Here is a 72089-nt window from a genome sequence, read left to right on the forward strand (position 1 = left end):
GTCTATTCAGAGATATTCAGGGGGGAAATGCCTTTCCAGTCTTATACTCCAGCCACTGGGTTTTCTGGGCCATTTGCAAACTGAACCAAAAAAGCTGTTTTAGCAATGATCTTTATGAAACTTCCTCTTCTTAATGAGGCTTCACCAACTGAAAGGATAAAAAAGAGAAAGTGCACTATTTTCTTTGTAATCAAATAATCTTCATTCTATATTTAACACCAATTAAGAGAAACTGCACTATTTTCTTTGTAATCAAAGAATCTTCATTCTATACTTAACACCAATTAATACCTTTTTTATTTACTCATTCTAATAACTTCAAGATTTTTAAAAATTTTATAGTAAATGCTGTATGCTGTGTTAGTTTATTTTTATTTACCTAAGTGTTAAATATTAGACAGCGGCTCGTCAGTCCTATATATCAGCAAACAAAACGTGGCCTCCAGTGTGTGTTATGCCATTTCAATGATAGCCATCTTCTAACATTTAGATGTCTTTTGAAGATGATACATATTGCAATTTAATTATTCAAAAAGAGCATCATTTTTAAACCACCATCATGCACAAACTCGCCATGCCACACTGAAACCTTTACAAAAAGTCCATTTGAAACCTAGAAAGCTAAGCAAGTGGAGAAGGGCCAACGACCCTGTCTTTCCCTATCTAGTGTGATTTCAGCAAGTACATGAGGGCAAGGAGGCATCTTTCTTGCCAGCTGGCTACCTGGAGCCGTTCTTTACCTACACATGTTTGAACAGCTGCTAAAACCACCCAGTGTGGAATAATTGTGTTCAGGATAGTAAAGTATTGAAGAAAGATATATGCATTTCTTTGACAAACAAGATAAATGTCTGCCATCCCTAATAAAGGCGTGTTCTGAAAGAAGAAAAAATAACTGAATTATAGAAAAAATTAACTCATTTGCAGATGACTGTAAAGGGTAATTTCATAGTATATTTACATACCGTAGAGCAGTGGTTCTCAACCTTTCTAATGCCATGACCCTTTAATACAGTTCCCCATGTTGTGGTGACACCAAATCATTAAATTATTTTTGTTGCTACTTCATAACTGTAATTTTGCTACTGTTATGAATTGTAATGTAAATGTCTGTGCTTTCCAATGGTCTTAGGCTCTTCATCAGCAGTTCTCAACCTTTGGGTCACCTCAGACCATTGGAAAGCACAGACATTTACATTACAATTCATAACAGTAGCAAAATTACAGTGATGAAGTAACAACAAAAATAATTTTATGGTTGGGGGTCACCACAACATGAGGAACTGTATTAACGGGTTGAGGCATTAGGAAGGTTGAGAATCACTGTCTGAGATGAAGGAAGGAAAGAAGGGAGGAATGGAGGGACAGAAGAAGGGAAGGAGGGAGAGAGAAAGGAAGGGAGGGAGGAAGGAAGAGAAGAAGAAAGAGAGAAAGAATAGCTATCATTATTATGCCCTGTTTATTACCTTTTCCGCCACTGCAGTTATACTTTTAAGAGCAGAAAACACATCTATATTTTTCGATCGAATGATAATTCATGTCTAGCAATGGAATGCATATTAGATCAGTCAGGACACCCCAGGTGTGTGGGACATTAAGAGCCCAATTTCCCCACCTCTTGCCTTGGGCACTGTCCTTAGCATGGAAAGAAAGGAAGAGATCTGTCCTTCATTTTCTAGCAGCGTACACAGTCCAAGGATGAACTCCCGCTTCCCACAGGGTGTCACACTCAGTACATCTGCATCCCTCCCATTGCTCTTTCTTACCCCCTTCTGGTGTGGTGGGCAACCACAGAGGCGAGGTGAACAGGAGCAGAGCAACATGCTGCTTTCAAACTTGAAACCAAAGATTGGCACACACAGACTCTCAGGAGTTACCTTTAGGCCAGCAAGGGACTGGGGCAGGAGGGGCAGGAGATGCTGAGGGAGCCCTTCAATTGGCATTGCTTTTTCCCAGCAGACACGCTGGCCAGACATCCTGATGCAGGATGGGAGCAAGCCTAGTAATTTTCTCAGCTTGTTGACTGAAAGGATTAAAAGGCATCTTATACTTAAAGAATTAAAATGCCAGACTCACCTGTCAGGATTCTGGGGAATCCAGAAGATTCCATGGGTGCTGGGTTCCACCTTTCTAAATGGGAGTGATGCTTAGGGGAGGGGCTGGCTGATTGCCTGGAGAGCTGGCCAGGACTGGCTCTTGAAGAGGTAAAAAGACTGACCTTTCTAGGGGGGCCTCAGCACAAGACAGGACAGGGGCGCCCCCAGATTTATGTAACCCCGTTTATAAGAGGCTGAGCCTAAGGAAAACACCAAGATGTGCATGCTGCCGGGGCTGGGAAGGAAGTTAGACATCAATGCTGTTCAGTGCCTACATTACAAAGGAAGGTTTCAGAGAGGTTAAGATTTTTTTTCAAGGTTCAGATCACATAGCTAGTCAGTGACAGTCTAGGGGCCAGAACTGACCGCTCCTTAATGCTTAAACCTAGAGAGCAACGTGGCTTCCTTTTGAAGAAGCATTCTGCTGAGCCATCCCTGAGAACACGTCCCAACACAATTAACCGGAACAGAACTACTGGCCGTGTTAAAAGACACCAGAAAGCTGCATTGAAAACGGAATGAATTCAATGGACATCCATGTGTCCTCCTGGGAATGGCTCTTGAATCAAACACTGAGGGAGAACAATGTGGCCTCAGATCATCTCAGGGCCTAAGTGAAAAATGAGTCCTCTGTGAAAAATGTCATTTGTGTGAACTTTGGTGGTAAAAACACGGGCCTTCATGAAAGTGAAACCTCAGAAGGAGAGAGAGAAACCCACCCAAATGGTCTGTGCCGAGGCTCCTCCCCGTGGGGGGCAGCTCTGAAACGAGCCAAACGGGTGAGTCTCAGCTTTGGCTCTGGATCATTTTCCTTTTAATCTTTGCTTGGCCACTTCTTAGGTACCCAAGATAGGGCAAGTTATTCAATCTCTCCGAATTGCAGTGCTCTCTTTCATTTAAAAAATAAAACAAACATAATGAAAGACTTGGATTCTACTTAATATCCCCTATGTTCTGAGGATTACTAATTAGATAAACATGCAAAGTATCTGAGACTTTTGTTGGCATCTGTAAGGTGAGTGTCCATTCCTGATTTCCAGAAAAACCAGAGACATTCATAGACACCGTGTCTTTCCAAAGAGGTAATTTTGAGTTATTGATCTAGACTATTTTTTGTTCATCTTGTGCACCCTTCTCTGTTTCCTGGCTAATAACATACTTCAAACGCAGTTACTTGGAGTGAAGTGAAAATGTTTGTTGTCTTTGTAATGAGCACTGCCAGTTTCCTTGAAGCACCCAAAGACTGGCACTCTAATAAAGGCTCCAATAAAGGCTTTACAGGAAGTAATTGCCAAAGGAAGGTTAAATGGAGAAGCAGAACTTTCTGAGCTCTGGGGAAACGGCTCACAGACCCAATGAACTAATTACAAAGTCAGAGAAAAGAGAAATCACTGATGGGCCTTGATGTCTTAGAGCAGGAAGAAATGCAGTTGTCACGCAGGTAACAGCAAGGCCACAACGTTTTTCTGAGAAAGAATGAATTAGTTCACATAATGAGAATGGCCTCAAGACATGAAATGCTTTAGAAAACACATTTGAATTACTGAGAATTATAGAACGTTAGATTGTCCATTTTCTCACATGCAATTTATAAATTATCCATTGCAATCCATTCCCTCACAACGCGGCTAGTGAAAGTTAGAGGAGGCAAGGAGCCCTAGCTGGATTGGCTCAGTGGAGAGATTGTCGGCCTATGGACTGAAGGGTCCTGAGTTTGATTCCAATCAAGGGCACATGCCTGAGTTGCTGGTTCAGTCCTGAGTAGGGGGGCGGGCAGGAGGCAGCCAATCATTGATGTTTCTATCTTTCTCTCTTCCTCTTCCTCTCTGAATTAAAAGAAAGGAAAAAAAGTGGTAAGGAATAGTCCCAAATGAATTCAATAAAAGCCAAATAATCATTCATTAAATAAAGTGTTTTACATTGTAGTTCATTCTAGAAAATTGGTGGAGCTCTGACCAATTTGGCTCAGTGGGTAGAGTGTCAGAATGCAGATTGAAGGGTTTCGGGTTCTATTCTGGTCAAAGGCATGTACCTTGGTTGCGGGCACATTCCCAGAAGGAGGTGAGCAGTAGGCAGCTGATCAATGTTTCTCTCTCATTGATGTTTCTAACTCTCTATTCCTCTCTCTTTCTCTCTGTAAAAAATCAATAAAATATATTTTAAAAAAAAAGAAAATTGGTGAAGAGTTGAGTCCCCATGGGGTGTGCCCTAGTGAAGACTTATTGTTGAACTCTGGGGCAGCTGGGCAGTCCGTCCTAGTGGAGGGTGACCAGTTGTCGACGTTGGTCACAGCAGAATGGCAAGTGCTCATTTCTTGATGTTGTATTCTGTTATGTTTTAGTTTTGCCCTTTTGTTGAGTCAATGTCAAGGAACACAGGCATAACATCATGTTTCAGCATAAACAGCAAAGCTTCTTTTTATTATAAACCCAAAGGGAGCCCTCACTTCCAACCACAAACACTCAGGACCCAGCGTACATGAATGAAGGAAAGGCTACCAGGAGTTCACCTCAGAAGTATAGGGGCGCCCTGCATGCCAGAGCCATGTTTTTAATTTCTTACCATGTTATATCTAATGGACTAAACCACCACAATCAATACCTTTGTGCCAATATAAAAGGAGTCTGATACAGAGTTCAATCTAGAAGAATCCCCTAGCATTTCCTTGAATTAGGCAACCGGGTTTTTGTTACCAGCAGCAATTCAAAAAAAAAAAAAATCCAAAAAATTATCAAGGAATTTATGTATATTCGACGATTATACATTGCCTTTGTCTTTTCAGAAAATTACTTTTGCCCCATTTGGTAATTTACTGACACATCCTTTTATAGGAACAGTACACCCTTCTGCATTTAGTTTCCCCTTCATATCATATCTTGTCTCATTTGATTCCCTCAACTTCAAACATCTGGCCCACACCCTTTCTAATGAATGCAATATTCTTACTTGTTTTTAAATACACAGCTAGAATGTGAGCCTTTCCAAGAACCCTTCCCTCCACTCAGGCTGGCTGATATTCCTTCTCTCTGTTCCTGTCTGCCAGCATCTACCATGCACTGTACTTTTCTATTAACTGCCTACTCAGCTCCCAGATCTTTTGGATATTTAGAGAGCAAGAATAGCATCATATTCACCTTTCTTCTTTCAGGACCCACACAGGCTTGCTACAGGACTATGCTTAATAAATGCTCATTAAAGGAAAGGAAAAGAAATCCAGTGCAAATCTCCCAGATGTGTCCGCATCTTCTGAGGCATCACAGTTGTTTGGATATGCTCTTCAGTCAGGTTCAGTGCTGCTGTTTTTTAGGAAGTAGACAAAGAAATGCCAATTTCTCATCAAAGAACAGCTTCCATCTTTTGGGAGAAGTGGCAAGAATTTCTCTCTCTCTCTCTCTCTCTCTCTCTCTCTCTCTCTCTCTCTCTCTTTTATAAGCTGAGAGCATTATTGTTCATAATAGTTTGTGTGTGTGAAAGACAGGTTGAGGAGAAACAGTTCTTGATGTTGAGTATAAATTAATAGGGAAACCTGCCCTGCTTCCTTCCTCCTCGCGGATAAAATATATTCGTGATCCGAAGCTGTAAAAGGCTATTCTGAAACTATCTGCAGCCCAGGTTGCTATGGGAACCACTTGTTTAAAATAGCACAGTAAATAGTCACCTGCACGAACACCGGGCCTGGTGCACCTTGCTCTGGTGATGATGGGTGGCCTGGGACGAAAGTGCCTGCAGCTGGTGCTCTCCTTGGCCAGGGTGTGTGCCATGGAGAGGACCCTTTGGTGAGGAAGTGACATACAGAAGGCTCACTCGCAGCAGCAACTTGAGATACGGAATGAGAAGGACAAAGATTTTTGATTCAAAGTCCTCTGGGGTCCCCCCACCTTCCCCACACATACACTGCACATACAAAGCGATGAGGTTAAAGACTCCAGAACATACATTACAAGATTTCACCATGGATTCAGAAACACCCAAGCCAAATATCTTTGAGGATATGTGCAACCTTCTTCCAAGTCCCTCCCAACTTCCCATTGAGAGACTGGACCTCGAAGTCCACAGAGGAATGAGAGAGGCTGTAGAGAGGGCTAAGGACAGAAGGCACGTGAGGTGGACTTTGTTATTTTGTTAAAAGACTCTTGGTTACCTTTAGTTAGCACATCAGTGAGGAGGTTACCTTGAAAGTTTACCTAAAACACATTTAGTTGGAATAGATGCAAAACTAGGTGCATTATTTAACTCTTACAATAAATACCAAGATTATCCAACATCCTATCATAATCCAACATAAGATATAAAAGCTACAAAAGAAAAACAGAACCATTTGCAATGTTTCATTTCCAGAAATTCATGGGGGAAAAAGAAATACATCCAAAGTTCGTTCAGCTGTTAAGTGCTTAACCTGAAACACACAAAACTGCCTTTTTCTGTGTAAAACTGTTTCAAATTCCACTACTGACCTTCCCACATACCACAAAATATTGTCAGTTGTTGTCAAAGATTATGGGCCTGTATACAGCTAAAATAAAGACAAACATCCTCTGTTAGTGATCAGTCTAATCATTTCAAAAAGTTTTCTTCTATATTTTAAAGAATATACACACAAAATAATATAAATGTCACAAAATGTGTGTGTGTGTGTGTGTGTGTGTGTGTGTGTGCTGGTGGACAAACACAGAGGCTGAGAAAGAGAAAAGGAGAACAAGGGCCTAGAAAGTAGATCATTATTACCTTAGAGAACACAATACATTTCCTCCGTTAAAGAAATGCCCTTGTTATTAAAAAATTCCTCCAGGCTGTCCATGAAATCCAATTATACTTACACAATCCTTAAAGCTGCACTTAACACAAAACACATTCTTCGTGTTTCTGGGCTGCTGCTCTCCCCTGACACTCCTGATCCACGTTGGGGAGAAGATCACTTTATCGGGGCCAGGGCCTGCTGCATCACCCAGGGGGAAGGCAGTCACCAAAGGCAAACTGTTATCCGCTGTGGACAGGGTCCCACTGAGACTACGTGACCAGCATGGCAGCTGACTTGGAGCAGAAATTCATTCACAAGTTTCCAAGTCCAGTAAGTGCCTCGGTTGTAGCAACACATGAGTGACAGCAAATCAGGCAGAAAACCTTCAAATGAGATTTTTATAATCTGCCCCCACACAAATGAATCAAAATGAATAGGAAAACAAAACAGTTTGACAAAGTTAAACTCATGATTATCTGCCAAAGTAAGCAGTTTAACAAAAGCTTAATTTCTAAAAAAAAAAAAAAAAAAAAAAAAATACATAGTTGGCCTAGCCTGGCTGGTGTTGCTCAATGGTTGAGCATCAATCATGAACCAGGAAGTCACAGTTCCATTCCCAGTCAGGGCTCATGCCCAGGTTGCAGGCTCGATCCCCAGTGTGGGGATTGCAGGAAGCAGCTGATCCATGATTCTCTCTCATCCTTGATGTTTCTCTCTCTCTCCCTTCCTCTCTGAAATCAATTTTTTTTAATATTGGCCTTATTTCAATAAAATTTGCTAAAAATATGTTTATGTTCAATACAAATATAAATAGACTTATTACTTTTCATTTGAATATAATTGTGATTTGTGCTTATTTTTTCCTGCAAAGAAACAAACAAAAATGACTGTTTAGTGCTTTAGTTATCTATTGATTCATAATAACAAACTCTAAACTTAGGGCCTTAACATAACAATATGCTGTTATCTCAGAGACTATGGATTGATTGGGCTCAGCTGGGCGGTTCTCCCTGAAGGTTAAGTGGGCAGAGAGATGTTGGATGAAACTTGTCCAGGGAAGGTTCTACTGGGCTGATTTTATTATGACCTTCTAGTCCCTTTCCAGTCTTGTTCTCAATAGGAATCTATACAGATCCTTGGATGTAGTAAACACTGAATAATCATTATAATATGAATGCTACCTAGAAAAACTCATTCTGTATGTTTATTTAAGACATGCCTGGAATACTCTGTTCATGCCTCAGCCGCTTAGAATAGTAATTCACACATAGCAAGGTCTCAATAACTACGTGTTACTTTTAGATGGAGCAAGGTGCTTAGATTACCACCATACCTGTGCATTTGATTATCACCTTTATACAGAAGCATCTGCACAGCATATCTGTTAGGTAAGATTAAAAAGTCCTTGAGTGAAGGATTCAAACTTGTCTTGACGATTTCTGCCCAGCAGGATTTCTTATGCTTTGCTATTATTGTCTGTATTACAAGACAGGACATGGTATGTGAGATGTTAAAAATAATGGCTACTACTAATAATATAGTTATCCGTATGGAGATTCCTCTAAAAATGTAAAATGGAACTTCCCTATGTTACAGTAATCCCACTCTGGGGGATATATCCAAAGGAAATGAAAATAGGATGCCAAAGAGATCTCTGCACTCCATGGTCACTGCAGCCCCATTCACAATAGCTATGATATGGAAACCATAAGTGAGTAAGTATGTAATAATATAATCATAAAGATGTTTTTCTTTTCAGTGATCTATAGAAGTATATGTTATCTTCATTAATAAAAGAGAAAGATGCAAATTGAGAGTACCTTCGTGACACCCACCAGCCAATCATGAGTATGCAAATTAACCCAACAAAAATGGTGGGTTGATTTGCATACACTGGCGCCCAGTGGCCAGGGGTGTTTCGCACTGCTCCAGACACTGCCAGAGTGTGGGAAGGAGGAAAGGCAGCTCCAGGCTGAAGCAAAGGCTGTGCCAGGAGCCCGGGTAAGAAAGGCCCATTCTGCATGAATCTTTGTGCATTGGCTGTCTAGAACATAATAACAAAGAAAATGTGATATATGTATATATTTACATTACATGCAATGAAATATTATCTATTAGAAATAAGGGAATTATGCCATTTGCTACAAATAAATAGACCTTGGAGGCCTTTTGTTTAATGAAATAATCCAGATGAGGAAAGACAAATACTACATAATCTCACTTATATGTGGAATATTAAAAAAAAAAAAGTAAAAACTCCTAGGACAGAATAGAAAAGTGATTACCAGGAGGTGAAATGTGGAGAGAATGGGGAGAAGTTGCTAAATGGTACAAGCTTCCAACTATAAAATGAGTAAGATCTGAGGATCTAATGTATCATCATGACTACAGTTAAAACCACTTATTTATTGGGTCGGCAACTAAGTAAGTGCGGATTTTTTAAAGAAAATCAAAGACAATTTTTTCATGGAACTAAATAACTTTATTCTGTAATGTATTGCCCATTTTGATCAATGACCTTTTGCCATCTTTCAGGCAGCATCATAATCCCACGTTCAAAAAACTTCTGGTTTTTATTAGCAAAAAACTGAATCAGGTACGATTTGACATCATCATCATTATTGAAATTTTTACCATTCAAGGAGTTTTGTAAAGATCGAAACAAAAAGTAATCAGATGGTGCAAGGTCAGGACTATATGGTGGATGTGGCAAAACATCCCAACCAAGCTCCATTAATTTTTGCCGAGTGACCAAAGATGTGTGTGGCCTTGCATTGTCATGATGGAATACAACACCTTTTCGATTTGTCAATTCGGGCCGCTTTTCTTCAACTGCATTGTTTAATTTCGTTAGTTGTTCAATGTAGACATCAGAATTGATCGTTCGGTTGGGTGGTAAGAGCTCAAAGTAGACAATTCCTTTGTAATCCCACCAAACTGATAACAAAACCTTCTTTTGATGAATATCAGCTTTTGATGTTGTTTGAGTTGGTTCACCTGGCCTGCTCCACGATCTTTTCCGCTTGATATTGTTGTAAACAACCCATTTTTCATCGCCAGTTATCAGTCGTTTTAAAAATGAATCATTTTCATTACGTTTCTTTAGCAAATCGCAGCTGCTAATGCGTTGCGTTAACTGTGATTCTTTCAGTTCTTGAGGAACCCATGTATCGAGTTTTTGAACATAGCCAAGTTGTTTTAAGTGATTTTCAATGCATGTATGTGATACATGAAGCTTCTCTGCAATCTCACGTGTTGTACTGTGACAGTCTGAATTGATTATTGCTTTGATTAGGGCGTCATCAACTTCAACTGGACTACCAGAGCGTTTTTCATCTTTGAGTGAAAAATCACCAGAACGAAATTTGGCAAACCAATTTTGACACTGCCATTCTTTTAAGGCTTCATCACCATAAACAGCACATAACTTTTTATGAGCTTGCGATGCGTTTTCCCTTTGCGGAAATAAAAAAGCAAAATATGACGAAAATGTTCCTTTTGATTTTCCATTTTTCAACGAACGCCAAACGAAAACTACAAAACAGATCAAAAAACTTTTTTTACTGATTAACAGCTGAATAGCCAACTATCAATAATAAAATGTGTTTTACATTTGTACTACGTCTGCAAACCTAAAAATTCAACTGAAGCCATATATGTGTGAAACCCGCAATTACTTAGCTGCCGACCTAATATAATTGAAATTTGTTGAGAGTAGAACTTAAATGCTCTCAGTCCCCTCAAAAGAGATAAATATTAAAGAACAGTTAGCTTTTATTAAAGTTGTCATGTTACTTAATATAAGATTAAGTGATTATATGAAAGATCAAATTTTACCCTTACAAATTATCCCTTATGGTTCATATAGTTACTCTCCTGATTTGTGGTAAGGAAACAGGCTTGGAGAATGTATTGATGGTCACATAGCTATTAAGTTGTATAACCACAACCAGACACTAGTTCTTATTACAGATTTAATAATCTGTTTTAAAATATATTTTTATTGATTTCAGAGAGGAAGGGAGAGAGAGATAGAAACATCAATGATAAGAGAGAATCATTGATCAGCTGCCTCCTGCCAGCCCCACACTGATGATCGTGTGCCCTGACTGGGAATTGAACCATGACCTAGTTCATAGATTGATTCTCAACCACTGAGCCATGCCTACCAGGCCAGATTTAACATTCTTTACCACAATGTTATATGGTTGGAACTGTAAGGCTGTCCTCAAAGAAACTGTGAAGAAGCCAGCAATCAAAGCACATTTAAGCACAAAGAAGCACAAGGCAATCCATGAGAAGACCCAATAATGCCATCCTACTAAATCTAATGTGCTTTGGAATTATTAGATTGAATTATATAAAATTGCCATTTTGTACCTTATAAAATTTGAGTGTTTACTATTTCACATGATTTAACTAATATTAAAAGTATAAATTCAGCATTATGTATAAAATTGACAAAATTCTAATTACCAATTCCCACTTTTAATACCATTGCACAAAATGAGCAAATAAACCAATTTGTTTGGTCAGAGTGCTACCAATAATACTCAACAATATATTACTCAACAATATACTCAAAATTATTATATTTTCAGAAAGAATTAGTGCAATATGCAGAAGGAGGATCATCCAAGTTATAGCAAAACAGCGAGAGATTCAAGTCAGTTTGATCATGTTTTTGATAAGCAGTGATAACAAATGATCTAGAAGAGGCTGAACTTATGCCTTCGTTGCTACAAAATAAATCTATTTTCACAAAGCTTCTATAAAAATAAACGTTTTCCAGAAATTTAATTTATACAATAAAGAACAAATCCTTCAAGAGAGCATGTTTGTCTTTATTTATATGTGTGGATGTGTGTGTAGTCTATATAATCACATTGATAAAAACACACCAGGGGGAACATGATGGATAGGCCTGAAGGAAAGTCACTCAGCTTGGGAAGGTCAGCTTGCTACCTGGCTGTCAAAGATGTCTCCAGTTGGCATTTATCTCTGTGACTTTGTCTCCTTGAAGGATCTGGCACTCAATTTGCTGGCTCAGAGACTTGAATTTATGAGATTCTGGAAATTGACAGAGGGCTAATCACATTGATTCAAAACAACAATGAAATGAAGCAGTTTTAGAAACTGTATATCTATATATTAATTGACATATGCCTAGTAAACCAGGCCAACATATTCTCTTTTCAATATAATTTCTGCCCAGCTGGTGTGGCTCAGGGGTGGACTTAGCTAAACGAACAATCTCTCTTACTTTGCTTCTCTTTGTAGAATGACTTTATGCTCCATTCTAACTGACACGACCTATGAACACAACCTCTACTCTTCCTCCTTTCTCCTTACATTGACACATAAACAGTTTCATTTTCCTTAAAATGCCAATTCCACTAAGTAATGACATCATTTCTACTTCCATTCAAAAGAGGGAAAGCTGTTTGACTCTCATCATATGGAACCAGGACACACACGGTGGTCAGACATGGCCAGCCTAGAGATGAGTTGTTTAGAGTCAGGTGCTCCCTTTTAATCCAAAAATACAATAGCTGAGGTCAGTGGAGGGTTCAGAGACATGGCCATTGGCAACAGGGGTGTGGTCGAGGCGGATATCCTTAAGACCTATACAAGCAGAGCAGACAAAGATCAACAGTTCCAGTTGAGTTTCCAGCCAAGCCCTGCAGACAAGAGGCAGTTTCTAAGACGTTGTCTTTCTGACCCAAAAGGCAAGGCTAATGTATATATTTGGAAATCTGACTTAGTCTTCCTTAATTTAATGCCATCTAGCTCATGAATCTTAAAATTAACTACTTTCATTGATCAAACTTTCCCTGTAAAATTCTGATTTTAATGTTTGTTTAGCTTATGTACTATAATAAAAAATGTGTTTTTTTTTTAATTTTTACTTTTTTAAAAAATATTTTTTATGGATTTCAGAGAGAAAGGGAGAGGAAGAGAGAGATAGAAGCATCAATGATGAGAGAGAATTATTGATTGGCTGCCTCCTGCACGCCCTACACTGAGGATCAAGCCTGCAACCCAGGCATGTGCCCTGACCGGTACTCAAACCGTGACCTCCTGGCTCATAGGTTGATGCTCAACCACTGACCATGCCAGGTGGGCTCTCCATGCTTTTGAAGTGACTTTGTTTCTTATAACTTATATCCAAGTCAAAGAAACACTGTTAAAATATCCTCTATAAATTTCTTTTTTTTTATTTATTGGTTATAGCTTATAAATGCACATTTGTGATCAACACATTATTTGTATATTTACATCAAGCTTTCTTCCATTTCAACTACTCTCTCTTTCAATAAGACTTTGAATAATGTTATCATTGATTATTTTATGAGTAAACTCAAAGGGCAATCCCATTTCTCTTAAGTTTAATTTCTTTATGACTGCACCTCATGGTCTCCCCACAATTAACCTATGGAATTTATAAATGTACAGATCCACATCCAATATATTGGGTCGGCAGCTAAGTAATTGCGGATTTTTTAAAGAAAATCAAAGACAATTTTTTCATGGAACTAAATAACTTTATTCTTTAATGTATTGCCCATTTTGATCAATGACCTTTTGCCATCTTTCAGGCAGCATCATAATCCCACGTTCAAAAAACTTCTGTTTTTTATTAACAAAAAACTGAATCAGGTACGATTTGACATCATCATCATTATTGAAATTTTTACCATTCAAGGAGTTTTGTAAAGATCGAAACAAAAAGTAATCAGATGGTGCAAGGTCAGGACTATATGGTGGATGTGGCAAAACATCCCAACCAAGCTCCATTAATTTTTGCCGAGTGACCAAAGATGTGTGTGGCCTTGCATTGTCATGATGGAATACAACACCTTTTCGATTTGTCAATTCGGGCCACTTTTCTTCAACTGCATTGTTTAATTTCGTTAATTGTTCAATGTAGACATCAGAATTGATCGTTCGGTTAGGTGGTAAGAGTTCAAAGTAGACAATTCCTTTGTAATCCCACCAAACTGATAACAAAACCTTCTTTTGATGAATATCAGCTTTTGATGTTGTTTGAGTTGGTTCACCTGGCCTGCTCCACGATCTTTTCCGCTTGATATTGTTGTAAACAACCCATTTTTCATCGCCAGTTATCAGTCGTTTTAAAAATGGATCATTTTCATTACGTTTCTTTAGCAAATCGCAGCTGCTAATGCGTTGCGTTAACTGTGATTCTTTCAGTTCGTGAGGAACCCATGTATCGAGTTTTTGAACATAGCCAAGTTGTTTTAAGTGATTTTCAATGCATGTATGTGATACATGAAGCTTCTCTGCAATCTCACGTGTTGTACTGTGACAGTCCGAATTGATTATTGCTTTGATTAGGGCGTCATCAACTTCAACTGGACGACCAGAGCGTCTTTCATCTTTGAGTGAAAAATCACCAGAACGAAATTTGGCAAACCAATTTTGACACTGCCGTTCTTTTAAGGCTTCGTCACCATAAACAGCACATAACTTTTTATGAGCTTGTGATGCGTTTTTCCCTTGCGGAAATAAAAAAGCAAAATATGACGAAAATGTTCCTTTTGATTTTCCATTTTTCAACGAACGCCAAACAAAAACTACAAAACAGATCAAAAAACTTTTTTTACTGATTAACAGCTGAATAGCCAACTATCAAATACAAAATGTGTTTTACATTTGTACTACTTCTGCAAACCTAAAAATTCAACTGAAGCCATATATGTGTGGAACCCGCAATTACTTAGTTGCCGACCCAATAGCAATATTTATCCTTTGTAAATTGGCATTTACTTTAGTCCAGTTTGTTATAATTATTCTAAGAATGCATTTTCTTAAATAAAATCATCAGTCATAAAAAATGTACCACCTGGATGTTTGAGAAACCAAAATGTAGTAGAGGTTAAACAATATATATTATTTAAAAGCAATGTTATCTATGTTATACTATTCACAAATTCCAAAATGTACCCTATCCTTAAATAATTTTCAACTATTTTATACTTATATGTACTTTTGAATATTTAATAAACATTATGATTTTTAATATGCTATCAAAAGTGAAATTTAGAAAATAGTAAGTATATCCAGGGCACCTTATCAAGTGTAAATATAGTACTTGAAAGTGGCATTAATGTTTGCTTTATTCTAATCTATTTTGTTTTTGTCAAAAACCCTTTTAATTTTATTAAATTTAAGACTCACAAAAACCTAACAACATAGATTTAACACTAAAATTCTTTTATTCAGTTTTCCAGTGAATAGTGTGATTTCAAGAATGGATTACACTACTTTTAAAAAATAAGCACACTTTTATCCTTTCACTTGAGTCATAAGTCATCCTTATCAGGCTGGTGCCCTGTGAGTTGGTGCCTGCATGTTCCCTATATGTTTCTGTTGCTTAAATTTGGTTCAGGGATGCTTGAAGTACAAAGATAAGTTTCCACCTCAAATACTCAAGTTAACATTTCAATTGCAGTGACTTTTATTATTGTTGTGCTCAGTTTGAATTACTTATCAAATCTGAAGTGGCAATCCAACCTAATCCAAAAAATTGAACAGCAGCTCTGTACATGGTCTTAATGAAGTTAAGATTAACAGGGAAGTCTCATTTATAATTTTCTAGATGTTAAGCTATTTATTGTAGTTAAATAGGTTATTTTGACTAAAGTAACAGCTAAGGTTTAACTTCCAGAATACCATTGAGACTTCTAACAAAGCAGTATGCATATCATCTTGCACCCGGATCAGTATTATACAGTTCTCCACTTCTGAAGGTGAGATGAGATATTGTTTATTGTTTATTAATGTGCATGGGTAGTTATCTACTGAAGCTAATGATATGTAGACTTTTCATTTGCTCAACACTGAATAATAATTTGATTTTGATCCAAAATAATGACTAACTGACTTTCAAAGAAAATGGCACCATACATTTAAATATAAGCTATCAGGCTCTATTTCTTAAAATGGTAATTCATTTTAAAAACTTGTAGACAATACATATTTGTTTCTCATCATGTTTTCCTAGATAGGTTCTCTTTATTCCCTGCTAGTGTCAATTGACCAATCAGATAACTCTTTGTTTATTGGTGTCCAAAATAATGTAGATATATAAAAGCCTAAGTAACCATTATGACTGAATGACTGGAATAACTGGAATGACTGGTCGACCAATCGCTATGACGTGCACTGACCACCAGGAGGCAGACGCTCAATGCAGGAGCTGCCCCCTGGTGGTCAGTGTGCTCCCACAAGGGGAGCACCACTCAGCCAGAAGCTGGGCTCACAGCTGGTGAGCGCAGCTGCCTCAGCTTCAGGAGCCTCTCTCAACACCATGGCAGTGCTACCAAGCCTCAGGGGTAGGCGCAGTGGGCCAGGATGAGCAGAGCAGTACAGTGCCTGGCCTCCTCCCTGGCCTCCTGCCACTTGGTTCACTGCCACATCCCCTGAGGGGTGCCAGATTGCAAGAGGGCACAGGCCAGGCTGAGGGACTCCCTACCCCCTTGTGCATTAATCTGTGCAGTGGGCCTCTAGTATTATTATTCTTATTATTATTATTATTATTATTATTATTATTATAAAGCCTAGTCACCATTCATAGTACTGGCCAGTGATAATTTCAATATCAAAAGATATTCCTTCTTCCCTACTCATTTTATTAATAATTTTCATTTTAATACCTGATTTATGAAAAAATTCTAATTCTGAAAAAAAATAAAAATATATATATATATATATATATATATATATATATATATATATATATATATATATATTCAGAGAGGAAAGGAGAGGGAGAGAGATCAAAGCATCAATAATGAGAGAGAATCATTGACTGTCTCCTGTATGCCCCCTCCTGGGGATCAAGCCTACAACCCAGGCAAATGCCTTTGACTGGAATTAAACCTGGGACCCTTCAGTCTGAAGGCCTACACTCTAACCACTAAACCAAACTGACTAGGGCTGAAATTTGTTATTAACTGGACTTCCCCTAAATTAAATTGCCTTAATCATGCTAATTATTTCATAACTCTCAGCTAATTATTTCATAACTCTGGTTTTAGAGTATATGATGTGTATATCCCATGCTTCTAAGTAATCACTTCCTGCAAAAACAACAGGGTGTCAACAATACCTTTTTGGGTGCAAGTTAGAGTTCACAGCTGAGACCCAAAGGGCACGTGGCTGTAATAAGTGCTAAGTGCTGTGAGGAAAGAGAACTTACAAAGATGAAGTTACAAAGATGAAGACTTGGGATCTTTTCCCCAGAAAAATAAGGATCAAAATTGAATAATACACACACTTAATTGAGGAGGCCAATGGGGGCTGAAAAATTGTGCTCAAGACCCTGAATATTAGTGCAGTTTTCAGCCAAATTAGGGGCCATTCTCCTACAACTTCAGGATGGAGAAACTATTTCTGCATCGTTAGAAGTTTTGAATATATACACAACACTGTATATAGTATTACATGTGTCTATATTACATAACACATATATGTTGTATATAAAATATAAAATTATTTTAAAGACTCCAAAACCATATCTAATTAATGTTGTTTATCCTTGTTTTCTCCAATTGTTTACCTGGGAATATTATTTTTGCAGAAGGCATTTTAGCATATATTATAAGAATCCCAAGAACACAATAGGAAGATTATTGTACTAATCTATACTTGATACAGATCACCCTCAGAGATCTAAAATATTTCAGGTCTGAAAAATGTGTTTCTTCTTTTTAAAAAAATATATTTTATTGATTTAAAATATATTTTAAATCAATAAAATATATTTTATTGACAGGAAGGGAGAGGGATAGAGAGCTAGAAACATCGATGAGAAACATCAACCAGCTGCCTCTTGCACACCTCCTACTGGAGATGTGTCCGCAACCAATGTACAGGCTCTTGACCGAAATCGAACCTGGGACCTTTCAGTCTGCAGACTGAAGCTCTATCCACTGAGCCAAATCAATTTCGGCAAAAAATGTGTTTTTCAATGTTCAAAATACATTGTGTAGCATAATCTGGGATTAATACATACCAGGCATTTTGTGCAACTTCATATTTGTTATAGACATATACATGTTATACATCTTGAGCAAAGAGGAAACATCAACTTTGATTTGATATCAGACATAGTTTGATGACTCAGGCACCCTTAAAAGCATGTTCTGACTTTACTGCTGCTAAAAGAATGAACATATCACATGCCATGAAGTTTTCTATTAGGGTTACCAAACAAGAGCTCCCATAACTCTCTGGTAAAGTGTGTGCTTTTGGAAAGCTGCAGATTTCTCAAGGACTAAATGAAGCCTTTTCTTAAGTGGATGCATTCATCTCTTCTGTGGTTTTGCTGACCCTCGCAGACACTTTGTGGAGACTACTCACATTGGTGGTTTATGGTCCATAAGGACACCATTTAAGTCATGAGAAATAAACAGTTTCCAATAACAGACTGGCTGAACTCTTCAGAGAGTTCAATCTAAGTTCCTTATTTCATACTAGGAATTGAAGTTTCCTTCGGAAGGAATGTTGGCATTAGCTAACATTTGATGTGATACATCAAAATCATTAACTAGGACCCCTTACCACGTTTTATTAAATGGTTTTCTGTGTTAGAAGTTAAGCAACAACACAAATAGTTTTCTACTCTCTGCTATGAATTGGTGTGTATGCATAAATTAAAGTGTTTTAAGCAAGCACTCTACCCATTGTGGTTATAAGTCGTATTTTCGGAATTAACTTGAAATAAATTTCTGTTGAGCAAACCCTAAACTATGTGCTATAAACTAGACAATAAAAATATACTGGCTTGATATAAAACATTACCAATAGGCTTTAGCTTTCCAAATATGTGCATGTAGTTTTGAACATCATCTTAGTGTTTCTTAATTTTTGTGGCCCAAATACCCTTTGAAAATTTATTGAGGTTTGGTAATCATTTTCACCAAAAAATAAAAATTACAATTCCAAAAAGATAGCATTTACTTTAGGAGTCTCATTACTGTTGAAAACTTAAGATTTCTAGTGCCAGTGTTGTTATTTTCACCAATATTAGGGTCTAGTCTCTTAAAATATCAGAAATTAGGAACTGGTTACTGTTTCTCCACTGCTAAAATGTCCTGCCTGAATAGCTGTTTCTAATGTTCCTAACTGCAACTAGGTATCCAGATAAAACTCAAACAACTTCTATATAATTTTATATATAATTTGAAAATTGATTAATACTTAAAGCATAGGGAGGAAATGCTTGCAGAGCTATCTTATAAAATCAGATAAAGTTTATAGAATGCTGCTATTAGACACAAGGGTACTGAGGAAGTTCCAGGAAGGAACTGCCCTAGGAAATTATGCATATTTCAATGTCTAGATCTGTCAAGGTTTGTCTTGGCATTCCCTGGCATTCCTTCCCCCTAAACCCCATCTATGTGGGTAGTTTGAATTCAGATGAGACTGGAAGAAGAATAAGATGGAGTTGTAGCCCCGGCTAGTTTGGCTCAGTGGATAGAGCATCAGTCTGAGGACTAAAGAGTCCCAGGTTCCATTCTGGTCAAGAGCACATGCCTGGGTTGCAGGCTTGACATGCAGGAGGCAGCCAATCAATGATTCTCTGTCATCATTAATGTTTCTACCTCCCTTTCCCTCTCCCTTCCTCTCTGAAATCGATTAAGATATATATTTTAAATGAATGAGGTGTAGAGTGTAGAGGACAGTGGTTTCTCTTGTCCTATTGGAGTTTCCATTTTGAGTTTAATTTGTGTATGGTTTAAGTTGGTGGTCTAGTTTCATATTTTTGCAGGTATCTGTCCAATTTTCCCTACACCATTTATTGAAGAGACTGTCTTGACTCCATTATATGCTCTGGCCTCCTTTGTCAAATATTAATTGGGCATACTGTCTTGGCTTGATTTCTGGGTTCTCTGTTCTGTTCCATTATTCTGTATGTCTGTTTTTGTACCAATACCAGGCAGTTTTAAGAACAGTGGCTTTGTGGTATAGCTTGATATCTGGTATTGTGATCCCTCCAACTTTGTTCTTCTTTCTCAGGATTGCTGCAGCTATTAGCGGTCTTTTTTTTTTTTTTAATCTCAGATGAATTTTTGGAGAGTTTGTTCTGGGTCTTTGAAATATGGCATTGGTATTTTAATAGGGATTTCATTGAATCTATAGTTTGCTTTGGGTAGTATGGACATTTTAATGATATTGATTCTACCAGTCCGGGAACATAGTATATTCTTTCATTTGTTTATATCTTTCTCTATCTCTTTTTCCAATGACCAATAGTTTTCTTAGTACAGGTCCTTTACCTCCATGGTTATGTTTATTCCTAGGTATTTATTTTGTTGTTGTTATTGTTGTTGCAGTGGTAATGGGATTGTTTTTGTAGTTTCTCTTTCTGTGAGTTCATTATTGGCATATAAAAAAGCCATTAATTTCTGAGTGTTAATTTTGTATCCTGCTACATTGCTGAATTCATTTATTAAGTCTAGTAGTTTTTTGTTTTTTGTTTTTTCTTTTATGGAGTCTTTAGGGGTTTCTATGTATAACATCGTGTCATCCATGAATAATGACAGTTTTACTTTTTCTTTTCTAATTTGGATGTTAATATAGCTTCTAGAACATGCAAATGGACACTAAGGAGAACATAAACAAGTGGGACTATATCAAAATATAAAGTTTCTGAGCTTCTGCACAGTGAAAGAAACCATCAAAAAAACAAGAAATCCACTGCATATGGGAACATTTTGCCAATGTTATCTCCGATAAGAGTTTAATCTTCCACATTTTTAGAGAACTCATACAACTTAACAAAAGGAATATAAACAATCCAATTAAAAAAAATTGGCAAATGACCTAAATAGACACTTCTCCAAAGTGGATATACAAATGGCCAAGACACATATGAAAACATGCTCAAAGTCACTGATCATCCAAGAGCTGCAAATCAAAACAACAATAAGGTACCACCTCTCACCTGTCAGAATGGCTACCATCAGCAAATCAACAAGCAACAAGTGCTAGCAAGGATGCAGAGAAAAAGGAACCCTCCTTCACTGCTGGTGGGAATGCAGACTGGTGCAACCACTGTAAACAGTGTGGCGTTTCCTCAAAAAATTAAAAATGGAACTCCCATCTGACCCAGTAATCCAATTTCTAAGACTATATTCCAAGAAAACAGAAACAGCAATCAGAAAGGATATATACATTCCTATGTTCATAGCAGCACAATATATAATGCCTAAGATTTGGAAACAGCCTAAGTACCCATCAGCAGATGAGTGGATTAAAAAATTGTGGTATAAATACACAATGGAATACTACACTGCAGTAAAAAAAGAAGGAATTTTTACTATTTGCAACAGCATGGATGGACCTGGAGAGCATTATGCTAAGTGAAATAAGCCAGTCAGAGAAAGATAAATATCACAGGATTTCACTTATTTGTGGAATATAATGACAACATAAACTGACGAACAAAAATAGAACCAGAGTCATAGAAGCAACAAACAGACCATCCAACCTAAGAGAGAAGTTGAGATGTGGGGGTGGGGGTGGGGGTATTGAAGGGGGATAAGAGATCAACCAAAGGACTTGTATGCATGCATATAAGCATTACCAATGGATAAAGATAGTAAGGGGTGAGGGCATGTGCTGGGGTGGGAGTGGGTGGTGGGAAGCAGCTGGGGAAAGGCAAATGATGGGAAAAAGAGACTGATTTAATACATTAAGCAATAAATAATTATATATATATATAATCATTCTTCCCATTGATTGGGAATAGAGACCACAGGAATGGTGATTCTCACTTCTTTGTATGTAAGTGCTATTTCCACCTGCTAACCTCCAGTTATGTGGTTATCTGACCAAGTACTGTTTAATTTTATGTATAAAAGGGAACAAAAACAAAACACTTAGTTTTTAAATTATTTTCAAAGATGCAAGTAATAATCTCTTAATTCATGAAGATAATTTTTGTTGTTGTTAATTCTCACCCAAGGATATTTTTCCCATTGATTTTTAGAGAGAGTGGAAGGGAGGGAGAGAGAGACAGTGAGAAACTAATTTGTGAGAGAAACACATTGACTGGTTGGCTCCTGCACACAACCAGACCAAGGCTAAGGATTGAGCCTACAACTGAGATATTTGGTCTTGACCAGAATTGAGTTTGGGACCCTTTAGTTTGTGCACTGACGCTCTAGCCACTGAACCAAACTTGCCAGGGCCATGGAGATAAATGTTAAAATGCCCATTTCTGTTCAGGTAACCAAAGTAACTGTTCGATTCAGATCTTAAAAAATAATTATACAGCTTTTCATAATAAAAATGTCCCGTATTCTACTTTGCATTAATTTGAAATCCATATCACACACACATAGATGGATTTATTTACAAGCAATCTAACGTGACTAGATGTTTTTCTTTTGCAGGTAGATCTTTGCCTGTATATTTATAAGGTATATAAAAAATTCCACTTCAGCACATACATATTCACAGAGTTGATGCATTTGGAAATGCATATAGCACCTGCCAACTACTTTGACAGGCAATGAGAGGTTAGCATGCACACTGCAAGGACGGACAGGATAGTTACTCGACATCGGTGCAGATCACTTCCAAGACAAAGGGGTGCCAGTTCACAGAGCACAGGCAAGCAAAGAACAATGCAGAAATGGATCAAATATAAAAGCTTCAGTTACAATCACACTGACCGTTATAAATGTTAGGCTGCAATAATCTCTACATGGTCATTTGGAGGCCCATTTAATTTTGGTGGTTTTGCAGATGTAAATTTTTTTGTTGAAGAAAATCTCTGTTTGGGTCTTAAATTCTGGTATCTCATCTCTGTACAGATGAGAAGCTCTTTCAATAATAACATAGGGGCAACACTGGCATGGCTCAGTGGTTGAGCATTGGCCCAGGAACCAAGAGGTACTGGTTCCATTCCAAGTCAGAGCACATGCCCAGGTTGGGGGCTCGATCCCCAGTATGGAGCATGCAGAAGGCAGCCAATCAATGATTCTCTCATCATTGATGTTTCTATCTTTTCCTTTCCCTTCTTCTCTGAAATCAATAAAAATACATTTTAAAAAATAATAACATAGGGTATGAGACAGGTTTTATAATAAAATCCCAATGTAACTACCATATATATATATATATATATATATATATATATATATATATATATATATATAGTTGATTTCAAAGAAAAGAGAGAGAGAGAGAGAGAGAGATATCAATGATGGCAGATAATCATTGATTGGCTGCCTCCTATAGGCCCCACACTGGGGATTGAGCCCACAACCCAAGCGTGTGCCATAACCTGGAATCAAACCCATGACCTCTTGGTTCACAGGTTGACACTCAACCACTGAGTTAAGCTGTCTGGGCATGTTTAATTTCTAAAACTCCTAAAACTGACTTAATGAACAAGCTTATCCTCTACTGAATCCTGCTACACAATCACCGTTTTATCCACAGCTTTAGGAAAACTTGCCATATGTAAAATGTGGAAAGATGCAGAAAAGTTAACATAAGAAGCATACTATTTATGTAATACTTAAACCTAAGAATTTAATCTCAGATCCTCCTGATTTGATTGTCAGAAGACTATATTTTGAGCATAATACTTGCCTTTTGAATTTGCATGAGCTGATTTTAGTGCTGTCTTCAACATATATCAAAAGTCATTACATGTCTTTTTAGTTTCCAATTCCATAATCATCACTGTTCAGCAAACTTCTACTCAGCACCCTGCTCTAGAATCCTGAAGTAGGAGCATATCTGCCTAGTGCCCGATTAGCTTACTCTGGCTCCATGTCTGACATTTTGCAAGCAATATGAACTTGGGAGACATTGAATTTCTCTGTAAAAATAGCAAAATAGCCATGCCCACCTCATAGGTTGTTGTATCAAAGGAAGTAAAGTGAAACATTTAAACCTGTGCCTCACACAGCTTTCTCCCCCCAGAATTCTGGAATTCTCTTTGTAAACTCTGCTCTTTCCACTCCAAAACATCCCCCTGAGCAATTACATCCAATCCTGAGACTAAAAGTGGCACCTACTCACTTATGATCACACAATTATTAACCACTTAGTGCTACAGACTAATTGGGGATTGTTCCCTAATTGCTCTTTGAGAAATAAAATTTCTTCCAGTTTTAAGAGAATTTGATCTGGTTCGCCATAGTGCAGTCAATCCATTCTGCTCTCTTGTTTTCATTTTATATGTTAGGTCTGGGCAGTAGTTCTGATCTGGTGACAATCAAATATTCCACTTCTTTCTGTCACCATCTTTAGGAACATAGCCCTGAGTGCATATCCATGTCCATTTTACACTCATCCACCATGCCTTTGAGATTTCATTTTCTCCTTTGCAACTCTCTGCTTGGCCTTTAAGATCTAACCCTCTCTAGCTGTGATTACTTCTGTGTTTAACACCGAAGCTTTTTTTTGCCTAAGTATTTTAGTTCCTCTTCGATTTTTCTGAATAAATGTAACCCCAGAGGCATATTATTCAACACATAGGCCTACTTAATGTTCTTTGCCTTTAGATTTGTAGGAGTTTCAGAATTTCATTTTTTGTTTCTCTACCAAAAATCATGAAAATGGAATATATTGTTAAAAATAATAATATAGCATTTATTTTTATTATTTTTTTCATAAAGCTCTGACAAAAATCGTGAACATGGTTTATAAAATTAATATTGCCAGAGTCAACTTTTCATCACATAGTTAAAATTACCTTAGCCCTAGCTGGTTTGGCTCAGTGGATAGTGCATAGGCCTGGGGACTAAAGGGTCCCAGGTTCTATTCCAGCCAAGGACACATGCCCAGATTGCAGGATGGACACCCCCTCGCCAAGTAGGGGTCATGCAGGAGCAGCCAATCAATGATTCTCTGTATCATTGATGTTTCTATCTCTCTATCCCTCTCCCTTCCACTCTGAAATCAATAAAAATATATTTTAAAAAATGAAATAAAATTACCTTAATTGACCCCAATGATGTTTAAGATATGAATATGAATGGAATTATACTATCAATCTAGCACAACTTGCTTATACCTTGAACTAGCATTTAAGTGCCTGGATATTCTTATTCTTCCATAGCTCATGAGGAGCTTCGCTATTTTTGAACCTTGCAGATGTAGCTTGCACAGCTGGCTGAGCCTCACTATGAAAACAGGAAACCATGTTGTCAAAACACCTTCTCTTTCCAAGTGTGTTTTCACTGAGTCTAAAATGTCCCTCGTAGGATCCCTTTTCTCTTTCCCATGAAATTTCAGGGAAAAGCACATTCTTTAAGGTCTTCTGTTGCTGTCTACTCAGTGAGGCTCCTGTTACTGTGTTGACTGTTGACTAAGGTTTCCATGGCAGCCATTGGCCCAAACCCCCAAGCCTGTTATTTTCTAATTCCACTGGAGTCAGCAATTGCTCAAGCTAACTTACAGCATACTGACATGCCAGAGTAAAAGTCCACAATGCTTACTTTTACTAAAGCTTAAGGCTTAACATCACTGATGGCCTTTAAGCAGGTAGCATCAGTTTAAAGACAAAAAACACAGAAGTGAGACCACTGACATACATGCTTCATTGTCTGTCTGTAAAGCCTCTGATCATAGGAGGTTATATTTCATTCCTAGGTATGGTACCCTAGCTCTGCTTGGCCAATCTCTACCATGCTTGGACACAGCTATATACCTTCCTTCTGGATGACTCTTTTCACTAGATCCGTTGTCTGTGCTTATATGTATTGATATTATATTTCTCCCAACGTGTCACTTAGTCTATTTTTAATGCTTGGTTTGTTTTCTCTCTTCTTCATTATATTAAAATTATACAAGGTTGTGAAAGGGAAACAAAGGCAGTCCTTGTGGATCACCAGATGAACGGAATGAATTCAGACCAACAATAGAGATTTGATAAGTAACATTCTCTGCTACATGAGAACATCATTCTGCTAATCTCTACACCCCTAATGCATGGCAGGATTCTTGACCTATAATAGTACAGGTGTACGGAATAACTTTGAATGAATAAATGAATACAGAAAAAAATGCCCTCTATACCTCCTCTTCCATTTCACTTTGAAATGGCGTATGTTACCTAAGACATATCTCTCATAATAATTCTGCCCAGATTTAATATGAAGACTATATTTGATTTCCCTCAGAAACGAGTGACATATTGATTTTACCTTTTTCATTTATTAGCCAGAAACATAGGATTAGATCCTGTTCTTAATTCTTCAGGTTTCACTTTCATAGTGGGAGCTTAAATAAAACTGGTCACATGCTCTGCATTGCCTCTATCCATGTCATTTAGCAACAGCTTTTGCAGGCCCTCCATTGAGTGGAGGAAGCTAGTCTGCTCACCCCCTCAAGTCTGAGCTGGTCTGTGACTTGCTTTCACCACAGAAATCAGAGGAGATGGCTTCACATCAGGCCTGAGCCTGCCCTGGAAGAAGCTCATGTGCACTTGCTTATACCTCCTCAGTGCTGCTGAGCTGCCATGTGCAGGTAGAGTTCCAGATGATATGTACATAGTCCAGGAATGTAGGTTACCCCACTCAGGAGCCTGAAAATGTCCAGAGACCTGAGGGAGACTTCCTTCCATCAGCCAGTCAAGCCACCCCACCAGCCGCGTGTGGATGTATGAACCATCTAGCCAAAATCACCTGAGTATTGCCTGCACCCACAAAAGTACCTGAGTGGCCCAAACTCTCATGAACAGTTACGGTTGTTTGTTGCTTTAGATCTTGAAGGGGTGTGTTCTGCAGTAATTGCTTCTTAGACTACTTCCCAAATGGCCCAATTTTAAAATATTACTATCTATTCCCAACCTTGTCTCAGAATTCCCTGTCATCTTCCTAGATTTCTGTGTACTTCCTCAGCAACATGTTGCTATTTATCTAGAATTTATTTATCTTACAGTTCTTCCCACCTCCATATTGGAATGGAACATCCATGTGGACAAGGATCCTGTTTTGTTTTGTTTCCTGTTATATCTCCACACCTCAAAAATGCCTTATAAACAATGGACCTGCAGTAAATATTTGTTTAATTAATTAATTAACTAACTAATTAATCTTGCAAATTTAATTCATTCTTATATGTGGGAAACTGGTTTCTCTCACCTAACTAAAATGTCTCTCCCTTCCTAGCTCCACTGAGGTCTGCTACAGCTAGCAGATTTGTTGTTATCCAGCATGCTATTTGTATGAAACCATTAAGAATAAAACAAATGGATGCATGAGGAGCTTACATGAGTCACTGCAAGAATGCATGAAATCCTGTTTTAATATACAAAAATTATAACTATTCCTAAGGAGATTCAGGAATAACACCTTAATTAGAAAAATTAAACCTTTGACTTTTTCTCAACTTTTTCCTTAAGAAGCTAATAAACATTATAAGTCTTAAACACATTATAGACGATTGATTATTTTCAATTAATTTCTGTCTGATGTACATGATTTCATTAATTAATTAATTAACTAATTAATCTTGCGAATTTAATTCATTCTTATATGTGGGAAATTGGTTTCTCTCACCTAACTAAAATGACTCTCCCTTCCTAGAAATTGTGGTGAATGGACAGGTGGATCTGGAAAGGCATGAATGGTTACTTCTACCCAGTGCCCCACCCCCTTCAAGTTAAGCTAGCATGCAGGCTTAGGAAGGGCACACATGGTTGGCTGCTAGAGGTAAAACCAGCCCTATGGGAATCAGCTCCAGAAACCCACTGGTGGTATGTTCACATTGTTTTACAAGTGGCTTTTAACGTACAAGAATTGGAACTTATTTTCTAAAATAAATTGGGGTTATAACAACCTAAAAAAATCACACCATGAAATACCCAAAACTTATCAAATGAGGAAATCTAATCCACACAGAACAAAGTTTTAGAGTTAAAAATAAAATGAAAGCTATTATAAGGATTCCAGTTGTATTACTTCTATTATTCTATATAGACTTTATTTTTATATTAAAAGGGCATTTCAAAAAACATTCTTGAATCTCTTTTTCTTAAAAGTTAAACATATGAAAATTATGTTTAGCGACCTTAGAGGAGTTGTAAAAAACTGAGAACATCTCAGAGTTCATGATAGAAAAGCAAAGCACAATTTTTCAAGTCAAAGCAATTATGCTGGCTCTCACCCCATTACCGACATAATGTGAAGCTAATAAGCCAAGTAATTAGTATGTCTAGGTCAGAATTTTCACCTCAGTAATTGAAGGGTAAATGAAGACAAAGCAATGTAATATAAGCCAAAGAGCAGTAACATATTATAATGAAAATCGGAAAGATCCCTTAAGAGATAGTGTATTTTTTATTTGTTCACTGAAGAATAATATGATAAATTGATTTTGTTCTTAAGCTTAGTGAAAATTAAGGCATTCAATTGTGTTGCCAATAAATGTTAGTAAATCCATAAAGACATTGATATGTACTACATATTGCACAAATGTATAAAATCATGCATTAGATAAATTATGTATAATTAATTAGCTATTGTAGTCTTAATAATAATTAAAGGAAATATCTTTTTCCTGTGTTAAAGAGGAAAACCTGATAAAGCTTAAACCTCCATTGGAGATCTAGTGCCCTCATCAAGAAGAGAGGGAAGGGGGGGATGGAGCCAGATGTTGAGAGGAGTGCCCTCTTGTCTAGTAATAGTGAAGGACCACAAGCTGAGGAGGAGAAAATTACTCCCAGGTGTATGTTCAGAAAGTTACTAGAAATGACAAATATCCTCCACTCTGTAAGACTTTTTAATGGAAGACTTCCTAACAGAACTGATGGTAAATTCACTAGTTTCTACTCTTCTTGCCCTTCCCCCCCACCCCCCGCCCTGAAATAAGAATATCTCTTTGGGGAGCACAGTGTTATGTAGAGGATGACCACTCTCCCTCTGCTTCCCTGTCCAGAGTGGAGGGGTCTTCAACATTTTCCTCAGACCACGCTTTATAAGTGGAAAGTCCTGGAGTTGGGTGACTCTTGAGAGTTGACCTGCATTAAGTGGAAAGGACCAGACCTCTATACCTTGACCTTGTGAAGTTACTGGGTGTAAACTGCACCTGGAGGAGACACATTGGGCAAGGGATTTACCAGAAGATCTTGAAGAAGGCTGAGAACAAGGGGCCATTTTGTAGCAACACACCCAGCAGCTGTGGTAGAACCCTTCCTTGATAAGCATGATCTGGGTAGCATAACACAGCATCTGATTTGTTAACCCTTTCAATCTTGGCAAGCGATAGAACCTACAACTTCCACATAGAAAAAGGGCAGAGTTGCCACCGCTGACCCCAGCACTTCTCAAGGTCCAAAGCGATCAACTGATGGTTCCTAGAGTTAAAGGACCGACCGAAGGCCAGGGACATCCATCCTGTTCTGACAATGTTAACGTGGTGTGTGGATTGTACGTAGCTGGTGTGTGCCTACTGACAGTGTGGGCCAACTGAAAGTGGTTGCCAGCCTCTACAAGGAAAAAACAATTTCTAAGGTGATTGAATAGGAATAAGCCATAGAAACCAGACATTCTATTAACAATACAAATTATAGCAGTGGTGCATTTGATAGAAGTCTTCAGTCTTTGGTGTTTTTAGCACTTTTATTGAAGGCTGTTTTAATTATTGAGGGTACTTCTCAGAGGTCATTGCATTGGAAGTATCATCTTTTCTTCCCTGAATGTGATCAAGGATACCTTAGTATAAATGTTTTTTTCTCCCATATCATAGACTTCTGTACACTGTTTACTGTGCTCTTAGAAATTTGATAGGCTTGGAAATATTTCTACTTAAACTTACTAGCACTAGAAAACTATAAAAATAATGTATTGCAACCTTGAGTTGGACATGTATTTAAATAATAACAGAGACTATCCTTGGTTCTCTTTTTTGAGAAACTGCAGTTGTAGGACTATCAAAGTCACTCTGAAATATTCATGTTATAACTTACATAGAACATCAGACCTTCCAATAACACACACTTTCCCTAGCACTTTATGGTTCCAGCAATTTTTTTTCTCTCTCAGTAAAATGAATACACCTTGAGCATTTCTATAAATCATCAGTAGAAAAATGTGTGTACCTGCCACACTGAACAAATGTTCTACACCCCTTTCATTGCCATGAATCCACCAACCGACTGCTTACTTATTCATTGTGTTTGCATGTTTGATTTATACAAGAACAAAACTACATGATTGGAAACATTAGGCATTACATTATTTTTATAGTGAATGCATAAGAAGTCTGAGGGAACTTTCAACTAGAAGTAGATGTCGAGAAAAAGGCATTGGACCTAAAATAAACATCTATTGAAACATGATTGAAAGAAGTCATGATAAACATTTGAAGCACAAGCATCTCCTAGAAACTAAAAGAAAGCGAGATGCCTCGGGCAAAGAGACCACCTGACATAGCACAGGCAAGGAGGAGAAAGCATGTAGACCCACCATGCCCACTCCAGCATATCTGAAAACATGAATGCGATGGTCTAAGTGTGTAAGTTCACATGATATGCAATGATTCATTTGGTGTCCATTATTTGTTATAGTCCAAAATATCTCTTTTGCCTTTTTTTTTTTACAATAAATTTCATTTATTAAAAATGAAAGTTGCATTATGTTAATAATCATTATAAATATAATAGATCCCTTTTCAAAACAAGAGTAATGTTTTGGATCTGCGGTCCTTTGTCTTCCCAGCATTTGGCATGGTCTGATCCTCTCTCCTCCCTACACTGTGCCCTGGATTGCAGAGCAGAGCTAATGAAGCCATGCTATTGTAACTTTAGTTTTTGCTAATAGATCCTTTGGGCAGAATTTAAGGGGAGAAGGAAATGAAAGGCTGGAGGCCTTTGGTGATTGACAGTACTTATCAAATGCAGAGCCGATTCATTGCTCTGCCTTTCAATTTCTCCAAAGAAAAAAGTTCAGAAATGCCTTCCCATTAACTTCCAATGCAAATATTTAGACCATATGTGAGAGAAGAGAGAGAGAGAGAGAGAGAGAGAGAGAGAGAGAGAGAGAGAGAGAGAGAGAGAGAGAGAGAGGGAAAATTTAAGATTTATATGCATGCTAGAGGCCTGTTGCACGAATTCCTGCCACCAGTGGGGTCCCTCGGCCTGGCTGGCAATTAGGGAAAATTGGGTCATCTCATCAGTCCCAATAGGGGCTGATGGGGGCCAGCTGGTCAAGGAGCAAGCTAACCTGCCAATCAGAGCATCTGACCCCTGTTGGTCAATGCACGTCAGAGCGACTGGTCAAACATTTAGCATATTAGGCTTTTATTTATAAAGATATGCATAATCTATGGACACAGACAATAGTGTGGTGAAGGTTTGGGGCCGAAACGGGTCCATGTGGGGAGACAAAATGAGATATCTGGAATACTTTCAACAATAAAGATAAATTTTAAAAATATATTTATAGCCCAGACTGTGTTGCTCAGTGGTTGAGCATTGATCTATGGTTTGATTACTGATCAGTGCACATGCTGTTTAGGAGGCAGCCAATCAATGACTCTCTATTATCATTGATGTTTCTATCTCTCTCTCCCTTCCTCTCTGAAATCAATAATAATATATTTTTAAATCCCAGAAGGAAATTAAAACACAAAGTAAATAGAACATCAAAAATGATTATCACTTGATGACAATACTAACCCTAATCACACATCTGCCTTTGAAAGTGCACCAGCAGTACAGCATCTTACATTCCCTTCTATTTTAGAGATACAGAGTACACAAGACCTTAAGCATCCAGAGTGCATGGACAGTGACACAGTCATCTTAACTTGTCCAAGAGTCTGAATAATGTCTTAGCAATTATTTTTTTACATATTGGGTGATAATAAATGAATCTATTAATGGAATTGTGTTAAATTTACTTCATGACAAAAACTAAAAGAAGCTATCCTATAGACATAAGAATGTTAGGACAGACTTTGATGTAAATATTTGGTCCAGAAAAGTAGATTTTGAATTCATCAATTCATAGTGAAGGACTTTTGAATGAACCCTGGACTAATTGCAATTTCTGCCTTTGGACAGTATTGAGTGCTACTTATCTTATATGCACAGCATCACAATCATTTGAAATGAGTATTTAGAGATTATTTGCTTAATCAAATAATATTTTTCAAAATTGGTTAAGAAATCAAATATCCACAATATGGATGAAATTCAGAGTGGGAAATTAGAGAAGCGTTGATTGTATAAAACATTGTAAGTGCATTGTTCTGAAAAATATAGGATTATGAGAAGGAGTTTATACAGATCCTTCGAGAAATGTTTAATAGGGAAGCATTTTGGTTGCTTTTCCACTCTTCCCTACAGACCCAGCCCCACCTTAACATAAAACTGAAGCAGACATATTCTGTAATGACTATAAAAATCATTATCTAGATTTCTTATTTTTGTGAAATGAATGTGCAGCTGTTGAGCCTGCTTGCAGGAAAAACACTGAAAAAAATCATTTCTGGACAAAAAACAACAGGATAATAAGGGACAAGATGGAAATGGAAGATAAAGAAACACATCTCTGCCAACCAATACATTGCACGAGGAAAAAAATGAATAACCATCTTATCTGAAAAAGCAAGATAGCTACTATTTTGAACATTGTGAATCATATATTAAAGTATCAGAGAATAAGTTCATTTTTACTAAGTTATAGTAAAGCAGGATAGAATATAATAGTATATAATACAGACATAGAATATATGATGTTAATGTATAATAGTATACACTTAGCGCAATTGTATTTCTTTATTTAATCTATACTTATTAAATTTTTATATTAAAAACATAAAATGTAGTCTCCCAGTATGTATACTTTCTAGTGATGCATTTAAACCATCCATATAGCCATTTTCTTTGGCAAAACCTATTTTTTGCATGAAAGGCTAATTGGCTGTGTTAAAGTTTCTCACTTAAGAACTAGCTACTAAATTTGAAAAAATGTTGTGCCTCATCTCTGTTTTATCTTTTCTTTTGTGTAAAGTTGTCTATTTTATTATTACAGGAAATCTTTATGGCACCAAAAGTGAAGTTTTCATTTATTTTTCCCATGATAACAGAAGAGCTGTGACATAAAAGTAACATGAACACTAACTAAGTAGGCATCCTTTTAAATTCAAATATATACCAAAGAAATACAAATATTGCACATAATTTATTTCATTTCATCAAAAGGTTAAAATATTTATAAGAGAGAGAGAGAGAGAGAGAGAGAGAGAGAGAGAGAGAGAGAGAGAGAGAAGAGGAGGGAGGGAGAGAGGGAGGGAAAGGGAAAGAAGGAAGGGGAGAAAACAAGTGAGCTTAGCATATAATAAATTGAAAACAGACCAGAATAAAAGATAAGACTCCAATAACACTGAAAAGACACAGAGAATTGAATCTGTTATAAATGATTTATGCTCCAAGATCATGAGGTTAAAAAGGCAAAAGCTTTAATGCTCACTCATGCAAGAATGTCAACTCACTGGTCTAGATAAAGAATTTGACAGTAATAAGATTTTAAAAGCAGGTATTCTCTGGTAGCATTGTCTGCCATAATAAATAGAGGTCATAAAACTTTGGTCCAAACATATTCAGCAGGGATTAATACTGCAAGCAGATCATTCATCTGAACTTTGAGAATGTACTTATAGGCCAATTTAATAAATGGATAATGACATAAAGACTATTTGTGAGTCTCAAGAAAACGTATGCCTCTTCCAAGACTTTTTTTTATTTCACTATAATTCTTCTTCTAATGAATAATTTTATTGCAGATCTGAACAATGCCATGCTCTTTCAGAGTCAAACATATAAATCACTTATATTAACTACAATAACAAAAATGTCACTACCACCAATGTTAATTCCCGCATGCCCAAAAGGTGCTGAGAAAAGTGAATGATGTCATGAAAATGCATTTATTTTTAAGAAACAGAAGTTTGAATTTGAATGAATCACTCATTTTTAAAAAGTGGTTCATTAATCTAGGAGTTCTCCTCTACAGGTATTGGTTATTTATACTATTTGACAAATAATCCTATTTTAAGTTAATAAAGGGCAACATAGCAACTTAAAAAGTCAAGTTTGTTTCAAGGATGTGGATTAACGATAAATCAAAATATTTAACTCTATCTGTAATATATAATGCTAACATCTGACATTCATTTAGTATAGAAATAAACTTGCCTGCAGCCCCAGTATAAGATCAGGGTATTTTAATTTCTGGGTTCCTCTTTTGTAACATATTTTCACTATATGAGCAGGCAACAGCTGGCCTCTGGGAATTGGGCCTAGAGAGATAATAGCTTATTACTATTTCTGTAAGTAATAAACTATTCAAATTCATTTGGACCCAGATATACCAGCTGAATCTTTGGAAGTGTTTCAATGGTGAAACACTGAAATATTTTCTTCTAAGATCAGGAACAAGACAAGGCTGTCCACTCTTACTACTCTTATTCCACACAGTGCTAGAAGTCCTAGCCCCGTGGTCGGCAAACTGCGGCTCACGAGCCACAGAGCCATATGTGGCTCTTTGGCCCCTTGAATGTGGCTCTTTTACAAAACACCACAGCCAGGGCAAGTCTATGTTGAAGAAGTGGTGTTAGAAGAAGTTTAAGTTTAAAAATTTTGGCTCTCAAAAGAAATTTCAATCATTGTCCTGTTGACATTCGGCTCTGTTGACGAATGAGTTTGCCCACCGCTGATGTAGCCAGAGTAAGCACGCGAGAGAAAGAAATGAGAGGCATCCAGATATGGAAGGAACGAGTCAAACTGTCACTTTTTGCAGATGACATGATTCTGTTTATAGAAAACCCTAAAGAACTCACCAAACAACTATCAGTAACAATAAACAAATACAGTAAAGTTGCAGAATACAAAGTCAATGTACCAAAAAACAAAACAAACAAACAAAAAAAAAACATTTCATTTTTATATACTAACAATGAAAAAAAAATGTTTGTGATTTTTATTTTTTTGGGGGGGGAGGGCAGAATGGAAAATGAAAACACCAATTCCTTTTGTAGAAAGATACTGCTTCACATTATACCAAGAATTCAACGGAGAGAATAAAATACCTAGAAATAAGCTTAACCAAAGACGTGAAGGACCTGTACACTGAAAACTATGAGGCATTATTACAAGAGATTGAGAAAGACATAAAGAAATGGAACGATATCCCGTATTCACGGATTAGAAGAAACAACACAGTTAAAATGGCCATATTACTTAAAGCAATATACAGGTGCAGTGCAACCCACACTATCCAGGTTTCATGAAAACCCCAATAGCATTTTTTAGAAAATAGAATTTTAAAAATTATTGAATTTGTATTGAACCATTACCTAGTCTTTTAATAACCTATTATTTTCAGATACTTCTTTGTTTTTAGTAATGGCTTATTAACAAAGAAGTATATTATGACCTTCAAATTTAAGAAATCACTGCTTTCAGGAAGAAATGTTTTACAAAATACCATTACACTAATACTATTAACGTGTTCAAATTACCTGAAAGTTTATTGCATGCACAGATACAAGCCTAAACTGAGTGCATTTTCTTTTCTTTCTTTTTTTTTAAAATATATTTTATTGATTTTGTACAGAGAAGAAAGGAGAGAGATAGAGAGTTAGAGAGTTAGAAACATCGATGAGAGAGAGTCATCGATCAGCTGCCTCTTGCACACCCCCTACTGGGGATATGCCCGCAACCAAGGTACATGCCCTTGACCGGAATCGAACCCGGGACCCTTCAGTCCCCAAGCTGATGCTCTATCCATTGAGCCAAACCGGTCTCGGTCTGAGTGCATTTTCTATAACTTATTTCAAAGGGACTCGCAGTGAGCTCTACCATCTGACTCATCAGCTGGCAATGTTCCACTGCTTCTTGCTATAAGCAAGTTTGTTAGCAGATGGGTTTCCTGCAATACAGCACTCACCACTACCAGAGTTTTAGTTTTATTTTCACACAATGGCATGCAGTTAATTCATGTACCATCACTCCACTGAGTTTAAAAATGTGCTTCTCTTACATTCACTCTGCAAAATGTTCCTAGTTTTGTTTTTTGAGAGTTTGAAACTATGGTGAGGATTTATTTTATATATATATATATATATATATATATATATATATATATATATATTATTGATTTTTTACAGAGAGGAAGGGAGAGGGATAGAGAGTTAGAAACATCGATGAGAGAGAAACATCAATCTACCGCACAACCCCTACTGGGGATGTGCCCACAACCAAGGTACATGCCCTTGACCAGAATAGAACCTGGGGACCTTTCAGTCCACAGGCCAACGCTCTATCCACTGAGCCAAACTGGTTTTGGCAAGGATTTTTTGAATTATAGATGTTAGAAAGTGAAATCAGAATTCCTGTGTAAAGTGTTTTCTGGGGTTGAAGGGCAGGGAAAATCTTATCCCAACAACTTACATATCGTTGAATCCCTTCCCAAAAATCCTGTCCAGTAGAGAAAAATAAAAAAGCTTTTTTCTCATGTTCTGAAATATTGTGTTTCCATGAAACAGTGAACAGTCTAAAGATGTGCCTTGCATCAGAGGTTCTGTCATCTTGCAGAAATAATTTAGCAATGAAAGGCATTAGTGGCTAAATCCATGCAAGTGAAAAATTAAGTGCTTAGGTCATTGTTCCAAGAGGCCTGTGTTAAATTCTGTCTCGGCGTCCTGAAATGTCTTTGAAACTCACCACGCATTTAAAGACCAATTTTCTTTTCTCTGGAGTGAAAAACAGAGACAGAATCTGTGACTATTAACTATGGTTACCAAGCAAGGCATAGACAAATATGTGTCCCTGTTGTGGAAAGATATAGCTTTATTTGATACCAATAAATGAAGTGTGTAATGTTTAAAATCCCCCGTGGGCATTTTTTGCTCAAATAAATTACTGCCTTGCTAGTTAATTTTTGTTGTTAATCCTCACCTGAGGACATTCTTCTCATTGGTTTTTAGAGAGAGTGGAAGGGAAGGGGAAAGGCAGACACATCGATTGGTTGCCTCCCAAGATTCCCTGAATAAGGCTAGGGATGAAGCTGAGACCAAGGTATGTGCCCTTGACTGGAGTCGAACTGGCGAAGCTCTAACCACTTAGCAACCTCGTCGGGCATAATTCTTATGCTAAAGAACTGACTTACAAGAGGATTCAGATTTAGGATTGGACATTAGTATTGCCCATGCTATGACCCTAAGTTGGGTTAGAAGGCATGTGCAATGCCTTCTTCCTTGGAAGCAGATGAGCAAATGGGAGCAAATGATTACAGTGTCCAATCACCATAACTATCAGAAAAAGATTAAAGTGTCCAACGAAGGGCTAAAACGAGTGCACTAGTATTTTCATGCAATATGGTATTATTTGGAGTTCAGAGGAGAGGAGCTGCATTGGTAATTATTACCCAAGTATCTGGGTACTCTGGTGTACCGAATGCTCCCATTTATTTATTTCAAAATAAAGAAAAAAAAACTAAAGAAAAATTAGATTTAACTTAAGACAAGGATGATTTATCTTTGTTATAAATATTGAAATGTGTGTGTGAGTGTGTGTGTGTGCGTACATATATATACACACACACTGAGTGGCCAGATTATTACCATCTCTGAATACATAATAATCTGGCCACTCAGTGTATATCCCATATAATAAAAGACTAATATGCAAATTATCCCCTTGACCAGGAGTTGGACCAGTAGGCCGGCCAACCTCCCATGTCCCCTCCCCATGGCATTCAGAATCAAAATAATCTGGCCACTCAGTGTATATAAAATTTGTGTGTCTCTGTATACACTCTATGGTACAAAACTCAGAGAAAAGGCCGCATGAATTAGAGCTGCAGCTGGTCACAAAGTATAATAGAAAAACCTGTTTTGTAAACAAATAATATTTTGGGTCATTTATTATTATAAATAACTTATTACTATAAAGCATTGATATTATTAACAAGAATTCCAAATGTTAAACCTAACCTAATTTTCAGAAATTAGTCCTGTCTTCAAGTCCTAAAAAAACTATCTTCTTTTATTAGACCATAATAATATTGGAATTAATCAGCAGTTTTGGAAAAAATGCAGAACAAAACAGCAGCCCAGAATCACATCAGTCATCACACATTTATATATTTTCCCATTTTAAAAGCTCATCATAGCCGGGACCGGTTTGGCTCAATGGATAGAGCGTCGGCTTGCGGACTGAAGGATCTCGGGTTCGATTCCGGTCAAGGGCATGTACCTTGGTTGCGGGCATATCCCCGGTAGGCAGTGTGCAAGAGGCAGCTGATCAATGACTCTCTCTCATCGATGTTTCTAACTCTCTATATCTCTCCCTTCCTCTCTGTACAAAATCAATAAAATATATTTTAAAAATATAAAAGCTCATCGTAGAGTTTGCTAACACCTGAATCATTTCCACAGAGTGCCCTGCCTTTATTATGCAATAAGCACACACCTGCCTAATGTTTCAAATTCCGGAATCTCACTTAGCTTGGATTTCAGTCATTCTATCGCCTGCAGTTATTTAAACATCACACCTAGAGAGTTGTGTGCGTAATGTCATATGCACATTAGTTCACATTTCCATGGCAGTTGCCACTTCCTACATACTTCCAGCTCCTCTTAGTGTGTTCCTCAAATATTTCTAAAATGTTGCTGTATCTTTTTCACACAAATATGGCAAATACCAAATAACCCTCAGCATCCATTTCCTCTCCGTGATCATGTCTCTCAGCCTCTCTCCCACACCTCCACCTACTGCCTACCAGGCTTTTCCTGCACCCCCCCTTCGCTGTACCCCCCCTGGGGCTCTGCCTCCCCCCACCCCCAGGGCTCTGCCTCCTCCTGGGGTTCTGCCTCCCCACTGAGCTCTGCCCCCTTCCCCCAGAGCTCTGCCTCCCCACCAGGCTCTGCCTTCCCACTGGGACACATGAACCTGAGTGGACATGAGGCATTGCTGTGGCCACTGAGCTGTAGCCACATGATGCTCTTTTCAGTGAGGTAGACTGAACACTGAGCAATGATTATTCGAACAGGTTTTTAACCTTTTAGAAATAGCTGCCATTGACTGCGCGTTTGCTGCATACCTGACATTTAGCTAAGCCTGTCAGACATCACCTTATTTAATGCTCACAATAATTGTATCTGGCACTAATAAGGTGCCGTGTTGCCTATGAGGGAAATATGGCTCCAGCATAGTAAACAGCATGCTCAAAGCCATTCAACACAGAAATGGAGGGGACACGTGTAAACGCCCTTCTTTTGACTTAGATCCCATAGGTTCAGTCATTAATCGTTGCCGCCTCTCTCATGCTTCTGACTCTTGTTAACATCGGAGTTCATGCCTTCCTAGTAGGTTGCTCAGTTTCTGGCCCTAATAGAGTGCTGGGTGCCTATCCATTCTCTCAGGCTTCCACACATCTACCTGGATCCCAGCAGTTGGCTGAGTGTAGACTCGCAAAAAATGTAAATTCTAACTAAAAATGTGTGCAGGAGTGCCTGAAGGAATTGGAAATCTCCCAGGTTGCCAGGAAACTAGGGCACCATTTTAATGGGACCAAACCCTTTCAGAGAATTTTCACAACAAATGATTGAACACACCAGATTCTGCCGCTTAAAAATATTAATTTTCTAAATGTTAGATACCCTAAAAAAATTCCATGTCAGTAGGACACATTAATTAAAACATATTTACATATTTAAGAGTTAGAAATGATCCCATTTGTTTCCTTTTGAATTTGTATCTTAATTTTGTTAACAGTACATGACTAAAGCTTGTTTTTTTATATCTTGATATCTCCCAAATAAAGATAAAGGAAACTATGAAAATAACGTACAGTAAGAGAGATAATGATATAGAAATGACAAGTAAATATGTATGTTCACATGCATATTATTATTATGAACCATTTATCTCATAGTTTGTAAGTAATTCAGCTTTTCATGGTGCTTTCTACCAGTCTGTTCCTTATGGCTTGTGTGCTATTCTCAAGGATTGTGAAAGGTCTGGAATTTCACCTTCCTTGTAGCCTAAGAAATTAGCCTGCAATGATCTCATAGATTCTGGCAAAGAGCAGAGACTTCTGAGGGTTAATGGGCCTTATTATTCATGGCGCAGGTGCAAGCAAGAGATTCCTGTTTGCATCAGCTACCTTTGACTCCCCCATATCCTTGGTGGGTGTTGCTCAGGACTGGGCCTGTGACGTAGCTGCAGAACTCTGATCTTAAGTAGGGCTGCTGGAACCTGCCAGCGTTTTCCCTGGTGGCAGACATTATCTTTGTTATTTTTTAAACAAACAAATCTGCCTCCTGCTACTGAAAGGCACATTATCTCTGTCTTTCAAAGCTGTTCGCTTTACAGACACTGTAGAAAAACAGTTGTGTACGAAAGCTGAAATAGCTCTTCTCAGAAGATACATAGAGAAAGGAGAGAATATGGAGAACTGCCTCTCAGCAGATACAAAACTCTGTACTTGCCTTTAAAAATTAGATGTTACTGCCGAAACTGGTATGGCTCAGAGGATAGAGCATAGTTCTGCGGACTGAAAGGTCCTGGGTTTGATTCCAGTCAAGGGCATGTACATTGGTTGCGGGCACATCCCCAGTAGGGGGTGTGCAAGAGGCAGCTGATTTATGTTTCTAACTGTCTCTCTCTCTCTCTCTCTTCCTCTTTGTGAAAAACCAATAAGATATATTTTAAAAAATAAAAATTAGATGTTACAGGAAAATAAAAGATATGTAGACATGAAAGCATAAAACTTCTAGAAGAAAACAGAAGCAGTACACTCTTTGATACTGGTCTTAGCAATATTTATTTCTTCTGGCTATGTCTCCTTGAGCAAAGGCAACAAGAGCAAAAACAAGCAAATGGGACTGCATAAAACTGAAAAGCTTTTAGACAGCGAAAGAAACCTTCAACAAAACAAAAAGACAACATACTGTATGGGAGACAACATTTGCTAAAGATCTGTGAGATAAAGGGTTACAGCCAAAATACGTAAAGAACTCATGCAACAGAAGGTCAACATAAAATCCAACTAAATATGGGAAGGACCCGGATAGGCATTTCTCCAAAGGGGACATACAAGTGGTCAATAGACACATGAAAAGATGCTCAAAATCACTATCAACAGGAAAACACAAATTAAAACCACAATAAGAGATCACCAATAATGTTAGGATGGTTAATATATAAAGACAACAGAAAACATGTGTTGAAGTGACTGGGCTGTTGGTAGGATTGTAACTCATGCAACCACAATGGAAAACACTATGGCAGGTCTTGTCTTTAACATTAAAACTAGCATCTGACATGGGAATCCCACTTCCAGGTAGTTACCGGAAGAAAACAAAAACACTAATTAAAATAGATGTATGCACCATTCTGCTCATTGCAGCAGTATTTACAATCACCAGGATATGGGAGCAGCTAAGTGTCCATTGATAGATAAGTGGATAAAGAAATCTGGCACATATATAAAATGGAATATTATTCAACCACAAGAAAATAAAATCTTGCCATGTAAAACATCATAGATGGATCTAGAGAGAATTATAAGTGAAATACTATATGATTTCACTTATATGCAGAATTTTAAAAAATGAACAACAAAACAGCAACAAGCTCACAGATATAGAAAATAAACTTTTGGTTGCCAGAGGGGCTGGTGAAGAGGGAGAGATGGGAGGGGATTAAGACGCACAGATTTAAAAAAAATAAAAAATGTCACAGGATGTAATGTACAGCATACAGACTATTGTTATTAATATTATAATTATGCATAGTGACAGATGGTTACTAGACTCGTGGCCATCATTTTATAAGACACATAAATGTTGAATCATTATGTTATACATTGAAAACCAATATATTATAATATGTCAATTATAATTTTCAATTCAGATGTCTAGTTATTTTAGTGAAGCATTTGCAACTTTTGCCTACATACTGCTGCTTCTTTGAAGTACAGCCCAAATGTACAGTCACTGATCAGCTGAGAGATGTGAATTAAAACAACCATGAGGTGCCACCTCATACCTGTCAGAATGGATGTCATCAGCAAATCAACACACAGCAACTGCTGGTGAGGATGTGGAGAAAAAGGGAACTCTCCTGCACTGCTGGTGGGAATGCAGGCTGGTGTAGCCACTGTGGAGAACAGTATGGAGTTTCCTCAAAAAATTAAAAAATGGAACTGCCATGTGTCCCGGTAATCCTACTTCTAAGAATATATCCTAATAAACCGAAAACCAATCAGAAAGAAGGTATGTACCCCTTTGTTCATAGCAGCACAATGTATAATAGTTAAGATCTGGAGGCAGGCCCAGAGCCCATCAGTAGATGAAGGGATAAAATAGCTGTGGTACATTTACACCATGGAATACTACAGAGCACTAAAAATGAAAAACCCCTTACCCTTTGAGACAGCATGGAGGGACCTGGAGAGCATCATGCTAAGTGAAATATGCCAATCAGAGAGAGACAAGTATTACATGATTTCACACTCATATGTGGAATCTAAGTAATAAGATAAACTGATGAAAGGATTGGATCCAGAGACATGGAAGCATGGAACAGAGTGCGGAATCTCAGAGGGAAGGTGGTGGGATGGAGAGGGATTAGCCAAAGAATTGATATGCAGAACCATGGACACAGACAATAATGCAGTATGGTGAAAATGAAAGCGGGCATGGGGTGGAGGGGTCAATTGGATAAAAAGGGGACTTTCAGCAATAAAGATAACTTTTAAAAATTGCAGCCCCATGATTTTAAAGCACTAAATTCTCATAAGATACATCTTTATTTTTCAACCTTCCCACCGTGGCTCACAGAGATAATTTTGTTTCCCTAGCTGTTCCTGCTCTTTGTTCCACCCACTGAAGAGATGCTTTGTGGACAGAGAACCTGCTCAGCATGGCTAGTCGAACCCAGAGGGTACTTCTGAGCAAGGACCTCCGGACTCAGGGCAGAGGACAGGAGGCTTCAGGTTGGAGACAGGTTCTGGAGCAGGTCCCTCGGCTACTCACATCCTGAGGCTCATCTCTCAGTGGCAGCTATGAGGCCCAGGCTTTGCTGCACTCTCCCCTGCGTGCTCACCAGCAGCATGTGGGACCCAAAGATGCCATCCCCAGTGGGTGCCATGGCTCCCCCCTGTGCAGTTTGCCTTGACACCCAGGAGGTTTCACATCCAGGGGTGGCCAGAGGCGTGGCTTCCCAGTGAACTGGGCCAGTACCTGAGAGTGAGCTCCCTGGGTGGCACTGAGTTTTTTGGTAATATCACCTCAGTCCTAAAAATAAGAGGCTAATATACAATCAACAGAATGGTAGAACGACTGGTTGCTATGACACGCACTGACCACCAGGGGGCCTCAATGTAGGAGCAGCCCCCTGGTGGTCAGTGCGCTCCCACAGAGGGAGTGCTGCTCAGCCAGAAACTGGGCTCATGGCTGGTGAACACAGCACTGGTGGTGGGAGAGCCTTCGCGGCAGCGCTAAGGATGTCCAATTGATGGCTTAGGTCCCTCCCCATGGGCCTAAGCCATCTGTTGGATATCCCCTGAGGACTCTAGGACTGTGAGAGGGCGCAGGCTGGGTTGAGGGACCCCTCCCCCCCCCCAAGTGCACAATTTTGTGCACTAGATCTCTATTTAACTTAATAAAAGAGTTGGCAAAAGTGAGATTTTACTGATAATTTATAAATCATGAATGGTAGAGACTTAATCATTCCAGCCATTCATAAAGACTAGCATTAAGCACCTCTGACTTTTTAATTTCCCTATCTATATCTTACAGCACATTTTAAAGAGGACTATCCTTTGCAATAAATAGCCTGCATTTTTGTTTTCTCTATCTTTAGGTAAATTTCATGCCATCATATTAGAAAATTCCCCCGACAGTAAAAAAATTCAATGTCAAAAGAAAACTTGCTGCTCCTTTTAAAGTACTCATTTTTTTTTATTTTTTATTTTTTGGTCTAATGAGAAGAGGATGTACTAAAATAGCTTCGTGTCACAATTCCTACATTCAGCATCTCTGTAGAAGTAAGAAAACCAAACAAAAACCAGACAGTAACAAAAAGACAACGAAATGAGCCAATGAACAAATGATAATTTGAGTGTCATTCAAATTTTGTTCTAAGACAGCTTCCATTTGCATCCTGCTTTATATTGTGTGTACTATGCCAAATTCACTTGAATCGTGACATTCATTTGAGGGGTTTGACAAATTCAACCAGAATATTTTACAATTCCTCCAAGCATATACATATATATATATATATATATATATATATATATATATATATATATATATATATAAACCCTCACTATTATAGAAGAAGTTGTCATATACATCTGTTACTGTCTGTGTCTGAAATAAATTAACTTTTTATGTCTTACACTGTAATTATCTGAGAAGAAAAAATGGAGTAGTAATTTTTTTTCTGATGTTGCCAAGGAGCATGAGAAACACCACAATTCTTGGCAAAAAAATGCTAATGAGCCAAACATTAATATTAATGTGATCATTCGGGCAGGGAGGCGGATAACAGTAGCTCACAAACTTTTCTCCCAACTTAACTTCCAATACAAGAGTGACAGATTGTCTCTTCAATGCATACAAAACACAAATTAAATGATGTTTAGAGTATTTTATATTTTGTCTTCTTTCTTATAAGTTAGATGTGCATTTTTGCTAAAAAAAAGTAATTAGTCACTGGGGTGGGGGGAGAGGACTCATCTTTTTGTTGTGGTTCAGTGAGCTGAGAATTCCACACTTCCTTGATTACATCCACTAAAGAAGTGGAAAGTATGTCTTGCAACACAAATTTTACTGAAGAAAAAGCAAAGATTTGAACCAATTCAGAGATCATAAATCACTGCGTAAAGAATATAATGAAGTGTAGATTTATAGTCTTGTAAGTCACTAGTATGAACATAGCAGAATTAACTTTAAATCCATATCCAGGATTGTGTTGAATGGAAGAAATACTTTCACTCAAAAAGTTTCATTCAGTAATATGTTAATCAAATAAAATTCCTTTAAAATGCATATTTTATGTCTAGATATATTTATGTAGATCCAGCCCAAAGAAAGGCAACAATAGGAAAAAGAAAAGAAAAAAAAGGATAAAGTGAGAGAAGTAAAATTACCTGACTAAGCAAATTATTTTCATAGAAGAGCAAACTAATATCCAGGAGATTAAATGAATTGACAAATGGTGCACCCCTGCCTTTATTAGGCCCCACCTAGGAATCTGAATTCTTAATAAAGACTTGAATCATGCCCAGCCTGCATGTTTCGGTGGTTGAGCATCGACCTATGAAGCAGGAGGTCAAGGTTCGATTCCTGGTCAGGGCACATGCCTGGGTTGCTGGCTCAATCCCTAGTGTGGGGCCTGCAGGAGGCAGCCGATCCATGATTGTCTCTCAACATTGATGTTTCATCTCTCTCTCCTTCTCCCTTCCTCTCTGAAATCAATAAAAATATTTTTTAAAAAGACTTGAATTGTTTAAAAAGTTCTAGTACATGAAATAATAATATAAAGTAAATATCTGAGATACGTATTTGAAACTGTAAGTCTTCTCGGTGAAATTTTAAATATAGCCCAAGGAGTGGTCCAAGATCTGCAGGTGTAGGAATGGTCCCACAACTGGGTCACAGGTTGAGAATGTCACAAGTTTCTATCAGCACTGAAAAAGGATAAGGAAGAATAGGCGCATCTTTTTAAAATTAACTAGAGACTTAGAGCCTTTCTAAATAAGATTTTTACCTATAAAGAGCTATGGATACGTAAATTGCACCTACATAACACTGAATTTTTATGGTTCAGGGCTGCAAACTGGTAGCTGAGGTTTCAAGATTATAGTAGGTGCCTTGCTTCTATGTGAAGATGTTACTGTGAGAATAAGTTGATTTAACATTACATCTGTTTAATGAGATTTGAAAACTTTCTTGAAATGACTTCAAAAACAAGTGCTAATGTCAGGGTTTGGAATGGAATAGGGACCACGTGGCACAGCTGTACGGGTAAACTAATACTAGCTCCATCCTGCTCAAAACTCATACACACACTCAGGTTTTTATAGAAATTAATTTCAGAAGTTGTGTTTATTAACTGCTTGGCACAATGTCAACTAAGGACCCAGCTTAGTTCTTAGAGCATAAAGTGCTAATTATGTTTTTCCCCAACTTTAATAAAGGTGACAAACACCAGCAGTTATCAACAGTTTTGCAAAGTTTGATCTGTTTTTATTTAGCTTCACACGTTTCAGAGTGTTCAGACAAAACTTTATAGTTGTATGCTTTCAAACTTTGATTTGTATACTCCTACTGTGAAGTTGAAGGCATGACATTTAGGGAAAACTTTTATTTATATATTTTTTAATTTTTATTGTTGATACTATTACAAGATGAACCCATGTCCCTCCCCCACTCTGAACTTCCCCACACTCCCTTCCCTCTGGCCATCACCACACTGTCGTCTGTGTCTATGGGTTATGCTTTTGGGGGGAAAAATTAAAAAAAATAATATATATATTATTCTAAATAATGCTAGGTAAATAGAGGCATGCATTTTTAAAATAGTTTATTGTTATCTCCTACTTAAATGAACATACATCTAATAGTCACTAATTATAAAATAAATAAAAATATTGATGCTACCATATAAATGCACTTTCTGATTTAACATTTTAAAACATTTTTATTGATTTCAGAGAGGAAGGGAGAAGGAGAGAGAGATAGAAACATCAATGATGAGAGAGAATCATTGATCAGCTGCCTCCTGCACACCCCACACTGGGGATGGAGCCCACAACCGGGATCTTGCACTGTGACCTCCTGGTCCATAAGTTGCCAGTCAAGCACAGAACCATGCTGGCTGAGCAGATTTTTAACTTTTAAGATCCCAGGGACCAATAGCTGGAGGTGACAGAGAAAATGTCCTCTCTGCCCTTCTATACAAGTTTCCTAGGGCTTCCATAACAAACTACCAAAAACGGGTGGCAGCAACAGAATTTTGTCTCAGTTCTGGAAGCTGGAAGTCTGAAATTGAAGTGTCAGTAGGACCATGCTCCAGAATTTTCCAGAACCTCTAGGAAAATTCAACCTTGCCTTTTCCTGACTTTGGTGATGTCCTGACAATCTTTAGCATTTCTTGGATTAGAGAAACACTAGAGGCCCGTTCCAAAGGTCATCCAGATGGTTGTCCGGAAGAATGTCTGGACTGTAGTTCGGCTGTTCGGTCTAATAAGCATATTAGCTCTTTATTATATAGGATCACTCGTGTTCTCTGCCTTTGCATGGAGTGCTGCCTGTGTTTCTATCTTCAAATGGCATTCTTTTCAGAATAACAGCAGTCATATTAGATCAGAGTCTCACAAGACTGCAGGATGAGGTCATCTTTATTCTGCAGCAAACCTATCTCCAAATGGGTCACATTCTGAGCTGTTGGGTGTTAGAGCTTCAATATGCAATTTTGGAGGAAAACATAATTCAACCCATAAAATCTTCCTTTTAAGAAAAGAAAAGAAATATGGGTAAATGAGGGGACCAGAATCTGAGTACCCCTCCATCCTTAATAAGAAAAATCAGTAGATGCATGGAATAAAATCATTGTCAATATGCTATTTGGCTCTCACTCCTTCCCACTCAAGCTTTTACCTTCTCACCTAAGACACAGGCCAGGCTATGAAACTTACATTGTACATAAGTAACCTACACTGTATAATTCCGTGTTTGCATTTCAGTAGGACTGACCTTGTCGCTATTAGAAATCAACAATTTTAATGGCTGCCTGAAACACCTTATTATCTGACGATCGTGGAGATGAGAATTTAAAGACAGGAGCTTGTCACCTCTTCTCTCTAAGCCAAGATTGCACTCAGAAGAGTCCACTCTACACAGCAGTGTTTGCAATAGTAACTACCTACCAGCCAACTGGAATGCCAGCCACTGGGCTCCCCAAACACTGGCCTCAGGAGACATTTTTCAAAATCAACCCCCAGGTGATAACATGATTAATTACGACGCCAAGGAATAACATGATTACTAACATCCTATTTCCATTGTTGAATACACCAGCATTCTATTCAAGCTCAAGGTCATGGCAAAATTAATATCAAAATCCCATATTGAGTGTCTATTTCCCAGAACGCCTTCTGATATGAATTTCAATATCATGTAAGGTCCAAGCAGAAGACACACAGCACTCCTCTTCAAAGGAGCACTTTATAAGAAATTATCTACTAAACATACAATTGTTGACTAAGTAACCAAAACGTCAGTAAGAGAACACTGAGGAATCAGAGAGGAAGCAGCTACCAGATCTGGGCTGAGAGAGGAACAAACAAGAGAGAATGGAGGCAGTAAATTGAGGGAGACTCTTCCAACCTGGACTTAGTCCTTCGAGGAGGCCAACATGCCTGGCTGGTGCTGATGTGCCAGGGATCTCTGCAAAGTACGCTGGGCTGGAAGCCAGGACACTCTGAGGGTGGAGTTGGGTGGCGGTAGAGAGTATGGGGTGTTGACAGGCTGGTCTGGCATGGCAGGAAGAGGCAGGGGTTGCATACAGACTGGCCTGAAAGTGACCAAACATCTGAAAAGAACACAGCTGCTGCTCCAGGAAGAAGCAACCTCCACTGGGGAGAAGCAGCTCTGGGAGGCAGCTCCCACAGGACAAGGTAGCTGCAGGGAGCAGCTGGGCCCAAGAGGCGTGGTTCTTTGTCCTGCCGTGGCCTAGCCGCCCAATGCCTGTGGATAGGGACTGAGGAGGAGCCAGGGCACAGCAGAAATGTGCCTCCTGGAGTTCTCACTCAAGTCCCCAAGCAGAGTGGAATCTTGGGAGCTTGGAGCTGACAGGCAATCGTCAAGCTGACAGTCAGGTACAGCCCTGTTTGACCTGCAGCACAGTGTTTATCATGGCGCTTATATGAAAGAAGACCGGTGTGTTGCTGGTGTGGGCATTAGAGTTGTGTCCATGTGTGTACTCTTAATTAGAAAGCATAAGAAATAGTATGTTTGTACTTTAATTATGAATCTTTTCTTGCAGGCAAGCAATTCTGATACTGAACAATTTAAGCAAAAACAAAAAATCGTAATATGCTAATGATATGCTAAGGCCACTCAACCACTCGTTATGATGTGAACTGACCACCAGGGGTCAGATGCTCAATGCAGGAACTGCCTCCTGGTGGTCAGTGCACTCCCACATGGGGAGCGCTGCTCAGCCAGAAGCCAGGCTCCCAAAAGGATATAGCTCAAGAAAAAAAGATAACCAATGTATCCATGCCTTTATGAAAATATTAAATATGTAATTCAAAGGTTTAATTTTTAATTTAAAAAATTAAAATTCTCTTGATTTTCAAAAGCAACTAAAGATATATAAGGCAGTGCTAAAATCAGATTAATATGACCAACTACTACAATTTTTCCCTCATTCATGCCTTAAACTTGTCATATGTTTTACATTGTCAATTTAATTACAAAGAGATAGAAATACTAAGATTTCACAGCACATTTTCAAGTCAAGGGGGATGTTTTCAAAGTATGTTGATCCCTTTTCATAAAAGTTTTAATTATTTTATTAGCAAGAAAACTATTGCTGTAAAGTTCAAAATTATCTGTGGCAGTTTCAGAAAATGGTTGTTCTAAGTTTTTGTATTTAATTCACAATTGGAAGGGATGTAATGGTTTTAATTTTATAAAATTCACTTTGTGAAGCAAGGTATTTTTATCACATTAATGAAATCATCAATTATGCATTTCCAGAGGAAGAAGACAGGTCTATAATATGGACAATCACCTCAGAAGCAGATTTCTAAATTGGGTCACCAACTTTAATTTACTTCCCTTGCCTCTAGCTTCTTTTTTTCAACAATAAATGAGAAGATGAGACTAGGGTTAAAGAATAACTGGGAAAGCATATGAGATATTTTAAATGCCAATAAAGATATTTTCCAGATTGAAATTTATCTTTAATTACTTAGTTTTCTATGTTGTGTTTAAAAACAAAACAAAACAAAACAAAAAAATAACCACTTTATTTACTACAAAGAAGGAGCTATCTATTACCTCAAGTCATATGATGTTCTATCATTTGTTTTACAGAGTAGATTTATGAAAGATAAGTTGGGAGCAATTTTCTAGTAGTTAAGTTATGTTTTATCTTTAAGCAATGTAGACCTTTAGGCATATAATGATAGTTCCCAGTCCAAATGATTCTATCATTTTTAATAAAATATGACTTAGCAGAGTATCATGGCATAATTATAGTCACATGACTACTTAGTTTAAAAATGAAACTATAGAAAACCAGTGAGAAGATTTGCATAGCAAACCCAAATTCTGTTTTGAGTCAGAGACAGAACTGGGGGAGAGGGGAGACACAGAGATTTTTGGATGCTCAGGGACCATCACACACACAAGTTCACTAACAATATCTGCCTTGAGACCACCAAGGTCAAAAAACTCCAAGTTTGCAGACCATTTGTATCTCTTAAAATATAAAATGGCTGCCAAAAACTGGTTTGGCTCAGTGGATAGAGGATTGGCCTGCAGACTGAAAGGTCCCAGGTTCTATCCCCAGTGGGGGGGGGGGGGGAGGGAGGGGTGTGCAGGAGGCAGCCAGTCGATGTTTCTCCCTCATAGCTCTCTATCCCTCTCCCTTCCTCTCTGTGGAAAATCAATAAAATATATTTAATTAAAAAATATATATAAAATGGCTTATACCCATCATTTTTTTAATCTTTTTTACAAGCTTATCAACTTCTGAAGAATCTATATATTAAAACTCTTTTGTTCTAACTTAAATATGAGCTTTCCCTGGAAGCTTAGAAAAATTAAGTAACATGTGCACATGGCTAATAAAGGCTGCACTTGGGCGTTCAGATCCAAGCATGCTGTTTCCATAGTTACTCTAGAGTCATGCGTCACCATTTATTTCCTTTGGGATCATTGCTGAACTTCCCACACCATTCAGACTACATTGTGTAAGGAAAAAAAACAAACAAACAAACAAAAAACATGACAAAACAAATGTAAAACCTAAAACTCTTCTGCCTTAGCTTTCATTTCAAAATACCACTCTACCTTTGTCTCCCTTCTTCAAGTATAAAAACCACAGGACTCTTCCTGGCCGGCGTGACTCAGTGATTGAGCATCGACCTATGAACCAGGAGGTCCATGGTTTGATTCCTAGTGAGGGCCTGGGTTGCTGCTCGATCCCCAGTAGGGAGCATGCAGGAGGCAGCCAATCAATGATTCTCTCTCATCATTGATGTTTCTCTCTCTCTCTCCCTCTCTGAAATCAATAAAAATATAAACAAACAAACAAACAAACCACAGGACTCTCAAGTGTGTCATGCTTAAAATCAGATACTTCCTATTTCTTACCATCTTCTTCTCAGTAATTTATACCATATAGTGGTTCAAGCAGAGGAATTACATCGTCGATTTAATTACAAAGAGTCAATTTGACTCTTCCTTCTCAGTCAACTCTCGGCATTAATTGACTGGACTCTGCCTATACAATGTTTCTGAAAGCTGCCCCTCCCCTACCTCCTTCTATGTCCAAAGTCATTTCCAACATTTTGGCTCTGCATCCTGCCTACAAGTCTTCCAACACCCTACTCATTCATCCTTCACATTGCCAAAGGTAACCCACTTCATGCATCTCCTTAGATTCACCTGGCCACGGTGCTCTGATTTTTACTACTGATATCATCCTCCACTACCAAGCATGTTCTTGTAGCCACAGAGCGGGGGAAGGTCTATTTCTTTGAAGAAACAGTTGGAGTTTCAATATGACTTTCATAAAAGGCTGCACTGCTATAGTATGTCACCTGCTTATCTCACAGTTCCCAGGGCTAGGGCTGTGTTTATGGACTAGCCCAGTCTTAAGAATTTCCCTCAGTAGTCCTAGCCATGGTGGCAGAAGAATTAAAAATAAACTCTGACATTCGATGGTCAGAAAAAGCAAATAAGTGATACAATGCAGTTCCCTCTGGTTATACTTCAAGCTACAAATACAAATATCATCACACAAAGATTAATGTGGACACCATAGTTGTGGGTGAGCATGACACAATGGTTTTTACATAGATATCTATAACCACTCCAGAAAAATGTCTCAAAAGACATCACTTTACAGATATGTCACTAATATATCCAAAGAGTGGCACTGTATTGCATCCTCAGACTCCCTGTGTTTATACCATGGTTAAAGACAGCTGCAAAACATCACTTTTTTTTTTTAACCAGGAAATAATTATTTGCAGGATGGAGTACATCAGATACTATTTCAAAGTACAGATGCCTGAATAAATCAGTTAAAGGCGAAAATCAACACACATGATCAAGGTTGGATGCTTTGTCTGAGATATCAGAAGTTATCCTTGAGGTGTTTCTATGCAAATATGTCTCACTTGATTTTATCTTCTCTCTGTCCCAAGATCACACCCCCATTTATGATGATAACTTTCAATTTTTTCTGTTAGAGCGGTATACAGAGAGAGTAATTATGCTTCATAGATGACTGGATATAAAGTAGTAACCTTTTCACATTAAATGAATACATTAAAATTGAGTACAGCGTGATAAAATGGGCACCACATTTACAGTTTTGAATCCATGAAGACTTAGTTCCTAGATAGGATGAGAATACTTCACCAAGAGCTGCTTGTAGTGGAGGGTACCAGAGGCAGGTGGTGCTTTATGTAAAGGGTGGAATTGGCATCATCCAAGGACTTAGGGCATAAGAACATTCAGGTAGCAGGCAGAGATGACATTATTTGTTTTGAAGAAAATTTTCTTTTTTTTAATGGGCCTAGCCAGTGGCCATGGACAACAGGGGGTTGGGGCATTTGTAGGGAGAGGGTTGGGATGAGAATGAGGGGATAAGGACAATTATGTGAGACCATAATCAATAAAATAAATTATTAAGATAAAGAAGTCCAAGTGCCAGCTGGAGAGGACCTAGCTAAGTCAGAAGGCAGTGAGAGGAAAGACAGAGCAAGAGATGACTGGGGCTGAGACCAGTTTGGCTCAGTGGATTGAGCGTCAGTCTGCGGACTGAAAGGTCCCAGGTTCGATTCCGGTCAAGGGCTTGTACATTGGTTGCGGGCACATCCCCGGCAGGGGGCGTGCAGGAGGCAGCTGATGGATATTTCTCTCTCATCGATGTTTCTAGCTCTCTATCCCTCTTCCCTTCCTCTCTGTAAAAAAATCAATAAAATATATTTTAAAAAGAGAGAGAGAGAGATGACTGGGAAGCAAGTGGTGCCAAGTTTCTCTTTAGCTGGTACACCCCCAGCGGCATCTCACACAGCTGGCTATTATACTTCCGGTAGACCTCTGTGTGCTCCTGAGCAGGTAGCTCGTTAAATATCGCAGCTGTAATTCATAGAAAAAAAGTACTGATCTGCTCGGCTGTATCTTCAATTGAATAACCATGTACTGTGACCTGGAGATCGCCTGTCACTCTAAACTCCACATAAGTGACAACCGACTCATCATTATTTTCTTATAAAGTCTGTTCCAGATTTTCATATTTCTCTCATTAGCCACTACTTTTCTTCTATTTATCTAATTCAGAAAAAAATTCAATAGTCACAGACACACCACCTAATGCTCTCCCCAATCTCACTAATCACAGATGTTGATTAGTCCTTTCTCATGCTACTTGCGTTCCTCTATTTCTTTCCCATTCTTACTGCCATTATAAGCACAGCGACCCATCCGGGCTAATGAATCACATCCAAAAAGAAATTACAAGATTGTGACTATATAGTTCTCAAATTAAACAGACCACGTACAAAAGGAATAGTAGCGTTTAATAGTGTCATAGGCCTGAGAACATTTCTTATATCTCAAAGCACAGTATGCTCATCTGCAGAATAAATTTAAGTAAAACAATGACTTTTCCAACTTACTGAGTTTCAACACAGCCTTCAGGGAAGGCCACATTACTGGGGTGCTCAGAATATGTCTTAAAATCCTCTTTGGATGTAAATTCTGAACATTGGAATAAAAGTTGCGGGGAGAGGAGCAATGACTTTCTGGAAATAAGTCTGTTTTTATGAGACAAGTTGGCAGTTTGTTTTGTTTTGTTTTGTTTTGTTTTGTTTTGTTTTGTTTTGTTTTGTTTTTTAAGACACTTGAGTCAATCCCAAGCTCTTTTGTTTGTTTTTGGTTTGCTTGCTCTTATTAAATTGCTTGGCCTATAGCTTGTTCTTACAGTCCAAAAGCAATTGAACTTAGCCAGGAATTTTTTTCAAAAAGAAAAAAATCCTAAATTCTGTTAATGAAAAACGAATATTTATTTAAAATATTTTAATGTGAACATTATCTAACAATTCTGATTCCAAGTTTCAAATACCAATTCGTCACATTTAATCCTTCCATTCTCTCTCTCTCTCTCTCTCTCTCTCTCTCTCTCTCTCTCTATATATATATATATATATATATATATATATTATATATATACATATATGTGTGTATATATATATGTGTGTGTGTGTTTTACATATATGCATATATATTATATATAAATCACACACATATATATAATATATATATTATATATATATATCAAAAGATAACTTCATCTCTCCAGAAACTCCAGAAATATATTAGAAAAAAATGTATTTTAGGTTTGTGAAAAAACAGAAGAGTTTCATACAATATTGAATTCTCTCACTTTAAAATGTTCCATCAAAATATTACAAAAGCTTTAAAAGATTGTATACCATCTGTCCTGATTTTAAAGCTATTTCTGCATGAAATATGGCACAAATAGTTTGCCATTGCTGCTGTAACAAAGGACCACACAGCTAGTGACATTAAATAACACAAAGTGCGTTTCACAGACCTGAAGGTCAGGAAGCTGAGAAAGGTCTCGTTGGGCTAAAGTGAAGGGGCCATGGGCTCAAGGAAAGGGCCCATTTCTGTACCTACTGTTGATTCTTGAGGCCACCAGCACCCCCTAGCAGTCGCTCCCTTCCTCCGTCCTTGTTACTTCACTTGACTTTTATTGTTGACTCTATTACAGATGTTCCCCTCCCGCTCCCCCTTGCCTGCCCCACCACCCTCTCTTTCCTCTGGCTCTCATCACATTGTTGTCTGTGTCCATGGGCTATGCATGTGTGTTCTTTGGCTAATCTCTTCCCCTTCTTTCATCCAATTCTCCTTGACCCTCACCTCTGACAGCTGTCAGTGTGTTTCCTGAATCCATGTCTTTGCTTCTATTTTGTTCATCAGTTCATTTTGTTCATTAGATTCCACATGAGTGAGATCATAGGGTGTACCCGTCTTCCTCTGACTGGCTTATTTCACTTAGCATAATACTCTCCGGGTCCCTCCATGCTGTCTCAAAAGGTCAAAGTTCCTTCTTTTTCATAGCCAAGTAGTATAGCATTGTGCAGATGTACCAAACTCTCTGACTTTGTTTCTATGTCCGCATTTCTTTAAGATCACACCTAGCAAAGAGTCCCTTCTTTTAAGGGCTCATATGATCAGTGTGGGCTCATATGGGTGATCCAAGATAATTGATGCATCTCCAGGTCCTTGATCTTTATCACATCTGCAAAGTCTCTTTTGCCATGCCAAATATCAATAATTTATCCAGTTTCTGGTTCTGGGAATTAGATATAGACATTGGAGGGGTGGGGGAATTATTCTGCTTATAACACATATGTTTAAAGCACTGTAATTTTATATGCATGCTTTAAATATATTCTGTCAACTGGCAGTATCTGGCAGAAAAATAGTCTTGTTAGATCTACAGGTATTAGTAGTGTGTGTGTGTGTTGGAATTTTAAGAAGATACATGTCTAATATTTAAATTAAAATTTAAAAATTAATTAATGTCCTATGCTATTTTTTAAGCTCACACTCTCATGGCTGCCAGCTTTAGATTAATTTGGAGGACAAATATATCATCTAAATTAATTTAATTTTTTTACCTCTTATTTTAAGTTTTACTGCAACACATTTATTTAATACAATTTCTTTTCAACAACATTAATGGCCACAAACACAAAAGCCTTCTTTGGTTTCATAAATGAAGCCAAAAATACAAATAATCTATTGTACTTGAAGGATTTTCTCTTATTAATTGAAAACAAATGGAACCTAAGCTACATTAAATGAGTATTTAATCTTTCATTTCAACACAAAGGTTATTAATTGGTGCCATTGTGTATATAGTTATAAAAAGAAGAAACAAACAACCGATTAACTTTAGAAGAGTCTAAGCTTAACAATTTGAAACGTCAATAAGAAGAAATAAAGAATTGCAATTTAAGCATTTCAGAACATTTACTTTAAATGAATATCTCACTATCTGCTTATGACTGTGTGGGTTTAGTAAAGAATGAGTGTATTCGCTTGTGATGAGCTCTTTATTTGATGTTTTTCTAAAAGCATAAAGTAACTTCCTATTGACATGAAGCGAAGTAGTCAAGGGTATTTAGCCAATCCTTGTCAAGGACAACATGTTCATGCAGTAATTCTTTTAAGAACTACCTCATTATCTGCTGTGAGAAATTTCAGAGGCTAACTAAAACAGGTTTTACAATTGTAACTTCATTTTTCCATAACTGGCTAAATGTATTTCTTGAACCCAATTTTGCCAGATGGTTAAAACCCAAATCCCAGTTACTCACTGAGATAAAAATGTAAACTGCATTGGATCTTTTCTTCCAGGGAGACTGGGGCATCTGTTATTCCTTTTCCTTGAGAGTGTGTGTACATGTCAGTGTCTGGTGAGCATCAGATGAATGATTCTCGATGGGATGGTCCAGAGGAAGATCTGAAGCATCTTCCATTCTCACAACTGGCGCTCAACTGGAGGACTCCCATGAGATGCTGTGGTCTTGCCTCAGACCCCTCCCCTTCGGAGCTCCAGCAGCTGTCCATCAAGAACCCATTGCCCATCCTGCAGCACCCTGGCTGTGTTCACCTCCCAGAGTCCCAGGCGTTTAAGAGAGAACAAGTTTCCCTCGTGGTTTTTATTCTTTGACTATTTTAGGTCTAGCTCAAGCAGTTTCATGTGTGGCCCATAAATGTAGCTCCTAATTATTGTAAAAAATGGTCAATGTTAAGTTTAATAAACTCTTCTAGGAATCAAAGGTGTGTGTGTGTGTGTGTGTGTGTGGCTGGGGGTAGGCAGAATGTGGCACTCTGGGCTCTCTCCCGCATGATCTATTGCCAGGAGACAGCATCCAGCAGGCCAAGACTTTCCTTCAAACACATGGCACCTGTTACCAGCCAAGGGGAGTGATTCCATTAGAGCTGTGGTCAGCAAACTGTGGTTCACAAGCCACATGCAGCTCTTTGGCCCCTTGAGTGTGGCTCTTCCACCAAATACCACAGCCTGGGCAAGATTTTGAAGAAGTGGTGTTAGAAGAAGTTTAAGTTTAAAAAATGTGGCTCTCAAAAGACATTTCAATCATTGTGTTGTTGATACTTGGCTCTGTTGACAAATGAGTTTGCCGACCACTGGGCTAGATGAATATATCCTCAAAGGCAAATATAACATAAAACTGAGAGGTTCTGTGATCAAGGAAAGATAACAAGGAGAGAGAAAGAAAGGAAGGGATTGAAACTGAGAGCGCTATTAAAAGAGAAGGAAATTAAGAGAAGGGAGAGAGAGATATAGATAGTGGGACAATGAATAAAACATGGGGAAATACAGAGAGATGTGAGGATTGATGGAAGCATAAAAAAAGAGAGAGCAATCTGGAAGAGGAATAGAAAAAGTTAAAATGGAGAAGGGTCTCGGTTGCATCAAAAGTAAGACTATCACTGTAATTAATGTTCTCTAATCAAATCTTCCTGCCACCAGCACCTTGGGCATAAGTATATACTGTCATCACTTATCAGTGTGCTCTGAAGTGTTAATTTACTCTTCAGGGGTTTTAAATAGATTACTTCTATCAGAGAATTACATTACATACTTTTATTTTTCCAAATGCATCATTTAATTGTAAGTAAAACCTCATTTTCCAATGAAATTCTAAAAAGTTAACATTGACATATGATTGACTAAGTATATGTTGTAAAAGTAAATGATTTTAAATATGAAATTAACTTTTTAAACCTTACTATTTCTGTCATTTTCAAACATAGAGGAAAAGTACTTCTAACATGTGGAACCTGTCAGATTGTCTTATCCTGCTGTTTAGATAGATAAATGCTACCTAGGTCATAACATTGGGGGCTACATTTAAGATATGTATTTATAGCATTACACTAAATACCTTTATTTCTCAGAAAAACACAATTTGTAAGTTCCAATAGGTTTCAAAGTCTGATGATATTCAGTGAGAGTATTGTGGCAAATCACTTTATTTAAACCCAATTCTTCACTCTTTCCTTTATCCACACCTCCTGCTGTCATCACTCCTTCCTCTAACCACATGCAGAACGTATTTCCTGTCCTTGCTGATGATAGGCTTGGCCATGTCACCCATGTTAGCCCATGAGATAGGGGCAGAAATCCCAACTCAAGCTTATCTCTCTTGGAGGCATAGCAGTTTCTGTTTATCCTCCGGTACCCCTGTCACAGCTAGAGCATTGGTTCAAAGAATCCTGGGAAGTGGATTTGGAACTACCCGAAGCTTAGAGTCAAACCCAGCAAAGCACAATCTATTTCCACAAACTCCAGCAGTTCAATGAAGTGAGAGTAAATAATGTCATTGAGTTTAGAGATGGTTCACACAGCACTGCTGTGTCAACAGCTGACTGATACAAATTTATAATCAATGACAGGAATGGAATTATCAAGTCAACTACAGATTTCCAATCTAGACTCTTTCATCTCACTCTTCCAACGTTAATTCTGGTGAATGGAATGCCACAACTGACTCCTACCACATAAAAACAATGACAGAGCAAACTGCATTTCCTGCACAGGATCGGAATCCAATATGACTCCTAAAGCACTAAAACGTTACAGAAACCACTGGTTGTAATTTCCCAGTTTTTAATCTAAAATCTTAAGGCACTGAAGCCATTTTATAAAATGATGTTGTAATTGTTTCCTTATTTGTGAAATACAGTGTTTTGAACCAGAATAATATCTAAGATCTCTTAGAGCGTTAATACTAGCAGTTTATTTGAGGTAATTAAAAATATGCCTCTTTTAAGAAATTTGGAAGAACTTGGTCAATTTCAAGTGGATTTTCTTTCTGTATGCCTTTCAATCATGAAGAGGAGAGGACAATACAAAAGAAAGCCTTCTGAACAATGGCGGTGTGAGATGCTACTTAGACCTCAGCAATTCACACTAGTTTATCTTAGAGCAGCAGATGTAAGACTCAATATTTTGCCTTCAACAGAATAAGATTATTTCATTAAAATGTAAAATATAAGTCACATAGGACATGGTCTGCAAAGTTTTTCAGTTGCTCTACTTAACCAGAGGATGCAAAAAGGGGCCAGAAATACTGTTTTGATCTGTCCAGTTATGCAGCAACTTAATTAATTTATAAATGAAAGTGTGGCCTTATGGAGAGTTCATGTCCAAGGTTGATCCTTCACTGGTTCTAATATATTACAAGAGGGTATGGTCATGATTTGAAGTTATAATAGACCAAGGGGATGCGATTGAAACAAACAATCCCTCTAAAGAAAATTTTCAACTAAAATCTATCACAGAGTGTGGCCAGGTGTGGCTCAGTGGTTGAGCATCAACCCATGAACTAAGAAATGGCTGGTTCCCAGTCAGGGCACATGCCCAGGTCTTGGGCTCGATCCCTAGTAGGGGTTGTGCTGGAGGCAGCCAATCAATTGAAGTCTCTGTAAAAATTAAATAGATACCAGCCTTGAAAATTTCCTGGGCAGACAAAATCAGTTTAGTTATACCTGCAGAGCTTAATTTAGATTACTTTGCAAAACTAACTTGACCTGGGCCATGTCTTGCATATGCCTCCAGAAATCATAACAAAACTTCAACTGTTTCCTAATGTTGATATGAGGTCACCAGTGACAAATTCCCTATCATATTAGAAAATTCTAACTTTATAACCAATCACCATGAAGAACAAACAGCCGCTGCTTCCTGACTTTATAAGAGCATACCCCTGAGCCTCAGGGAGTGTTTTGGTTTGCATGCTCCTGGTTTGCAAATTGCCTATTTGGTGTGTGCACGATAAAGCTTTACTCGTTGCTACTTCAATGATTCATTGGTTTTACTTCAGCTATTTATGAACTTTGACATTTTTATATGGATGCCCACTGACTATGATTAGCTGTTAACTCTGTGGAGGACCCAGAAGAGATTCAAACTGCTTGAAGGTGAGTTTTATTACATGCTGTGGTTTTGGTTTGTGCAAATACAGTTTTTAAGTAACTATAAAAATATAAATATTTTCTCAGATTTAATTCTTCAAAATACACTCAGTCTTTTATATTCTTTTTTAACTAAGTCACAATATCAATCAAGTGAGAATTGAGAGAAAAGAATTAGTCTGAAACCCTTAGGCTATCCATGTCCAAAATCACATTTATTACCCTATGGGCCTCAAGAAGCATTCTCTTTGTGGCCATATTCTGAGGCCTTGAATCAACAAGTTTTCCTCTTACACATTAAACCTTTTCATACATGCCCAGTTTTCCTCTTTTACAATGGTTCTCGTCTCACACTTCTTTCTCTTCCTGAAGCTCCCAATTGTCATTCATTAGGTTTTAAAAGAAAAATTCTTTAACTGGACAGTTTACCTGCCTCTGTTCAGATAAATGCTTTAAGAACAGTCACTTAGCCGAAACCGGTTTGGCTCAGTGGATAGAGTGTCAGTCTGCGGACTCAAGGGTCTCAGGTTCGATTCTGGTTAGGGTATGTACATTGGTTGCAGGGACATTCCTGGTAGGGGGTGTGCAGGAGGCAGCTGGTCGATGTTTCTAGCTCTCTATCCCTCTCCCTTTCTGTAAAAAGTCAATAAAATATATTTAAAAAAAAACAAAAACAAAAAAACAGTCACTTAGCCGAAACCGGTTTGGCTTAGTGAATACAGCATCGGCCTGCGGACTCAAGGGTCCCAGGTTCGATTCCGGTCAAGGATATGTACCTTGTTTGTGGGCACATCCCCAATTGAAGGTATGCAGGAGGCAGCTAATTGATGTTTCTCTCTCATTGATGTTTCTAGCACTCTATCCTATCCTTTCCTCTGTGTAAAAAAATCAATAAAATATTTAAAAAATATTTAAAAAAAGAATAGTTACTTAATCATATCACATCATGACTGGAGGGAAATATATGATGAACTTTTATTGCTTCTATGTTTTGTATAAATGTTATATATATTGATATTTTGTTATATATAATATAAATGTTATATATATTTTGTATAAATCATACTATCCTATTTCTTGGCAAACACTCCTTTTGAACCAGGTGTTTTTGTTTTGTTTGTTTTCTTACTGATGTATGTGCCTTCCTTTAGGTGAGTGTCCTTTCTGCCTCTCCAAGCCACCCACTGACCCATCGAGGCCGTGATTAAGTTTCATTTCTTCCAAGAGTCTTTCCTGGACTCCAATGGCATTGTTTTCCATGGAGTGAAATATAAGATTTGCCCCACAATAAACTGCTGGTCTTCTTTTTAAATAAATATTAAGCTCACTCCAGGTAAGAACCATGTTTAAGCCTTTTCTGCACTCCTCATAACTGCTTCAACAAGGCTAAGTACTTAGCACATACTTGATAAGATGTTATGGATCATCAGTGGTCAATGATAATGATTTACTCTCTATGAAATGAGGATCCAAGTTGTGAATGGCCCCTTCCATGCTTTCTTGGGGCACACTCCTGTATGTATACTGATGCCAAGGATTGAATGCCTGTGAATCACTCTCATCATAAATCAGTGTTTTCATTCACTGAATATACATTAAGTTAAACAGAATTTCTAAGGGAAAAGACAAAAAGGCTGTTTTACATTCTCAACAAAAGAACAGTTCCCTAGATTTCCATTAATAACCACTAAAGAACACACACAAAAAAAACGAGTGCAAAATAAATCTATGCAATTTGTAAAATTTATACAAGTTCCAATTAGATAATTCTTCTCTGAGTACTGATTAACGAAGAGAATAAACTCAGAAATGTTTCTATATTTACTGAATTTGTATAAGCTATATGTCAAGTTATTCAATTCTATTCTTCCTTGGCAGAATCCATTAGTAGTTTGTAAGATTCTCCTCTTTAGAAATGTTAAAGATATTAGATAACCCAGGGTTATTTTCACACATGACTGTTTCTGACCATTCTTGTATTGTTACTATTATTTTAATGTATTTTTATTGATGTCACAGAGGAAGAGAGATTGAGAGAAAGATAGAAACTTCAATGATGAGAGAGAATCATTGATCAGCTGCCTCCTCCTGTACACCCACTATTGGGGATTGAGCCCACAACCCAGGCATGTGCCCAAATCACTGGACATCCAACCATGATTTCCTTGTTCATAGGTTGATGCTCAACCACTTAGCAACATCAGCTGGGCTATTATTATTATTATTATTATTATTATTATTATTTCCTTTTGTTTCTCTCACTTGGGGAACATTATTTTTAAAACAACTTAAGCGTGATTATCTGACTGCTATTGCCTTTCATTGACGTTGCACTGTTATTATTGAAGCCACCCTTTGTGAGATTCTTTTGTATGCCTTTCTTCTCTCTCCTTGAATGAAATTCACATTTTTCTTCCCAGATATGTATCTATCATTTCTGTTAAATTCTGTGACAGTGAACTAATCTATTTGTGTTTAGCTTATGAGATATCTCTAGCAAATTGCAGTACTATTTATAGAACAAGATATTGGCAAACACCTGCCAATTTTTCCACAGGAATATAATCTTAGTGTTGTTTCTAGAGGCAACAGCAATGTGATCCAGTTTTTATCTATCTTTTCACCCCACCTCACAGGGCATGAAAAAATAAAGAGTTTATTGAACTCATCTACTTCTTCCATTGATAACATTAGCAAGAAGGCCCACTAATATATATATAAACATTCAGACTTCTCATTGATAATAGTAAGAGTACGAAGCATTATGCAATAATTGTGTGTCCATTATGTGTTAATCACCATAATGGGTGAAACATATGAAGTAAAGAATTAAAATATGCATATACATAAACAGCAATGGGGTCTTTTTACTAGTGGAGTTCACAATCTAAAAGAGAATCATATTTTAGAAACACACATGATTTTGAAGTTTTCTGCATATTTATACATGCTATTCCCAAATTATTCTCAGAGCTCTTGGTTTATTTCTGTCCTGAATTGTCCTATTAGGAGATTCTTTTCATTGCAAGGTCATTAAAAATTATTTGCAAAATAAAACTCAGATTATACAACAGTATAGTCATAAAATCCTTACGATAAAGGACGTTGTGGAACTACATCATAAATGTTAACAGAGAAAGGGCTGTGCCTTTGTTAGTGTTGCTCTATCTCAGCACATCAGACAGCATTGCCTGTTTAAAAATATCAGAGACCACATGGAACAACTTAATGGCTAGTAGACCTAAATATTTAGATTTTAAAACCATTTTCTCTGAACATAGGCATACAGACATGTACTTGAGTAATGTATGTTCTAAAATATGTAACTATAGTTTAAACAACAAGGTGCATTTTATTAATATTTTAAGTTATGCATAACAGAATTATACATAACATTTTAATGAATACTGGTATGTAAGCTTAAAATCCAGAGTAAATACTTTTCCAAATAATTACACATGTATAAGCTTTTCTTGATGGGAGTATATTTGTTTGGTATGTGGCTCTTTCTTCTAATTCTATTTTATAGTCTACTAGATAAATCCTCTTTTCATTTGTCTCAATGGAGCTGAAAAATGGTCATTGAAAGAGACTCACCTTTCCTATCCTCTTGTGCTTTCCCATAATCCCTGCTTACATTGTCAAAGGACGGCAGCTTCCTTCTCAATATACCTTTTTAATATAAGAAGACAATAACATTTCATTACATAATCCTGAGCTGATTGGACTTTAATTGGTCTTTAATCTTGGGTGTTGTTTTTTTGTTTTGTTTTGTTTTGTTTTGTTTTGTTGTGTGTGTGTGTGTGTGTGTGTGTGTGTGTGTGTGTGAAAATAATAGCGTTCTTTTGTCAGCTCCAAACTGTCTCCCTAAACTTGCTGGATATCAATTATTTTGCAATTTTGATATGCAACTAATACAGTAGACATAAATGTTAACCTTTAATAGTATGATGGAAGTATTTAGCATTTCATGTTCAAATGAGAAATTTTTCCGAAGGCGATGTTTTTAATATCAGAAACTGAGATCTCCAAGTCATGTCTCCATCCCCGTTGAATCCCCTGACTTCCTTTACAAAGATAATTCTTGGTTAAATTATCTTTCCTAAAATATAAAATCTGAGCTGTTAACTATGAACTATATGTCTACAGGATGTGATAAATAATGAGCTCCACTTTTTCACTTTCATAGAAAAAAAAAAAAAGCAATATACTGCATTTTATTTGTGCTGCCTGCCATGAAACCCTTACTTGCTATATGCTCTTACTGTTGTCATGAGAAATGATATATGTGCAACTTAATTAGTTTAGAAAATGTATTGATCCCCCTCCGTGTATGCCACACTGTGATAAACTCTAATGAGCAATTCAAACAGGGCCAGACAAGTCATTCCGACCCAGCTCCTCATTCCTTACATCCAGTTTCTAAGTCTGGCTTTACAAATGCTAGGCTGCTCTCACCACAAGAGAATTTCACCTCTCAGCTGCACTGTATAAATCATTTTCGTGGGTCAGAACCTCACTCAGATCAAAATGATCAGTGCCCATTCCCTTTGTCATTATTCCTCAGCCCTCGAAGGCTGTCTAGTTATACAGTTCCTGAATGCAAAACCTTGCCCACATGTCCTTTTGTTTAGCCATGCTGACTGACATCAGATAATCATACATTGTCACCCACCCAACAGTCATCCCACTCCTCATCTTTGCTAACAGAACTCTGATTCTGGTTCGTTCTCTCTCCTCTGAATAGCCATGTCGCTCAGGGATGACTAATATGCCCAGGGAATGAAATGAAATGTCCTAAGGTAAATATAATTGGTTTATTACTCTTATCAAGTACATGCATATGGAATAGTTCTGGTCAATACCACACACAGACAAGGTGGTTAGTCTGCTTCTTCTTTCATTGTCTTTACTAATTAGTATATGAATGTGTGATCCTTGGAGCTGCTCAAAGCATCTTTCAATGCTGAGTAGCTAAGAAAGGCACAATGGAAAGAAGGGAGGGGACAGTAAGCTGTCACTTATGATTGTGTGAAGCTTATGAATGATATAGATGGGGTCCAGAAAAAGCCACCCCAAGAAGTGCTTCTGCGATGTGCAGATTGTTGGATCTAAGGGCAGAGTCAGCTGCAGGCTCCAGAGAAAAGGCTGCCCCTCTCATAACTACCTAAAAGGACTTAGATTGGAGGCCTTGAATGACATTATCAAAGGTAACCTCTTTTGACTTATCCATAGGGTAGGACAAACTTCTATTTACTAAATGTCTTTTCTGATTATGAACCTGCAAAGACCCTCTGAAGCCTCCTCAGTGCACTGCTTCAAGCCTAGCTCAGGATGTCGTATAGACCTCAAACCCCCTTTCTATCTCTGAACCGCTCCTCCATGTGGGATCTCTGAAAAGCTCCTCCATGTGGGATCTCTGAATCGCACCTGTATGTGGGGTCTCCACACTTACATATGTTATTGAAGTCGGTTATTTCCTCTTGCTATCTGTCAGAAGAGCCAGGAGAGTAGAGGGGAGCTTGTTTCTCTCCCGCATGTGCAATCATGCATTTTCTTCTACGTTTCCTCTATGTTTCAGGCATATGAAATCACTTCAGTGTATGCAGCCAACACCATTCTGACGTATACAAATACCCATTTCTACGTTCACTCCACTTTTCAGCGGATATGTGCTCTGGATATAATGTCTCACTTTCTAACCAGAATGTTGACAATCTGAACCAAATATTTCTGACTTTGCTTTGTATTCTAGAAATAGTACGGAGTCATAATTGTCTCCCAGAATATTCAAATGCTGACCAAGAAGTTGTCCACATTTAAAGGTAGTTTCCACTATTTCCCAATAGGACAAGACTTATGTTATCATAGTTCTAAAGCTAGCATTGTCTGGAATATCTCATAACAATACATAACCACCTTTAGAATCAGCTAAGTTTCTCTTCACATGCTACACATGCTATTGATTGTGTATATTTTACTTCAGTCTTAACGTGGGTGACTATTTTTATCCCAGATACAATAGTTCTTAAAGACCTACTATATTATAATGAAAGATGACAAATAAATACTCCTTGTTACAAATTACAGCCATTTATACATTTTAGAAAGAAAATTAAGAAAGGCAATGAGTCTAAACATGATTTATTTGAAAGCACACAAAAAATTCTTAGCTATAAAACATGGAACAGCTAAAACTTCCAAATATTTTCAACATCTGGCAAAGACTTTCACCTTTATGATTCTCTGTCCAAATAGTGGCTAAAGGCTTTGCTATTTTATTTATTGCACATGTGTGAGCTTGTAAGGGGAATTTCCAATTCAGAGGATGAAGGTTTGGTATCTGGATTCTACAAATGCTTTTCAGTAAACCTGATGCATACTTTATTTGAAAACTCCTTGAAAAGCCCATCTGCACATTGAGGGATAATCTATGAATCAGCAGTACTGAGCTTTAAAAATATTCAAAATAATCTGAAAGGGGCCTGGCCACAGTGGCTCAGTGACTGAGCATCAACCTATGAAGGGGATCAGGGCACATGTTCAAGTTGTGGTCTCCATCCACAGAGTAGGGTGCACAAGACAACCCATTAATGATTCTCTTTCATCATTGATGTTTCTATCTCTATCTCTCCCTCTCTCTTCATCTCTCTTCCTCTCTGAAATCAATAAAAATATATTAAAATAAATAAACAGAAGGAGGAACAATGCCAATCTCTAAATAGGTCCCCGAAACTGAATTCAGGGAAGCTAGTTATGTTTTCTTCTTGCTTATTTTTTTATTTGTTCCTTTTATCAATAATAGGTACATTTCTTTTTGGGAGTATAACATGTCTCATTGTTCTCTGAGCAATAAAAGCCTAAGCAACCGGTAGCTATGATGCACACTGATGACCGTGGGGCAGATGCTCAATGCACAGGCATGGAAAAATGGAACTGACTGATGAATCTCAGAGGGAAGGGGGAGAGGGAATGGCAGGAAGAGATTAACCAAAGATCTTATATGCATATTAGAGGCCTGGTGCACCAATTAACAGGGATCAGGCCCAATTCGTGCACTGGGCCTCTGACACACCCCAAGGGGTCCAGGATTATTAGAGGGCACAGGCCAGGCCAAGGGACCCCACTGGTGTATGAATCCGTGCACCAGGCCTCTAGTCCTTTAATAAAAGCCATCCTATTATAGAACCAAACAGAAATATATATATATATATATATATATATATATATATATATATATATATATATATAATTGTTAGTCCTATTGCCTGGATTTTTTTTTTAGGCCTAACATTTAAAAAACTAGAGTACAAAGTGTAATTTGTATTTTGGATTGAAATAAAATGACAATGAGGCAGAAGGACCTAGTGATCCACGTCTTTAGAAAAGGAAACGTTATTTCATGACCAGACCTCAGAGAGGTTCTAGCCAACATTCTAGCTCAGAATAGTCTATGCAGCTGGGTGGACAAGGGGTCTTGCACTGTCTCTAGATTGCTGGCCATGCTTGCCAAATAATAATAATAATAATAATAATAATAATAATAATAACTCAGATGCTGCTTTTAAAATATACCAACATTTCCTTTAATCAGTTAATTCTAGAAGTATTTCCTCAAAATAGTGAGACAAAATAAGTGCAGTGCCTAAGCTTATAATTTCAAACAGTGAAACAATGGTACATGCAGTGAGGGAAAAATACACAGTGCTATGAGCTTATTATAAAAGATAAACACAGTCCAAGGAAGGCATTGTCTGAGGAAGCTTCCTATCAGGAAGTGGAATTCAACTGATCTCTGAAGAAGGAACAAGGTATAAATGGATAAATATAGAGGGGGTGTTGGGGAGAGCCTAGAAAGGCAACAGAAGGCACAGTCTCTGCGGTAGCTAGGAGCCCTATATATTTCATAATATGAAGAATCAAAGGGACCAAAACAGTAAGGGTCCTATCTAATAAAAGAACAATATGCAAATTGACTGTTACTTCAACACACAAGATGGCTGCCCCCATCTGGACACAACATGGCTGCCACAAGATGGCCAACAGGGGAGGGCAGTTAGAAAGGACCAGGCCTGCAAAGGAGAGCAGTTGTGGGCAAGCAGGCCAGTAGGGGAGGGAAGTTGGGGGTGACCAGGCCTGAAGAGGAAGGAAGTTGGCGGCAACTGGGCCTGCAGGGAAGGGCAGTTGGGGGTGACCAGGCTGGCAGAGGAGGGCAGTTAGGCATCAATCAAGTTGTCAGGGGAGTAGTTAGGAGGTTATCAGGCAGTCAGGCAAGCAGTTGGGAGCCAGCAGTTCTGGATTGTGAAAGGGATGTCTGACTGCCTGTTTAGCCCCTATCCTACTGGGATTGCCCTAAACAGGCAGTTGGACATCCCATGAGGTGCACCAGACTGGAGAGGGTGCAGGCTGGGATGAGGGACACCTGTGCACCGGGCCTCTAGTTGAATAATAAAGTAACTGGTTATTCTAACAGTTTTTTGAACTCATATTGGCTAAGAGAGGTATTTGGACAAGGAGAGGAGCGGATGTGAGATTATAAACCATTGGGGTGATGTGACCTACTACATTAGCAATGAAGAGAAAGAACATATTTTTTGTTTTAAATATTTTTATTGATTTTAGAGAGGAAGAGAGAGGGACAGACATACAGATAGAAATATCAATGATGAGAGAAAATCAATAATGGACTGCCTCCTACATGCCACACACTGGAGATTGAGCCCACAACCGGGCCTGTGCCCTGACCGGGAATTGAACCAATCATTTCTTGTTGTGTGGGATGATGCTCAAACAATTGAGGAACATTGGCCAGGTCCTAAATTCAATCTTTAAAGTAAAAAGTTTCCTTTATATGGAAGCTTTTCAAATGACACTTGTATTGCTTTAGCTATTTCTATTCCAATGCACAAATTCACAAATTTATGAAATACTGTAAGTTCCATTCCAATGCACAAATTCACAAATTTATGAAATACTGTAAGATGTGTGATTTCCATGCATGTCTTCTACTTGAAAGTGGCTGTGCATATCACTCTAAAAATATCTTGCACCCAATACATGGTTAAACCAAAGTTTAATTGATTTTAGGTAGGTATTGCAAGTTTATCATCTAGATCACATGTGTCAAACACAAGGCCCACGGGCCAAATCCAGCCCGCCAGGCCTTGCAATGTGGCCCGCACCGCGCTGTCATCACTGCACTCTGCTGTCAGTTTATGACATTGTCAGTTTATGACTGTTCAGTAAACCATTCGGCCCGCGATTTAGGCTGGATTTTAGATTTTGGCCCCTTCTCTGATTGAGTTCGACACCCCTAATCTAGATTAATATTATTGAAAGAGTTTCCTCATTAACCAGAAACATCTCTACATTGTGTTGCACACCTGAAACTAAGGTATTAATTTAAAGAAACTTATTTCCCTGATTGCTTCCTTTCTTATCTTCCCAGCTGATCCTCAAGTTCAGAAATTGGGATTTACTCTGCTATTTGCTGTTCCACAGACTGTGAGTATAATGATATGGGGCATGTAGTCAGTATGGATCATTGAGAAGGGAGGGAATAAACACTTCCATGGTTTTAGAGTTAGCTGCTGCACCACTGCCATCACAGTTAGCTGTGGGAAAAATACAGAAACTGCAATGTGCCATAAGAAGAGGATTTCTCCATACACATGACAATTAGCACAAAGTTTGTAGTAGCCCATGAGGTCCAAAAGGTTGGCTACAGCTGGTTTAGATAACACCAACCCTGATGTGAGTGCAAACTGAAATCATAGGACTTTATGAGTCTGACTTTGGTTATCTTGAGGCCTAAGAGAGGGTATTGGATATTTTATAACAAAGGGAAATTAGTCCAACCTTCTACCTCTTTATAAACACAGGGACATTTATTCAATATTATTTTTTTTTCATTCTCAGATTGTTGATTCTCATTATTCACAATAGTTACCTTATATGATAAAAGGCTAATATGCAAATTGTCCCCTTGGGATTTCGACCACCTGGGAGTTCGACCCCTGGGAATTCCACCACCCACTATGGCATGTGCTGACCACCAGAGGGCAGTGCAGAATGAAGGAAGGCCCCAGCCCAGCCAGCAGCCTGGGGAAGGAAGGCCCCATTTGGCCCTGATCACTGGCCAGGCCTAGGGATCCTACCCATGCATGAACTTTGTGCACTGGGCCTCCAGTGTTCTATAAAATCTCCACAAACACTAAACGATTGCTCCCAGAATAAATGCAGGGTTGGGTTTTGTGAACCTCTGGTCACAGTATTTTGTCACTTGACTGATACAGCACCTCGTTTTGTTTGTATTTATTTAAAGGCACCTTATCTAGCATCTATTTTTAATTCATTAACATTAACTGATGACCAATAATACGAATGACACGTCTCTGAAGGAAGCTCAGCTGGCATGGCTTTTCTCTGAAGGTAAAGCACTCTTAGGAATGCCAGTCTTCACTCAGGGATCATCTTAAACAATACATCACTCACTAAGCAACATGAACATGCTAAAAACACTGCACTAAAAAGACAACCACAGAGGACGTTCGTCTTTAGTGTTAGGGCTCACACAGGAAGTCAGTGTCTCCCAGACCTTTAGGCTCCACCTCAGCTGGGAACGAGGAAATCAGGAAACTCAGTTTTTGCTGCTTCTCTGTGCATGACTGCACATTTCTCAATTACCTCAAATTACCTCAAAAACATCATGAGCATTGACTTGGGGGTTACAGACACATTTCAGCAAGCAGTCCAGTTTGCAAATACAGAATCTGGAAGTAATGGAATCCACTATTTCAGTAGATGGTAAGCATATGCAATACTGCTGTAATCACCGATTGTTAACTAACTGGAAATGAACAGAGGGAAGGAGAATATATAGGCATGCCCAATGAAGTCTAGGTGGTGCAGGGGAGGTGATTACTGCCAGTCACACCTGGGAGGAGGTAATTGGCCAGAACAGGCAATGACCACTGCTAGGGAGCAAAGTCTGAGATCTGTAAGCTCCTAAACTAAGGAGATTATCTCTCTCACTCTCCTGGGACTCGTGTTGCAGGGGGTGTGCTCTCATGCTCTGCCCTTGTCCACATGGCCCACAGCCATGTGGACCACACACACAATGGACCAATGCAGTGGTCGGCAAACTGCAGCCTGCAAGCCACATGCGGCTCTTTGGCCCCTTGAGTGTGGCTCTTCCACAAAATACTACAGCCTGGGCGAATCTGTTTTGAAGAAGTGGAGTTAGAAGAAGTTTAGATTTAAAAAATTGGGCTCTCAAAATAATTTTCAGTCGTTGTACTGTTGATATTTGGCTCTGTTGACTAATGAGTTTGTCGACCACTGCCCTAATAAATTACAATTAGCCTGATGCTGTGCTGGACTCAGCTCCACAAAGGAACTGAAACTCTGGCCCATGGCTCTCCTCCCAGCTCTGCCAAAGCCCCAGCTGCACCTTTCCTGGATCTGGTTTAAGGGAGATGGGACTTTGGAAACAAAGGGATATGATTTCATGCACATTTACCTTTCTACCACTTCTTACACTCCCATGGGAGTCTTAGGAAATTCTCTTTTTTCTCAAGGTATCATAAGAAGCCCACTCCCACTTAGCAACGAAGAAATTCCACGTGTGCAACTCTCCAACAGCGAATATATCTCCTTAAAAATATATTTTGGTGGTCATATTATTCAGGTAGGGATATAGTGATTAACGATGTACTTCTCATGCAATAAGAACAAAATATACATTTATTAAAAACAGCGTAGTCAAACCCCATGTAAACTTAATTGTATGTTGATTTATATCATACAATTAGAGTAGTTGTATATCAAATGAAGTAAAAATCAATTATAGCTTTATGGTTTCCCTGAAATAACAAACATAAGGCACAGTAACAGCAAAAAAGTCTTGATTCTCTCCCAACAGGTTTTCTACCTACTAAATAACTTCC

Source organism: Pipistrellus hanaki (genome assembly GCF_964339955.1).
Source record: "Pipistrellus hanaki genome assembly, chromosome: 8".
NCBI lineage: Eukaryota > Metazoa > Chordata > Mammalia > Chiroptera > Vespertilionidae > Pipistrellus > Pipistrellus hanaki.